A 60,948-nucleotide genomic window follows, 5' to 3' on the forward strand; every position below is an offset into this window, starting at 1 on the left:
GTAGACCTCTACAAGTCTGGTTCATCCTTGAGAGCAATTTCCAAACGCCTGAAGGTACCACGTTCATCTGTACAAACAATAGTACGTAAGTATAAACACCGTGGGAACACGCAGCCGTCATACTGCTCTGGAAGGAGACAAGTTCTGTCTCCTAGAGATGAACGTACTTTGGTGTGAAAAGTGAAAATCAATCCCAGAACAACAGCAAAGGACCTTGTGAAGATGCTGGAGGAAACGGGTACAAAAGTATCTATATCCACAGTAAAACGAGTCCTATATCGACATAACCTGAAAGGCCGCTCAGCAAGGAAGAAGCCACTGCTCCGCCATAAAAAAGCCAGACTACAGTTTGCAACTGCACATAGGGACAAATATCGTACTTTTTGGAGAAATGTCCTCTGGTCTGATGAAACAAATTAGAACTGTTTGGACATAATGACCATCGTTATGTTTTGAGGAAAAGGGGGATGCTTGCAGGCCGAAGAACACCATCCCAACCGTGAAGCACAGGGGTGACAGCATCATGTTGTGGGGGTGCTTTGCTGCAGGAGGGACTGGTGCACTTCACAAAATCGATGGCATCTTGAGAAAGGAAAATTGTGGATATATTGAAGCAACATCTCAAGACATCAGTCAGGAAGTTAAAGCTTGGTCACAAATGGGTCTTTCAAATTGACAATGACCCCAAGCATACTTCCAAAGTTGTGGCGAAATGGCTTAAGGACAACAAAGTCAAGGTATTGGAGTGGCCATCACAAAGCCCTGACCTCAATCCCATAGAACATTTGTGGGCAGAACTGAAAAAGCGTGTGCGAGGAAGGAGGCCTACAAACCTGACTCCGTTACACCAGCTCTGTCAGGAGGAATGGGCCAAAATTCACCCAACTTATTGTGGGAAGCTTGTGGAAGGCTGTCCAAAACGTTTGACCCAAGTTAAACAATTTAAAGGCAATGCTACCAAATACTAATTGAGTGTATGTAAACTTCTGAAACACTGGGAATGTGATGAAAGAAAGCTGAAATAAATCACTCTCTACCATTATTGACATTTCACATTCTTAAAATAAAGTGGTGATCCTAACTGACCTAAGACAGGGAATTTTTACTAGGATTAAATGTCAGGAATTGTGAAAAACTGAGTTTAAATGTATTTGGCAAAGGTGTATGTAAACTTCCGACTTCAACTGTATATGTAAACACATAAACACAGGAAAATCAAATTTTTTGACTGCACGGCCCCTTTAACAACAAAACAGACTGACTATCCTTTGAAGATTACATTGTTTTAGATCTGGGCTTTCACCTTTACTGTTTTGCATATTTGTCATTCCAGTTTAATTTGTGTTTTGCATTCTTTATGATTTGAAGATAAAAACCTGATGTCGCTGTCAGGAAAAGTGTTGATGACCTGTGACCTGTCTAGGCGATACGGAATACAAGATGTTGACGGTAAAATATCACTCCCATCACTAATTTTAGTTAAGTGAACGGGTATCATGGACATTTCCAATAGGCTAAATATCGAGGGTAGGCTATTATTTGAATGCTGGTGACATGATGATCGGTGCTTGGCTGCCAATTATCATATAAAATGATATTGCTCTTAAGCCATATGCCATCATATAACCCCCTGTCCACTTAATCAGCAAACTCTTGTCTAGAGAGCATGTGCCAAAACCAGACTGGGCAATTTTGTTATTTATTGCAGCAGTTTTTGTGACAAAACCATCGGTAGAGTTGAAAATGTAATGGAAACCCATTTAACTTGTCTTTTATTCAGTGCATTGGAACTTATGTGCACTCTGTCACCATGCACAGCCTTTTATCTGCAACAAGTCAGTTTGATGGCAACACCTCTAGTGGGAAAATGTGCATATATTGTACAATATTCACATAAATCTGTCGCCAATTGGATGGAAACCTAGCTATTGTAGTGTGTACACATTTATTTCCCCCCCCCCCCCCCCCCTCCAAAAGATATCTATTTGCATGCAGAACTGTACATAGGCCTACACAACACACTCTGTCTTAATATTTTACGTACTTCTCCCTCTTTCTTTCAGGCCGCAGTGTGACTGACTACACCTCCCTTAAATTCCTCCTGACCCAGGTCCCATATCTTTCCTGGCTCTCTTCGATCGTACCCTCATTCTTCCGGGTTCCTCGGTTTGTTCTTACCCTCACCAACGGACGTTTCTGAGCCACCCCAAACTCCTCTGTGACACATAGATTACTGCAGTGTCAGTAATCTACATTTATATGGTATTCCTATACATAGAATACTAAATCATTTATAATTCTGTGTTCATTTGCATAAGAAGGATCTGCACTAGTGTACTGAATTTACAGTATTATATGAATATTACAAGAGTTTATAAGCTTGTATGTGATTAAACTTGCCTATTGCCTCTGACTGTCATACATACATTGGGAAATGCCCCATACAGTACATGTCAAAACCAATGAGTGGAATGGTATCCAATACATCAAACATGGTTTCCATAAACACATGGTTTCCATGTGATTGATGCCATTCCATTCTCTCTGTTCCAGACATTATTATGATATGTCCTCACCTTAACAGTCAAAACAAAAGGACTGATAACTTTCTTTGACAAAATGCTATTTTTGAGGTGATCAAAATGAAGGTATGCTGATTTTATTTTAAATGAAGGTATAATGACTATAACGCTATACTGAATATTTCATCGTATGAAGAGAAATTCCAGCTGTTATGTTTAGCTGCATTTAAAAACACTATGCAAATGTGAACGCATTTTGTAATACTGATAAGTAAATAAAATTCTTTACATTCCTATACCAACTTGATACTATTTGTTATGTCTGTGAAGCGGGCTCTTTACTTTTCACTCATCTAGCAAACTGGGGCCATACAGTTTCTCCGGCCTCACAAGTGGTGCAGCGGTCTAAGGCACTGCTTGAGGCGTCCACTACAGACCCAGATTCAATGTCAGGCTGTGTCACAGCCGGCTGTTACCGGGAGACCCATGAGGCGGCGCACAATTGGCTCAGCGTCATCCGGGTTAGAGGAGGGTTTGGCCGGGATTTATTTTCTGTATATGGACAATATGGACAATATGGACAACCGGTGGCTTCAAAGCCTCTCAATGGCCAATACATAGCATCAGCAATCCAGGGTTATGTACAGTTGAAGTCAAAAGTTTACATACACCTTAGCCAAATACATTTAAACTCAGTTTTTCACAATTCCCTGTCTTAGGTCAGCTAGGAGCACCACTTTATTTTAAGAATGTGAAGTGTCAGAATAATGGTAGAGAGAATGATTTATTTCAGCTTTTATTTCTTTCATCACATTCCCAGTGAGTCAGAAGTTTACATACGCTCAATTAGTATTTGGTATCATTGCCTTTAAATTGTTTAACTTGGGTCAAACGTTTTGGGTAGCCTTCCACAAGCTTCCCACAATAAGTTGGGTGAATTTTGGCCCATTCCGCCTGACAGAGCTGGTCTAACTTAGTCAGGTTTGTAGACCTCCTTGCTCACACACGCTTTTTCAGTTCTGCCCACAAATTTTCTATGGGATTGAGGTCAGGGCTTTGTGATGGCCATTCCAATACCTTGACTTTGTTGTCCTTAAGCCATTTTGCCACAACTTTGGAAGTATGCTTGGGGTCATTGTCAATTTGGAAGACCCATTTACGACCAAGCTTTAACTTCTTGACTGATGTCTTGAGATGTTGCTTCAATATATCCACATAATTTTCCTCCCTCGTGATGCCATCTATTTTGTGAAGTGTACCAGTCCCTCCTGCAGCAAAGCACCCCCAGAACATGATACTGCCACCCCCGTTCTTCACGGTTGGGATGGTGTTCTTCGACTTGCAAGACTCCCCCTTTTTCCTCCAAACATAACGATGGTCATTATGGCCGAACAGTTCTATTTTTGTTTCATCAGACCAGAGGACATTTCTCCAAAAAGTACGATCTTTGTCCCCATGTGCAGTTGAAAACTGTAGTCTGGCTTTTTTATGGCGGTTTTGGAGCAGTGGCTTCTTCCTTGCTGAGCGGCCTTTCAGGTTATGTCGATATAGGACTCGTTTTACTGTGGATATAGATACTTTTGTACCCGTTTCCTCCAGCATCTTCACAAGGTCCTTTGCTGTTGTTCTGGGATTGATTTGCACTTTTCACACCAAAGTACGTTCATCTCTAGGAGAGAGAACTTGTCTCCTTCCTGAGCGGTATGGCGACTGTGTGGTCCCATGGTGTTTATACTTGCGAACTATTGTTTGTACAGATGAACGTGGTACCTTCAGGCGTTTTGGAAATTGCTCCCAAGGATGAACCAGACTTGTGGAGGTCTACAATTACTTTTTCTGAGGTCTTGGCTGATTTCTTTTGATTTCCCCATGATGTCAAGCAAAGGACCACTGAGTTTGAAGGTAGGTCTTGCAATATATCAGCAGGTACACCTCAAATTGACTCAAATTATGTCAATTAGCCTATCAGAAGCTTCTAAAGCCATTACATCATTTTCTGGAATTTTCCAAGCTGTTTAAAGGCACAGTCAACTTAGTGTATGTAAACTTCTGACCCACTGGAATTGTGATACAGTGAATTATAAGTGAAATAATCTGTCTGTAAACAATTGTTGGAAAAATTACAAGTAGATGTCCTAACCATTTCTTGCTAACAAGAAATTTGTGGAGTGGTTGAAAAACGAGTTTTAATGACTCCAACCTAAGTGTATGTAAACTTCCGACTTCAACCTTGTATGTACACTATCGGTCAAAAGTTTTAGAACACCTACTCATTCAAGGGTTTTTCACCGTATCAGAGTATTCGTCAATTATATTTTCTGAGGCTACCTGGAACATATCCCAGTCCGCGTGATCAAAACAATCTTGAAGCGTTTATTCCGATTGGTCAGACCAGCGTTGAATAGTCCTTTGCACGGGTACTTCCTGTTTGAGTTTTTGCCTATAGGACGGGAGGAGCAAAATGGAGTTGTGATCAGATTTGCCGAAGGGAGGGCAGGGGGTGGCCATGTAGGCACCCTGGAAGTTGGAGAAGCAATGGTTGAATGTTTTAGCAGCGCTACAGTTGATGTGTTGATAGAACTTCGGTAGCGTTTTTCTCTAATTTGCTTTGTTAAAATCCCCAGCGACAATAAATGAGGCCTCAGGATATGTGGTTTCCAGTTTGCATAAAGTCCAGTGAAGTTCTTTGAGGGCCGTTGTGGTATTGGCTTGAGGGGGAATTTACACGGCTGTGACTATAGCCGAAAATAATTATCTTGGGAGGTAATACGGTCAGCATACGATTGTGAGGTATTGTAGGTTGGGTGAACAATAGGACTTGAGTTCCTGTATCTTATCACAATCACACCATGAGTAGTAAATCATGAAACATACACCCCCACCCTTTTTCTTCCCAGAGAGATATTTATTCCTGTCTGCGTGACGAACTGAGAACCCAACTGTCTGTACGGATTCAGACTGTATATCCCAAGAGAGCCATGTTTCCGTGAATGTCACGGCTTCCGCCGAAGTTGGTCCCTCTCCTTGTTCGGGCGGCGTTTGGCGGTCGACGTCACCGGCTTTCTAGTCACCACCGATCCATGTTTAATTTTCGTTTTGTTTTGTCTTCATTATACACACCTGGTTTCCATTCCATAATCAATGTTCCTTATTTAACCCTCTGGCTTCCCTTTCTGTTTTGTGCGTGATTGTCGTTGTCATGTGGGTTCGTTATTTTGTGCTCTGGATATCTGTATTTTTCCTTGTTGGAACATTGCTTAAATTTTGAGTAAATTCTCTGTTTATTACTCATACCTGTGTCCTGCGCCTGACTCCGCCTTATCCATTCACCAAATCGCTGACAGTGAAACAGAGTACGCTACAATCCCTGATATCTCTCTGGAATGAAATCTCTGGGGTACGAACAAATGATCCGATTCGGGAAAGTCGTATTCCTGGTCGTAATGTTGGTAATGCTGGTGAGTTACTGCCGTTCTGATATCCAAAAGTTCTTCCCGGCTGTATCTAATAACACCAACAATTTCCTGGGCTAATAATGTAAGAAATAACACATAAAAAAAACAAAATACTGCAAAGTTTCCTAAGAGCAAGAATCATGGCAGCCCTATCTGTCCGCGCCATTTTCAGTCTCGAAGCAATGCTGCCGCCGCTGCTGATTCCTTGCTTCTACCAGAGAGCTACAGTACCTGGCTGACAACAGTGGAGCTGTTGACATCACCAGGCAACGTTCTCACACCGCATCTGAGCAGAGGATCCAATACCGACAAACCCATGCATGTTCTCTATCCCAGTTTACCCGTGATTCTTTTCAATCCTGCTTTATTGGCGTGAGTGTAATTTACCGACTCGGTACTGATACCCCGTGTACATAGACAAGTTATCATTGCTCTTTGTTTATTTATAATTACTTTTATTATGGCGTGTTTTACTTTTCTATTTCTTCGTCTCTGCATTTTTGGGAAGGGCCCGTAAGTAAGTGTTTCCCTTTTAGGCTACACCTGTTGTTTACCAGTGAAATATACATTTTTTTTTACATTTATCTTATTAAATTACATCACCAATCAGTGCGGATAGAGCAAGCAAGCTAGTTGTTTACATGCGTGATGGACAGATTAGTATAGCCTATGGCGCAAGATGTACCTGAAATTTTGCGAGTGGGGAGAGAGCAAGAGGGTTGAGGAGGAGACTTGAAGCGCTGGGCATCTTGTTATGAATTAGGTCCACAGAATTATACCTAGAAGGAGTGGGTTCAATTGAGGAACTTTGAATGTACTTTTAGCTAACAAGCTTGAGCTTGATAGACTGAAATACAAGCTCTCCTAGAGATGAACGTACTTTGGTGTGAAAAGTGCAAATCAATCCCAGAACAACAGCAAAGGACCTTGTGAAGATGCTGGAGGAAACGGGTACAAAAGCTTCTAATATCAGTACAGTAGCCTATGCTTCGGAGGGGCAGGGGCAGGTAACCTAAACACGCACAGGCAAATATTTTCAGCTTGTAGGCAAATATTGAAATAAGTTTCTGAGTGACAGAGTGAGGACTTTGCATAGGCGCTTTGTTGTGGGACTAGAAATAAATGCCTGGAATGTAAAATAATATTATTAACCGGTTCCCATGCTTTTAAAATAACAGTTCTGTTCCTTTGTTATTTTCTGTTTTCGGTTCTGTTCCCTGAACCGGATTCAACCCCTGGTTCCTCAAAATGTTACTTGCATACAACTGCATGCACAACATTTATTTTCATGTTTCTTGTGCCTGTGGTCACTGCAGATTTCTACTCCCCACTGGTGGTGGTGCAAAAAACAGATTTTTCCAACCCCCAACTAGTCGTGGCCATGCAGATACACTTCCCCTGCAACACTGGCAGAATGCCCAAAGCCTCCTGCTGCTCATGCTTGTAATGACTTTGCTGCTTGCGTTTGTTGTGGAAATTCAACACAGGGACACTCAAAGTCAATATTAAATTAACCACTCTTTATTGTCAGCAAGCTGGAGAGGTAACAGTCCAACATAGATGCATAAAGTACCAGTCTGAAGTGAGCTCTAAATGGGCCTTCCTTATATAGTGCCTTAAATACAGCTACATAAAAACCTACATAAACATGATTCATTGGATTGGTTCCTACATGTGACTGGCTCCGTCTCCTATCTTAACTTAAACATATTCTGGCCGTTCTGCCAGATGTTCCTAAGGAGAGGGTCATGACCGTCTCCCCCTTATATCTCTACTCAGCACCTACAGGAACCAATGATTGTATGTACAATTCAAGGCTATCTCGTCAGACAACAAAATTTCCCTCACATTCCATCCTCATCACTCTGTGATAATAATCTTTACATTTTATGGTAAGCATTAGATTATAGCTTCGTTCAAAGGGAAGTTCTATCAAAATACATCATTATAAGTAAGCGAAATCAACACATAAAACAGCCACTTAATCCTTTCAAACCCTTCTTTCTGGGTTGACAATCCAATTTCTAAAACCTTTGCAGTAGAATGTCTTAACTTAAGACCTTCACTTCATACAGTTACACATATGCTTCTTTATTATCCAAGTTCATTCATGGTAATACTATCATCATAATAAAGGTTATACTTCTATTAACAGGAGTGAATCTAATTTAATTCATAATCATCATAATAAAGCTAAAATCTACAATCAAAGGTTATAATCAACGGGAGTGAGTATATCAAAAATGCACACACATACACAAGAGATCTGTAGATTAAGAGGTGAATAAATCTCCAAAGCTCTTACCGCAATCGGTTGCATTGACATATGTTCTGCATTAACTGTCCCTTGACATCTACTTAGTCAAATCATAAAACCTGTTGTGTAACAAATCTGCTAAGACCTTCAAAAAGTTGGTGCTGGCTCATTAGCTCAGTGTTCCACGTAATGGAAACAGATTATTGGTTTAGATGACATTACCTTCTAAACTTGTTCAAATGAAAACAACCTTCAATCATTACTCATCATCCTTCTCTACAGGGGGGAATGAAAGCTGATAGCTGCTGAGATCTTATTAGCCAGAGAGGCACAGATAGCCTTACAGCATGTTAATAACACAATTAGGCAAACTAAGCAAAAAACGCACGCTGTAGCACATTGGGCAATTTGGGATCCCCAACTTCCAAACAGGGATTCCAACCAAGTTGCAAGCGTCCACTCTGGTTTTGGTGGATTTTTCTTAGCAACAGTGGCAATGTATTCGGCAAGACCAGTCACATTAGAAGAGTGGTCATCCTGAGGAAGGCACAGTGATGCCCGAAACATTGGATAATACTCATTAAATTGCTGGGAGTTTATACATGAAGTGTGCGACTTTCTTTATTTTGATAGTTTATAGTTTATTCGCTGATAGTCAGCACCTCCACACAAACTATTTTTTCTGGGTGTGCGCCAGCTCATGTTTTTTTAATCTGGGACAAAAGTACAACCTTCATTGTCAATCATTGCACAAGTGCCCCCTTAACCTGCCAGAAGAGAGTCAAGAGCCTCTCTGTTTTGCAGAGCTAACTTACGCAATTATTTTAGTTCATTGCCAATTTTCTCTGTGTGTCTAGAGATGTCACGAATTTGGTCTAGGGCACATGCAACTCCATACCCAGGGAAGAACACACCAAATAACCCGGAGGCAGGTGTGTGAGTGATGTCAGTTAGAGACCTCATATCTCTCCTCATTCCAGGAGGTTTGTAGTCTCTTAACAGAGCCTTCAGATCCCTCTAATTATTTGGAACGGTTCTCATAGCTGTCACCACAAACCCAACAGCACCTCCCCAGTTCGAGGGAAAGCTATAGTAAGCCATCTTACCACACAGCCAATAGGTTCCATCAATAGGTTCCATTCGGAGCTCCTCACAAAGGGATAATAACATGATAGACTGAAATACCAGAAGTAACATTACCAGGTTCACCAGTGTCGGCATTGTTAATGGTTAACTGTGGTTGTGTAATGCAGAAAACGTCATTGGGTCAGGGTTATGTGGCATCTCTACTAAGAATGGTAAGTCCATTTGCATATCAAATTTACCCCTATGGGAACTCCCACAAGTGGTAAACCTGCTCCTACCTTAATAACTGGCCCCAACCCACACATCCAACACACTTTTTGTCCAGACGTAAGATTAGCAACCATTTCTGCTCTAGAGAGGAACAGATTGTTGTCATGTTATGGGGGCCCAGCAGGGCTCTCCTTCTCCGATGACCATCTACTTCTTGGCCACTAATCCGGGCCTGTGTTGTTCCCTTTGGCTTTAGACTCATCTCATCTACTTCTGTCAGGTTTCCCACAAGAGGACAACTTACTGTTCTTATTAGCACACCTGTGCTAATGCAGAGGAGGGCCACACTGCACCACTGGAACTGGCGAGGCCCCATCTTCTTCTGTATCAGGAACTCGTCTGCAGTGCGACTCATGGATCCAGGTATCTCTCTCAGCAACCTTCACCGCAGTGGGGGTAGTCAGATGAACTTGCTACGGGCCTCTCCAACGGGGTTCCTTCCAACTCTTTCTCCTAATGTCTTTCACCACCACAAAATCACCTGGATTCAAACAGTGTTCAGCTCCAACTGCTAGATTTGGCAAAGACGCCTTCACCCGGGGGAAAATACTCTTAAGAACACTGTTAAGGGTGACACAATACTCAACCATGTCTTCCTCCATTCCTTGCAGGGACAACCTGTTCTGGGGAAAAGGTGTATTTGTCATCCACATGGGATGGCCAGTCAGCACCTCGTGTGGAGAGAGACCAGTGACTTTATGGGATCTGTCTCATACTTGTCAGTGCTAATGGAACTTAAATACGTTTTACCTAATTTCTACCAGCATGTCACATGTGCAACCAGAGGAAAAATAACTCTAGACCACCTTTACTCCACACACAGAGACGCATACAAAGCTCTCACTCGCCCTCCATTTGGCAAATCTGACCATAATTCTATCCTCCTGATTCCTGCTTACAAGCAAAGACTAAAGCCAGTGACTCGCTCAATACGGAAGTAGTCAGATGACGCAGATGCTATGCTGCAGGACTGTTTTGCTAGCACAGACTGGAAAATGTTTCGGGATTCATCCAATGGCATTGAGGAGTTACCACCTCAGTCACCGGCTTCATCAATAAGTGCATCGGCGACGTCGTCCCCACAGTAACCGTACGTACATATCCCAACCAGAAGCCATGGATTACAGGCTACATCCGCACCGAGCTAAAGAATAGAGCTGCTGCTTTCAAGGAGCGGGACACTAATCCAGACGCTTATAAGAAATCCTGCTGTGCCCTCAGACGAACCATCAAACTCACTGTTTATTATCTATGCACAGTCACTTTACCCCTTCCTACATGTACAAATTACCTCGACTAACCTGTACCCCTGGACATTGACTCGGTACTGGTACCCCCTGTATATAGCCTCGTTATTGTTATTCTATTGTGTTACTTTTTACATTTTTTACTTTAGTTTATTTAGTAAATATTTTCTTAACTCTATTTTCTTAAAACTGCATTTTTGGTTAACCTCTACGGGATCGGTGTCCCCCCACGGTACGTTGAGCTAACGTAGACTAATGTGATTAACTTGAGGTCGTAAGTAACAGGAAATTTCCCAGGACATAGACATATCTGATATGGGCAGAAAGCTTAAATTCTTGTCACTGCACTGTCCAATTTACAGTAGCTATTACAGTGAAATAATACCATGCTATTGTTTGAGGAGAGTGCACAGTTAGGAACTTGAAAATGTATTAATAAACCAATTAGGCACTTTTGGGCAGTCTTGATACAACATTTTGAACAGAAATGCAATGGTTCATTGAATCAGTCTAAAACTTTGCCCATACACTGCTGCCATCTAGTGGCCAAATTCTAAATTGCACCTAACCTGGAATAGTACATTATGGCCTTTCTCTTGCATTTCAAAGATGGGGGGAAAAAATGTTTTTTTCCCGTTAATTTCACATTTCCACAAAGTGTTTCAAATGATATCAAGAATATGCATATCCTTGCTTCAGATCCTGATCTACAGGCAGTTAGATTTGGGTATGTCATTTTAGGGGAAAATTGAAGAAAAGGTTCCGATCCTTAATTAAGAGGTTAAACATGACCTTTATGAATTATGAAGCCTTTATGTGCTTGTTTTGATTACATAAATACTTAATGGGGGTTTTGGAGGGTGTTTTAATAAACGCTGAAATTAAGGTCTGTGGTAAACACAGGCTTAGAACAAAACGTACAAGATCTCCTATGAGATCATCTTAATCAGCTAAAGTAACTTTTTGTGCATTTTTAAGTTTGCCTATGTTAGTGCCTACAAAAAGACACAATTGCTCTCAATTAGTTTTAGCATGATGGTAAATTATAGCTATACTGAACAAAAATATAAATGCAACATGCAACAATTTCTAATATTTTACTGAGTTATAGTTCATATGAGGAAATCAATCAATTTAAAAAAAGTTCATTAGAACTTAATCAACGGATTTCACGTTACTTGGAATACAGATATGCATCTGTTGGTCACTGTAATGGCTTTCGTCGGTAGAAGGAGAGGAGGACCAAAGCGCAGCGTGGTATGTATCCATATTTATTAGAATACTTTTTCAATAATGAACAAAACAATAAACAGACAAAAACCCAACGAAGCTACAGTCCCGAACTAGAGAACACAAAAACAGATGAACGGAAGAACAGGAACAATCACCCACAAACCAACAGTGAAAACAGGCTACCTTAATATGGTTCCCAATCAGAGACAACGTAAAACACCTGCCTCTGATTGAGAACCATATCAGGCCAATAAGACAAACCTAAACAAAGAAACACATAACATAGACTACACCCACCCAGCTCACGTCCTGACCAACTAAACAAAGACTAAACAAAGGAAATAAGGTCAGGAACGTGACAGTCACAGATACAGTACCAGTCAAAAGTCTGGACACACCTACTCATTCCAGGGTTTTTCTTTACATTGTAGAATAATAGTGAAGACATCACTATTCTGAAATAACTCTGAAATAATACATGGAATCATGTAGTAACCAAAAAAGTGTTAAAACAAATAAAATATATGTTATGTTTGAGATTCTTCAAAGTAGGCACTCTTTGCTTTGATGACAGCTTTGTACACTCTTGGCATTCTCTAAACCCACTTCATGGAATGCATTTCAATTAATAGGTGTTTTTTTCCCCAACAGGACAATGACCCAACACACCTCCAGGCTGTGTACAATCAGCGATTTCCCCTTATAGAATGCTAGCACAAATGAGAGTTTAGTCAGGAATAGCCATGAAAAGCAATTTTTTTGGAAGACGAGATCACGGCGATGGTAGAGGAGATTGAAGACAGGCAACACGTATTATTTGGTGGACTAAATAGTGGATTGACAAACAAAGCCAAACAGGTAGCTTGGGAGTGTATCGCCACTGCAGTGAATGAGGTGGGGCATCAAGACAGAACTGTGGCTGATGTGAAAAAGAAATGGTCTGACCTTATTAAACTGCAAGGGAAAAAAAGAATAGCCATACATAACCGCAGCATTAAGGCAACGGGAGGGGGGCCTGGCACGCCGGAGCTCTCCCAACTGGACCAGCGCATTGGGGAAAGCGCATACACTGGCACATGCTCTGACAGCGACAGTGAATGTTTCAAAAAAGGTGAGTTTCTTCTATTTTGCTTTTTTGCTTTATTTAAATTTTTCATATGGTTTAATCCCAACTTTTACATCATTTAGCAGTAACATCGGAAACGGTGAAGTCGGCGCGCAAAACCCTCTACGACTGCATCATATTAATATATTATTCCAAATAGTTTGGGTTCATGGAATGCCTCTGCTGATCCTACAGCTATTGTATGCAGTAATCATGTGCCTATGAACCAGAGTGTCCTAGTAGGGAGTCCAGCTCACCCTGCACTAACATAACATGAGCATGTCTACTTCTGCTAAGCTTCCCAGTAAAGCAATGAAAACAATCAAGCATCCCAGAAGTGCAAAAAATAGCCCACGTTAACATATGTAGCTTAAGAAACAATGTTCATGAAATAAATAATTTGCTAGTAAAAGATGACATTCATATTCTGACAATCTCTGAAACTCACTTAGATAATACCTTTGATGATACAGTGGTAGTAATAAATGGTTATAAACAAGCTAGAAATGTCAAAGGTGGAAGTGTTGCCGTTTTATATTCAGAACCACATTCCTGTAAAGCTTAGAGAGGATCTCGTGATACTGTTGAAGTAATATGGCTACAGGTTCCTCTGCCTCACCTAAAGCCCATTCTGGTGGGAAGCTGCTATATAACAGTCAACAGAGACAACAAAGAGCTGCAGATAGTTTCAGAATGGGTGGTAAGGAATAAGTTAGTCATAAATATTTCAAAAACTAAAAGCATTGTATTTGGGACGAATCATTCACTAAACCCTAAACCTCAACTAAATCTTGTAATAAACAATGTGGAAATTGAGCAAGTTGAGGTGACTAAACTGCTTGGTGTAACCCTGTCATGGACAAAACAATCTGATCCAACAGTAGCTAAGATGGGGACAAGTCTATCCATAATAAAGGGCTGCTCTGACTTTTCAACAACATTATAAACAAGGCAGGTCCTACTGACTCTAGTTTTGTCGCACATAGACTACTGTTCAGTCATGTGGTCAGGTGCCACAAAGAGGGACCTCAGAAAATAACAACTGGCCCAGAACAGGGCACCACGGCTGGCCCTTAAATGTACTTGGAGAGCTAACATTAATAATATGCATGTAAATCTCTCATGGCTCAAAGTGGAGGAGAGATTGACTTCATCACTACTTATTTTTGTAAAAAGTGTTGACATGCTGAATGCACGGAGGTGTCTGTTTAAACTACTAGCACCCAGCTCGGAAACTCATGCATACCCCACAAGGCATGCCACCAAAGGTCTCTTCACAATCCCCAAGTCAAGAACAGACTATGGGAGGCGCACAGTGCTACATAGAGCCATGGCTACTTGGAACTCTATTCAACATCATGTAACTGATGCAAGCAGTGGAATCAGATTTAAAAAACAGATAAAAATACACCTTATGGAACAGCGGGGACTGTGAAGAGAAACACACACTGCAGGCACAGACACATATACACATGATAAGACACACACTCTACACACACTTACACATGGATATTGTATTGTAAATATGTGATAGTGGAGTAGTGGCCTGAGGCAACACACTAAATACATTGGGTAAAGTTTTATGAAATGTCATGTAATATTTTCAATTGTATATACTGTAACTGCCTTAATGTTGCTGGACCCCAGGAAGAGTAGCTGGGGATCCTTAATAAATACAAATACAAATAGAACAAAATGTATAAGAACTCCTAAGCCTGTGTTAAACTCAGACCTTATTTAAGGCATTGATCCCAAAACCCCATTCTTTCCACATTAATTTCCTCCATAGGAATGGCCAATGAACCAGAAGTAGAAACCGCTAACTCATATCCGGTTTTTAGGACTACAAGCTGGCGACCTCTATTGCTGGCGTGATCCACTAAGGCGGTAAGACCAGTGACCCTATACGGAAAAGTAATATATGGCCATATATGACCTTATATACCTTATTTACATAAGAAGTGCTTCCTCAGGTGCCTCCTGTTTCCATTGGTCATCCTTGAGATGTTTCTACAACTTGATTGGAGTCCACCTATGGTAAATTCAATTGATTGGACATGATTTGGAAAGGCACACCCCTGTGACAGAATTGTGTCAAGGCACAGATCTGGGGAAGGGTACCAAAAAATGTTTGCAGCATTGAAGGTCCCCAAGAACACAGTGGCCTCCATCATTCTTAAATGGAAGAAGTTTGGAACCACCAAGACTCTTCTTAGAGCTGGCCGCCCGGCCAAACTGGGGGAAACTGGGGAAAAGTGCCTTGGTCAGGGAGGTGACCAAGAAGGTCTGGATGGTCCAAGACCAAGATGGTCACTCTGACAGAGTTCCAGAGACCCTCTGTGGAGATGGGAGAACCTTCCAGAAGGACAACTATCTTTGCAGAACTCCACCAATCAGGCCTTTATGGTAGAGTGGCCAGACGGAAGCCACTCCTCAGTAAAAGGCACATGACAGCCTGCTTGAAGTTTGCCAAAAGGCACCTAATGGACTCAGACAATGAGAAACAAGATTTTCTGGTCTGATGAAACCTTGATTGAACTCTTTGGCCTGAATGCCAAGCCTCACGTCAGTAGGAAACCTGGCACCATCCCTACGGTGAAGCATGGTGGTGGCAGCATCATGCTGTGGTGATGTTTTTCAGCGGCAGGGACTGGGAAACTAATTAGGATCGAGGGAATGATGAACGGAGCAAAGTACAGCGAGATCCTTGATGAAAACCTGCTCCAGAGCGCACAGGACCTCAGACTGGGGCGAAGGTTCACCTTCCAACAGGACAACGACCTTAAGTACACAGCCAAGATAACACAGGACTGGCTTCGGAACAAGTCTCTGAATGTCCTTGAGTGGCCCAGCCAGAGCTCGGACTTGAACCCGATCGAACATCTCTGGAGAGAATTGAAAATAGCTGTGGAGCGACGCTCCCCATCCAACCTGACAGAGCTTGAGAGGATCTGCAGAGGAGAATGGGAAAAACTCTTCAAATTCAGGTGTGCCAAGCTTGTAGTGTCATTTCTGCCAAAGGTGATTCAACAAAGTACTGAGTAAAGGGTCTGAATACTTATGTAAATGTGATATTTCTGTTTTTTTAATACATTTGCCAAAATTTCTTAACCTGTTTTTGCTTAGTCGTTATCGGGTATTGTGTGTAGATTGATGAGGGGAAAAAACTATTTAATCAATTTTTGAGTAAGGCTGTAACGTAATAAAAAGTGGGAAATGAAAGATATCTGAATACTTTCCGAATGCACTGTATATTTAAAACTCATATATAAACGTGACATATTTTTTTAAATGTATGATCATATATTTTAAGAACATAAATATCACACCCCCATACAAAAAAAATATAATATGGATATGTATTTTCATCATGCAAAATGTTCCACCATTTTTTTTTCAATTTATTTGAACTGTATTCCAGAAAAGTTAGATTTATGGCATATTTTTTAAAACCACATAAATCTCACACATAGGGATGAATTACTTTCTAATTGCATTTGGTGTTAGGCAACTTTATGATTACTTTGTTCCGTGTAGGTACTGTAGATGATACTTGCTATCTCGTTTTGAAACTAGATTGAAATGACGTAGACAACAATAAAGGGCTCGCGGTTGACGTACGACGCCTCCTGGCTGCCATGTTGGAAGACCACCGCATTTATTCTTCTGACAACAACAGCCGAGTGGCTTCCCCAAACTAAATGATAACAGTGCCTAAAACTAGCAAGATAGCTGGTAGTCTATCAATTAGCATGTGTCGCGTGAGTTTAAAGTTTTAGGGAAGCAATTTTTCACCATTAAAATGCAATAACAAAGAATTGTGTGCCTCTATCATCGCATTTGCACACTAATGTAAATCTACCATTCATGTGATGAGTAGATTGGATAGTGATAATGTAGGCTATTAATAAGCGCGTAACGTTAGTGACATAGGTGCATAGGCAATATCAGAGCTGTTTCCTTCGCATGGGAATAATGTGGCCTTTTGATAAACTTTTCATGCAATTATACTATACTTTATATGACTGGAGAAATTAGCAGAATGTTTTTTAATACGATGGTAGCCTACCCTACCCTACTGATACTGACAACAGACCAATAAAAACGACCTTGTCATCCACCTCTGGCCTGCTCGCCTCCCTACCTCTGAGGAAGTACAGTTCCCGCTCAGCCCAGTCAAAACTGTTCGCTGCTCTGGCACCCCAATGGTGGAACAAACTCCCTCACGACGCCAGGTCAGCGGAGTCAATCACCACCTTCCGGAGACACCTGAAACCCCACCTCTTTAAGGAATACCTAGGATAGGATAAAGTAATCCTTCTAACCCCCCCCCCTTAAAAGAGTTAGATGCACTATTGTAAAGTGGTTGTTCCACTGGATATCATAAGGTGAATGCACCAATTTGTAAGTCGCTCTGGATAAGAGCGTCTGCTAAATGACTTAAATGTAAATGAATGCAACCATGTAATCAAGGCCTATGAAAAAGGGGTCCTGGCTAAAAGGGATCCATCTTTTGTCAAAAAGTATATATATATTTTTTTTTTTTGGGGGGGGGGGATATTTTATCTAACCGTAAACTAATTCTCCTAATCTGCTACGAAATATCAAATATGACGTTAATTTTTACAAAAACTGGATCCCTTCTAGCCATGACCATGAAAAGGGGAGCCACAAATTGTACAATATGACATCCATATTGCCTGGAGGGCATTATTTTCCAAAAAAGCTCCAGTGGTTGTCATATATTCATATAATAACCTAATTAAAATTTGTTCATAAGAGTGAAAATGTATGGACATTACAACATAGGAAAAAGGCCTCAATAGGATAGAACAACCTGCTGTGTTGACTATTGCTTGTTCCAGCCCAACAATAGATGCAATCTTTATATGGCATTAAAACACCAGAATGAATTAAACACAACCAAACAATTAAGAGCCCTGATGGTATAGGTGACCTGAAGAAGTGATATTCTAACATCAGGTGTGCTTTTCATTTGTTTATGTATGTAGGTTCCCCAGCTGACCTCTGTTATTAAGACACACATGCTGACTGGAGTCCCACTGTGAAGATGAGCAATGCTGCAGAAGCATCCGTTTCTACTTCGTCCTTTTCCAAATATGAAAGAAGACTTCCCTCAATTATACAAGATGGTTGTTATATGTGCTTTGGTCAATCTGAATGATTCGGATGTGTCATTTGAGTAGAGCACCTTCACCTTGTCATGACTAAAGTTCCCCCTTAAACTGTATGAATATATAAAATGTCATTTGGAATGTGTAAAATACTGTTTATGATATTGTAAACATAATGTACTTTAACAATAGGCTACATTGTTACAAAATATGTAATGTCAGCACAAGGCATGTACAAAATCTAGTATAATGACTAGCTTCATATACATTGTCTGCTGGTATCATTTTTAAATTGAGAAGATATATGTAAACAGTGTGTGATGCTTCAGATGCACAATGTCAAGGGGTGCAATGCAAATGCCCAAAAGGCAAATGCCATTACACTGTAGGCCAGTGGTTCCCAACTCCAGTCCTTGAGTATCCCCAACAGTACAGCTTTAGTGTAGCCCCAGACAAACACACTTGTCAACTAATTATCAGGCCCTCAATGAGTTGAATCAGGTATGTTTGTCTGGGGCTACAAAAAAAAGTGTGCTGTTGGGGGTATTCAAGGACTGGAGTTGGGAACCACTGCTGTAGGCCTATGGCTGCACTGGCATTGTATGCCATTATCAGCTGCAAAATGGGTTCACATGGTTGATATCCTGAAAAAAAATTGCAAGAATCAAATAAAACTAATTGGAGAGCTTATGATTGAACAAAAAGGTAATATTCATTTGAGAATACAACAGACAAATTTGAGATTCCCCTCTTTATTGCAGGAATGTGATCTGTGAATAATCAACATCAACACTAGTTAATCTTGAATAATAGTTAACAATTAAAACAAGTTTAAACAACTTCAAAGAATCAACAATTTCATATAATTTCAATGTGTATAAGTAAGCTAACGCATATGTAAAGGTTAGACATTTTAGTAACAAGTAGGCTATTATTACCAAAACAATTTCCGGTGAACCAAAAAAAGCCAATACCAGTGGTGGCCAACCTGATCTATTGGGTGAGCAGATTAGGACACTGGTTTATTAACAAATTAGGCTTGATATGTTGAATCAGGTGTTTTAGTGCTGGTGTAACAGTATAACTTTATGTCCGTCCCCTCGACACGGGCGCGAACAAGGGACCCTCTGCACACATCAACAGTCACCCACGAAGCGTCGTTACCCATCGCTCCACAAAGGCCGCGGCCCTTGCAGAGCAAGGGGAACCACTACTTCAAGGTCTCAAAGCGAGTGACGTAACCGATTGAAACGCTATTAGCGCGCACCACCGCTAACTAGCTAGCCATTTCATATCCGTTACACTGCGCTAAAACAGAAGCCTGCACACCCAACAGGGTTGGTCTGCTCCAGTTGTAATAGGTTTATACATTGTGTGACTTTTAAAACTGTATATACTCCATGGCATACAAGGATATACCCTTACTCTCTTGGGACATTCACTGGGACCTCTTCAGCTGCAGACAGGCTTTGACAGCTCTCTGTATCTGAAGACAGAAAACATCACAAGGAAACAGGCTGCATTTTTTCCCTTTCCATTATACTCAAGTTAGACAGCCCTTAATATTACGTTGCTATATCACTCTGTCCTCAGTTTTTCTCGCTAGGGACTGGGACTTCCCTATCCCGAGTAGCCTACTCTCCCTTCTCTGACACCTGGAAGTGCTAGCTAATCCTTTCACCCTCTTCCATGGCTGTTAGCTAGCTAACGTTACCTACCTAGCTACAAATGCATTTGGTGTTACAACGATAAATAAAGTACATCAAGATAGCGAATATGAAGTTAGCAAGCTGGTGATATGTAAAGTTAACTAACTAGTTTACTTGAAAAGGTTCTCCCACTGCCTCTATTTTATGGGTCCTTAGAAAACTAAATAATGATTGTAGCAAAACGCAGCCAGTCATGTTGACGATTGGAGGTCTTTCATTTTCTTCTTCTGAGGTTTAACGACGGTTGGCATCCAATTTGTTATATTACTGCCACCTACTAGACCTTATACTTTACTTAAAATAGAAAAATGTACTAAATAAATACCCTACCATCTAACACTATATTCACTAATTTCAAAATGATATAAAATAAAATTAACACCCCCCTACTCCACTAATTAAATGTATTTATTTCTACCTCATGCCATCACCCTAAAAGGATGGGACGTCACCACATCCTGTAACTCTCCTGCACACCCAAATGCCTCTCTGCAGCTGCAGCTGCCACCGTATACTTCAAAACTCAAAAGAACAGTCACTGACTCTTCTGTTTCCCCACCCTGTCTGCGTCGCATCAAACGCCGAACATCACATACACCGGGAATCTTTGCCTTCAACTGGTCAACGTCTATATCTACTCCTAGCCCAGTTATATCTCCTTTCATTGATGCCTTTTTCTTGAGAACGAAACACTTCACTTTACTTACCCCCATTCGTTTTACTTCAAGCGCATTCGTCCTCTGCCCAACAGAAACACAAACAATTATCAATAGACCACTTCTAGTTACCCTCACCGATTCCACATGACCAAACTCTTTTTCCACCCACTGTGAAACCACAAATGGATCAGCCAAAAGGCAAGAGTCCACTTTCTCCATAAACTTCACTCCTACTGTCACAGATTCTTCTTCATCCTGATCCTCGGTGTATACATCGATCTCCGATGACTTACTTTACCGCACCTACCACCGATACTTCGCCCTCATTCACTTCCATTTCTCCTCCTGTCTTCTATCCGGCGTACAGCTCACACTTTCTACCATTCTTCTTTAAACAAACAAACCATCTCCTTTTTTTCCGCCCGCCATTTCTAACCGACTCAAACACCCTTTTCCTCCTTCTCTCTCTTAGACCTCATCGGCCTCTCTTTTCCCCTCTAATCCTCCCCCGTATTCCAAGTATACCTTTCCTTGTGATAATACTGCACTTTTCCTTCTGACATACATCTTGCTCTTGTCCTCGAAAAGGATGCCATTTAACTGGCTTTTCCAGTTAAATGCGCTCTTCCAACCATCATCTACTGTCTCGCTTCCGAAAAGTCTGATGTTATTTTGCGATGTAGCTATAGTAGTCCATGGCCGTGTTCGAGAGGATCAAAACCACAATGTATCATGGGTCAATTGTGACTGACTGATCTACAAATAACAATTGTAGGTTTATAATTTGTGACGTACAAGTTTTGAAAAAGCTCAGAAACCTATCTTAAGTATGAATGTTTATTTTCATACAGTATAGTTGTGGCTGCCCATAAGATAATGTAAACATGGTTTAGATATTGTTGTGTCAAATAGTGGGTTGCGCCCACAAGGGGGAGCGCGCGGTTCGGCAGGAACTCAGTCCGGCTTTAAATTTACTCTTGAAAGTTTTAATAGTAGAATGTACAAGGTGCAATTTTGAAATTGGGTCAAATGCATCATCAATTCCTCTTGTCATCTTAGTCATTGCATACCTTAGAGAGAGATGTATAACTTTTCAGAAATGTCCAGATCAATTAGCTCATGTCAGCTACAGTTTTTTTATTTAGATTTTTTAGACCATAGATATTGTTGTCATTTTTTAGTCACTCAAATATCACATGAATACACATTAGACATGGCAAAATGTATAGAATTGCAAGAAAATTTGCTTTAAAACGGCAACATTTTCTTTGCACCCCATGACAAAATGTGTAGAATTGTAGGAAATAAGCTTTAAACCTGCAAAATTCTCTCCATCTCCATCAAGAGGGGTGTAAACAGTTTGTGTCATGAACAGTGTTTGTGCCCACAGAAATAGACTTGCACGGGATGGGGGTGGACGGGATGTTCCCCAATTCTGGAAGGGAGGCCCCGATTGAAAAAGTTGGGGAACCCCTAGTATAATCCACTATTATTTTGGTCTTCCAACGATTTCCATTGGGAATTGTTTATACCTGTTGCCACCAGCAGGGGACGCGAAGGAGAATGAGCGCAGCGGTTTGCTTCTCCCCTCCCTCCTGTCTTCTATTTCTTTGTTCTGTTAAAAAGGTATGTACACAGGTAACAATTTCAAAGATTTTACTGAGTTACAGTTCATATAAGGAAATCAGTCAACTGAAATAAATGAATTAGGCCCTATTCTATGGATTTCACATGACAGAATACACATATGTATCTGTTGGTCACAGATACCTTAAAAAAAGGTAGAGGCGTGGTTCAGAAAACCAGTCAGTATCTGGTGTGACCACCATTTGCCTCATGCAGCGCGACACAACTCCTTCGCATAGAGTTGATCAGGCTGTTGATTGTGGCCTGTGGAATGTTGTTACATTATCATGCTGAAACATGAGGTGATGGATGCGGATAAATGGCACAACAATGGGCCACAGGATCTCATCATGGTATCTCTGTGCATTTAAATTGCCATCGATTAAATGCAATTGTGTTCGTTGTCAGTAGCTTATGCCTGCCCATACCATAACCCCACCATGGGGCACTCTGTTTAACACATTGACATCAGCACACTGCTCGTCCACACGTCTGCCATTGCCCGGTACAGTTGAAACTGGGATTAATCCATGAAGAGCACACTTCTCCAGTGCGCCAGTGGCCATCGAAGGTGAGCATTTGCCCACTGAAGTCGGTTACGACGCCGAACTGCAGTCAGGTTAAGACCCTGGTAAGGACGTTTTCGGACAGAAATTATTTGGTTGCGCAAGTCCACAGTTTTTCATCAGCCTTCTCAGACGGTCCCGCAGGTGAAGACGGATGTGGAGGTCCTCGGCTGGGGTAGTTACACATGGTCTGTGGTTGTGAGGCCGGTTGGACGCACTCTAAAACAACGTTGGAGGCAGCTTATGGTAGAGAAATGAACATTCAATTCTCTGGCAACAGATCTGGTGGACATCCCTGCAGTCAGCATGCCAATTGCACACTCCCTCAAAACCTGAGATATCTGTGGCATTGTGTTGTCTGAAAAACTGCACATTTTAGAGTGGCCTTTTACCAGCACAAGGTGCACCTGTGTAATGATCATGATTAATAATCAGCTTCTTGATATGCCACACCAGTCAGGTGGATGGATTATGTTGGCAAAGGAAAAATGCTCGCTAACACAGATGTGAACAAATTTGTGCACAAAATTTGAGAGAAATAAGCTTTTTGTGCATATGGAACATTTCTGGGATCTTTTATTTCAGCTCATGAAACTTGGGACCAACACTTACATGTTGCATTTATATTTTTGTTGAGTGTAGTATGCACATTATCTATAAAAATGTTAGTCGAAATGGTTATCTGAGTGATACTAACCCTTTTATGTTGAAATTGTAAGGTTTAAATGTTGACATTGATCGAGTGAAAACTGTCAGCGATCTTGACATAGAGATGAATGGGTTTGCGGCTAAGCTAGGCTAGCCCATGGAATAACAAGACAAAATGCTAATATTCTGGTTTGAATTGAGTGATTTATAGCTCCTCTGGAGGAAATATTGTTGTTTCTTTTTTACTTTGTTTATATGGTCCTGACATCTCCCCAATCAAGTGTTATATATTACAGAGCTGTATTTTTACGATACACTCTAAGCTAACTACGGCTCCTAACCAACTGTGCTATTTTGTTAGTTTTTTTGCATTGTTAGTAACTTATTTTGTACATAATGTTGATGCTACCGTCTGTTATGACCGAAAAGAGCTTCTGGACATCAGAACAGCAATTACTCACCTCGAACTGGACAAATATTTTTTCCTTTAATGAGTCCGACGCAAAGGATATACTGCTTTGTCAGGACAAGGCCCAACTCCCCGTCATCTGCGTGAAGAAAAGACGGAGGAACAGGGGGAAGAGGGCGGGGTGCCTTGTAAGAATTTGCAGACGAGTAGGTAAACCACCACTACCCTCCGTAATATTGGCCAGCGTGTAATCACTGGAAAACAAACTGGACGATCTACGATTAAGACTATCCTACGAACGGGACTGTAATATCCCATAATCCAGGCTGTATCACAACCGGCCGTGATTGGGAGTCCCATAGGGCGGCGCACAATTGGCCCAGCGTCGTCCGAGTTTGGCCGGTGTAGGCCGTCATTATAAATAAGAATTTGTTCTTAACTTACTTGCCTAGTTAAATAAAGGTTAAATAAATAAATGTAAAATGACAAAGGTTGAGAGAATGCAAAGAGTGTGTAAAGCTGTCATGAAGGCAAAGGGTGGCTATTTGAAGAATCTCAAATATAAAATATATTTTGGTTACTACATGATTCCATATGTGTTATTTCATAGTTTTGATGTCTTCCCTATTATTCTACAATGTAGAAAATAGTATAAATTAAGAAAAACGCTTAAATGAGTAGGTGTTCTAAAACTTTTGACTGATAGTGTATATGTTAACACATATTGTGTGTATGTGGCAGGGCTTGCAAACTATTACGGACTACAAAAGGAAACCCAGCTGTGAGCTGCCCAGTGACGCGAGTCTACCAGACGAGCTAAATGCATTTTATGCTCGCTTCGAGGCAAGCATGCACGAGAGCACCAGATGTTCCAATGTGATCAAGACCTTTAAACAGGTCAACATTCGCAAGGCTGCGGGGCCAGACGGATTACAAGGACGTGTACTCAGAGCATGCACAGACCAACTAGCAAGTGTCTTCACTGACATTTTCAACCTCTCCGTGACAGAGTCTGTAATACCTACATGTTTCAAGCAGACCACCATAATCCCTGTGCCCAAGAAAGCGAAGGTAACCTGCCTGAATGACTACTGCCTGTAGCACTCACGTCAGTAGCCATGAAGTGCTTTGAAAGGCTGGTCATGGCTCACATCAACACCATCCCGGAAACCCTAGATCCACTCCAATTCGCATAACGTCTCAAGAGATCCACAGATGATGCAATCTCAATCGCACTCCACACTGCCCTTTCCCACCTGGACAAAAGGAACCTATGTGAGAATGCTGTTCACCTATGTGAGAATGCTGTTCATTGACTACAGCTCAGCATTCGACACCATAGTGCCCACAAAGCTCATCACTAAGCTAAGGACCCTGGGACTAAACACCTCCCTCTGCAACTGGATCCTGGACTTCCTGACGGGCCGCCTCCAGGTGGTAAGGGTAGGCAACAACACATCTGCCACGCTGATCCTCAACACAAGGGCCCCTCAGGAGTGTGTGATTAGTCCCCTCCTGTACTCCCTGTTCACCCACGACTGCGTGGCCAAGCACGACTCCAACACCATCATTAAGTTTTCTGATGATACAACAGTGGTAGGCATGATCACCGACAACGATGAGACAGTCTATAGGGAGGAGGTCAGAGACCTGGCGGTCTGGTGCCAGGACAACAAACTCTCCCTCAATGTGAGCAAGACAAAGGAGATGATCGTGGACTACAGTAAAAGGAGGACCGAACACGCCTCCATTCACATCGACAGGGCTGTAGTGAAGCGGGTCAAGAGTTTCAAGTTCCTTGGTGTTCACATTACCAACAAACTTAATGGTCCAAACACACCAAGACAGTCAAGACGAGGGCACGACAACACCTTTTCCCCATCAGGTGACTGAAAAAATTTGGCATGGGTCCCCAGATCCTCAAAAAGTTCTACAGCTGCACCATCAAGAGCATCCTGACTGGTTGCATTACCGCCTGGTATGGCAACTGCTTGGCATCTGACCGTAAGGCGCTACAGAGGGTAGTGCATACGGCCCAGTACATCACTGTGGCCAAGCTTCCTGGCATCCAGCACCTATATACAAGTCAGTGTCAGAGGAAGGCCCAAGAATTTGTCAAAGACTCCAGTCACCCAAGTCATTGACTGTTCTCTCTGCTACCGCACGGCAAGCGGTACCGGAGCGCCAAGTCTATGTCCATAAGACTCCTTAACAGCTTCTACCCCCAAGCCATAAGACTGCTGAACAATTAATCAAATGAAAACTGGAATAAATGTTGTAGATCTTAATGTTTTTCCTCATAATCCTGGACTATCGGACCACCATTTTATTACGTTTGCAATCGCAACAAATAATCTGTTCAGACCCCAACCAAGGAGCATCAAAAATTGTGCTATAAATTCTCAGACAACACAAAGATTCCCTGATGCCCTTCCAGACTCCCTCTGCCTACCCAAGGACGTCAGAGGACAAAAATCAGTTAACCACCTAACTGAGGAACTCAATTTAACCTTGCGCAATACCCTAGATGCAGTTGCACCCCTAAAAACCATAAACATTTGTCATAAGAAACTAGCTCCCTGGTATACAGAAAATACCCGAGCTCTGAAGCAAGCTTCCAGAAAATGGCGCCACACCAAACTGGAAGTCTTCCCGACTAGCTTGGAAAGACAGTACCGTGCAGTATCGAAAAGCCCTCACTGCTGCTCGATCATCCTATTTTTCCAACTTAATTGAGGAACATAAGAACAATCCAAAATTTATTTTTGATACTGTCGCAAAGCTAACTAAAAAGCAGCATTCCCCAAGTGAGGATGGCTTTCACTTCAGCAGTAAAACATTCATGAACTTCTTTGAGGAAAAGATCATGATCATTAGAAAGCAAATTACGGACTCCTCTTTAAATCTGCGTATTCCTCCAAAGACATTTTACATTTGACATTTTAGTCATTTAGCAGACGCTCTTATCCAGAGCGACTTACAGTAGAGTGCATACATTTTATTACATTTTTACATACTGAGACAAGGATATCCCTACCGGCCAAGAGCAGACGCTCTTATCCAGAGCGACTTACAGTAGAGTGCATACATTTTATTACATTTTTTTTTACATACTGAGACAAGGATATCCCTACCGGCCAAACCCTCCCTAACCCGGACGACGCTATGCCAATTGTGCGTCGCCCCACGGATCTCCCGGTTGCGGCCGGCTGCGACAGAGCCTGGGCGCGAACCCAGAGACTCTGGTGGCGCAGCTAGCACTGCGATGCAGTGCCCTAGACCACTGCGCCACCCGGGAGACCAAAGCTCAGCTGTCCTGAGTCTGCACAACTCTGCCAGGACCTAGGATCAAGAGAGACAATTAAGTGTTTTAGTACTATATCTCTTGACACAATGATGAAAATAATCATGGCCTCTAAACCTTCAAGCTGCATACTGGACCCTATTCCAACTAAACTACTGAAAGAGCTGCTTCCTGTGCTTGGCCCTCCTATGTTGAACATAATAAACGGCTCTCTATCCACCGGATGTGTACCAAACTCACTAAAAGTAGCAGTAATAAAGCCTCTCTTGAAAAAGCCAAACCTTGACCCAGAAAATATAAAAACTATCGGCCTATATCAAATCTTCCATTCCTCTCAATTTTTTTTGAAAAAGCTGTTGCACAGCAACTCACTGCCTTCCTGAAGACAAACAATGTATACGAAATGCTGGTTTTAGACCCCATCATAGCACTGAGACTGCACTTGTGAAGGTGGTAAATTACCTTTTAATGGCGTCAGACCGAGGCTCTGCATCTGTCCTCGTGCTCCTAGACCTTAGTGCTGCCTTTGATACCATCGATCACCACAGTCTTTTGGAGAGATTGGAAACCCAAATTGGTCTACACGGAAAAGTTCTGGCCTGGTTTAGATCTTATCTGTCGGAAAGATATCAGATTGTCTCTGTGAATGGTTTGTCCTCTGACAAATCAACTGTACATTTCGGTGTTCCTCAAGGTTCCGTTTTAGGACCACTACTGTTTTCACTATATATTTTACCTCTTGGGGATGTCATTCGAAAACATAATGTTAACTTTCACTGCTATGCGGATGACACACAGCTGTACATTTCAATGAAACATGGTGAAGCCCCAAAATTGAGATATCAGCTGATGTAAGAAGGGCTATATAAATAAATGTATTTGATATTTACATTGACGCCCCCCCCACACACACACACACACACTTTGTTTTTACACTGCTGTAACTCGCTGTTTATTATCTCACTTTACCTCTACCTACATGTACAAATTACCTTGACTAACCTGTACCCCCACACATTCACTCGGTACCGATAACCCTTGCATATAGCCTCTGTATTGTTATTTTATAGTGCTACTTTCGATTTTTTTACTTTAGTTTATTTTGTAAATATTTTCGTAACTCTATTTCTTGAATTGCATTGATGGTTAAGGGCTTGTAAGTAAGCATGTCATGGTAAGGTCTACCTGTTGTATTTGGCACGTGACAAATAAAAAATTATTTGATTTCATATATGGGCAAATACACTACATGACCAAAAGTATATGGACACCTGCTCATCAAACATCTCATTCCAAAATTGTGTGCATTAATATGGAGTTTGTCCCCCCTTTGCTGCTGTAACAGCCTCCACTCTTCTGGGAAGGCTTTCCACTAGATGTTGGAACATTTCTGCAGGGACTTGCTTTAGCCACAAGAGCATTAGTGAGGTCAGGCACTGATGTTGGGCGATTAGACCCGGCTTGCAGTCGGCGTTCCAGTCGGCGTTCCAAATCATCCCAAAGGTGTTCGATGGGGTTGAGGTCAGGGCTCTGTGCAGGCCAATGTTACTATGGAGATTGCATGGCTGTGTGCTCGATTTTATTCACCTGTCAGCAACGGGTGTGGCTGAAATTGCCGAATCCACTCATTTGAAGGGGTGTCCACATATTTTCTATATATAGTGTATGTTTCCACCACATATGCCCATATAAAACATATAAGTAATATAAATATATTGCCATATATTACTTTTCTTAAAGTACGATGGGCATGTGGTCGTTGAGTCAAATAATGCTTATGTGACAAAGTAGATTATTTTAGAACGTTGTACATGTACATTTTGTTTACACGTCTATGTAGTCTGCACTCACTGGAGTCTGAAAACACTTTCGAAAAACTATATATTTATATAACCTTACAAACATGGCGATTGCAGTGCCCATAAGTGTGTTTTCGAAGAGTTATTTTGCTGACCAGTCCTTTACAAGTGCTTTCATCCAATCCCAGTCCTGCTTTGCATAGAATGCCACACCCTCTCTATCGTCACTCAGGAGATGGTGGGCCTGTGTGAGTTTCTGGTCCTTGTCTTGGCAGGACAGGGGAAACGCTCGGATTTTCAGAATTAAAGCAACAACTGACCGAGAGGGGTACAGTAAGGAAACGGGTTCAACCAATTGCTGATTCACTTCTAAAGGTGTATCATATCAAGTATCCGTTTGGGTCTTAACTTGAGACATAACAAAGTTCTAGAATTGTTTCGCGTCATTGTATCCGAAACGAGAACCCGTTTGAGGTTCGACGGATAGATAAAGCGACAGGGTCAGACAGACTATTGTTTCCCTGTGTTTTCTGTCCAACTTCAGCCATTAACAGGGTTTACAAAAAAAAGACTGCGATATTAAAAATAAAAATAAACTTTATCCAACGCCAGAGAATAAATGGGGTAATACATGATTCCGGTAAGTTTGTTTCTTTGTTATTACTGAAGCGTGTCCGAGTGAGTGCGCCTGTGCAGTCTGACCATTTGCGCTAGTACGCCACAAAGGATCCAAATATCTGTTCCAACTTGTGAGCTGTTCAGCATTGTAAGCTGTCTTAATGTTACATTTGTAACAATGTTAAAATTATGAGGGCTGTTTAGGCTACTATTAGCAAAGCGCCGGATATCTTTCTCTGTCGGCCACATTTGTACCTAGCATTTTTTTGTCAAGGGCTATTAGTTTGCTCGCTCACTGATTGACCCACATCATTTTGGGGAATATACATTTATAATTTCCGGAAACTAATGAGTTTCAACAGAACGCAGCATGATACATTTAGTTCGCTAATCACTTGAGTGATTTGGTTCTGGGTTCGGAGATTATATAGCCCAGCCCCTGACTGTCAGTCTCGTAAATTGGATCAGGGCCAGCGCCCGAAGGAACCAATTGGACTGCCATTTGAATTCTATAGGCGGGACCGTTTTATCAATGGGTGTTCTAGTAAATGGGTGTCACAATAAAGAATAGGCAGCTCCTGAATTTCAAATTTGGGCAAGCTTACAATTTATCCTAGATTTCTACTTATCTGCGTGTCAGTTGAGTATTTGTAAATGCAAATAAAAAGATGGACAAGTTTCATATCAATAATTGTCACATGGTTAATCATAAAAATCTGAATGAATTAAAATGATACAAATAAAAAAGTTTAAATTTCACTAATGCAAGAGCACCAGCCTTTGCAATATGGACACATTGATTGCCTACACGGTGATCCATTGGCGGCTAAAGAAATTAGCGCATGGAACTCCGAGATAGCCTATGGGCCAATGCCGCAGTAGACCTATCACTTCCATCGTCAACTAAGTAAAATACATAGGCCTAAAGCCAATAAATAGAAACAGTACAAAATATCCTGATACATTCAGGTTCTGTTAATCCCATTAATATCTTTTACGTCTGTCTTGAGCTATCTCTAGTGAAGTGCAATATTGTATGAACTCAGCAGTTTGGTGTGCTCAAGCGCGCACTCTCCCTCAAAGTTATCAGGACAGAGAATCCACACACGTGCTCATTGCGCACATGTAGCACTCCAAACAAAAGACAATGATAACATTTACAAAACTCGTAAATGATGGTTATGAAATTAACCAAAAGTTGTTTCTCACAAGTGTAGCAGGTTGGGAACTCTGCAAACAACGTTTCCACTCACGAGAATGTGAACGGTAAATGACTATAATACATGCATTATCAGAAATGAATATAGCCAAATGACTGGGATTAATGGTACATTTTACTAGGACTACTGGTTAAATATGTAAAAGGGAATTGCTAAAAATATATAATCAAAGGGCAAACAATTCACACAATGAAACAATGAATGTGCAAGAATTGGCAGGAGACAATGGAGCACATTCTGGAAAGCTGAGTGCATGCATTCTGGGGAGCGATGCCCATATCTTTGCCACACAACCCTTCCGTTCTAGGCCTATGCACTTGTGATTTACATTTTTATTTAACCTTTATTTAACTAGGCAAGTCCAGTTAAGAACAAATTCTTATTTACAATGATGGCGTACCCCGGCCAAACCTTAACCCGGACGACACTGGGCCAATTGTACGGGACTCCCAATCACGGCCGGTTGTGATACAGCCTAGAATCGAACCAGGGTCTTTAGTGACACGTGATTTGTCACATGTGCCGAATACAACCGGTGTAGACCTTACAGTGAAATGCTAACTTTCAAGCCCTTTTAACCAACAATGCAGTTTTAAGAAAAAACAAGTGTTAAGTAAAAAGTAAATAAAACATTAAAAAAGAACAGTAACAAATAATTAAAGAGCAGCAGCAAAATAACAATAAAGGCTATATAGGGGGCACCGGTTAGTCAAGGTAATTGAGGGAATATGTACATGTAGGTAGAGTTAAAGTGACTATGCATAGATGATAACCAGAGTAGCAGCAGTGTAAAGGGGGGGGGGGGGGAGGCAATGCAAATAGCCTGGGTAGCCATTTTATTAGCTCTTCAGGAGTCTTATGGCTTGGGGGTGGAAGCTGTTAAGTCTTTTGTACCTAGACTTGGCGCTCCGGTACCGCTTACCATGCGGTAGCAGAGAGAACAGTCTATGACTAGGGTGGCTGGAGTCTTTGACCATTTTTAGGGCTTTCCTCTGACACAGAGGTATAGACCTCTGGTATAGAGGTTCTGGATGGCAGGAAGCTTGGCCCCAGTGATGTACTCGGCCGTACGTCTACCCTCTGTAGTGCCTTGCGGATGGCCTAGCATTTGCCATACCAGGCATTGATACAACCAGTCATGATGCTCTCGATGGTGCAGCTGTAGAACTTTTTGAGGATCTGAGGACCCATGCCAAGTCTTTTCAGTCTCCTGAGGGGGAATAGGCTTTGTCGTGCCCTCTTCATGACTGTCTTGGTGTGTTTGGACCATGATAGTTTGTTGGTGATGTGAACACCAAGGAACTTGAAGCTCTCAGCCTGCTTCACTGCAGCCCCGATGAGAATGGGGGTGTGCTTGGTCCTCCTTTTCTTGTAGTCCACAATCATCTCCTTTGTCTTGAACACATTGAGGGAGAGGTTGTTGTCCTGGCATCACCCTATAGGCTGTCTTATCGTTGTCAGTGATCAGGCCTACCACTGTTGTCATTGGCAAACTTAATGATGGTGTTGGAGTCGTGCTTGGCCATGCAGTCATGAGTGAACAGGGAGTACAGGAGGGGACTGAGCATGCACCCCTGAGGGGGCCCCGTGTTGAGGATCAGCATGGTGGATGTGTTTGTACTTGCCTTGAAGTGAGAATAGAAGAAATTTAGCTAATCTGGTAGGCTCGTGTCACTGGGCAGCTCATGGCTGTGCTTCCCTTTGTAGTCTGTAATAGTTTGCAAGCCTTGCCACATCCGACGAGTGTCGGAACCGGTGTAGTATGATTCAATCTTAGTACTGTATTGATGCTTTGCCTGTTTGATAGTTTTGTCGGAGGGCAGAGCAGGATTTCTTATAAGCTTCCAGGTTAAAGTCCCGCTCCTTGAAAGCGGCAGCTCTTCCCTTTAGCTCAATGCGGATGTTGCCTATAATCCATGACTTTTGGTTGGGGTTTGTATGTACAGTCACTGTGGGGATGACGTCATCGATGCACTTATTGATGAAGCCAGTGACTGTGGTGTACTCCTCAATGCCATCGGAAGAATCCCTGAACATATTCCAGTCTGTGCTAGCAAAACAGTCCTGTAGTTTAGCGAATGATGGGGATGAGGGCCTTGTCAGGTGCAAAGGATTTACTCCAGACGTCTGACTCGTTAAAGAAAAAAAAATCTTATCCAGTATGGGGTGAATAATTGCTGTCCTGATATCTAGAAGCTCTTTTCTCGTCATAAGAGACGGTGGCAGAAACATTATGTACAAAATAAGTTACAAATAATGCGAGAAGAAAAAAACACGCACAATTGGTTAGGGGACCGTAAAATGGCAGCCATCTCCTCCAGCGCCATTTGGACAGGCAAGGAGGTACGGTTGCCCGCCCATAACGCCGGCCCAGAATTAGACCGCATATCAACTTGATCTAATTTCTCAAATACTTTGCTAATTTCATTTTGGATTAGTTTCGGCTTATTATGTTATCATAATCATCATGGAAACTCCTAGCTGGAAGGCTGCAGGGTGTGCATAATTTGTCCCAGTTATGCCCTTATTCATTCATCGTGTACACCTGATTCAGCTAATGAAGGTTCGGTATTGGCGATCGAAGTTGAATTAGATGTTAGTTCATTTTTGTCATTTAGCAGATGCTCGTATCCAGAGTGACTTACAGGAGCAATTAGGGTGAAGTGCATTGCTCAAGGGCACATTGACAGACTTTTCACCTAGTCGCCTCTGGGATTCAAACCAGCGACCTGTCTGTTACTGGCCCAATGCTCTTAATCGCTAGGCTACCTGCCGTTAGTGCCAGGCTAGGACATCCATACTGCATCCCTCCAGGACCAGGGGGGGAAAAGGACCGTATGGAACATTGGATTCAATCCAGACTTTGTAAATATATTTTTCAGGGGGAAATGTGCACATGGTGTACACACTACAGTACAATGAAATGCTTACTTCCAGGTTCCCTCTCAATAATGCTACAACAAAAGGAATATAAGAAATACCAAATATGCACTTGTTGCATTCCATAGAGTTTTCTTTGTGAATTGACAATTAACTTTTTGGTCAGATCAGGGCAGAGTTGTACATAAATTCTCCCTAATAGCCAGTCTCGAGTTTGCCTTTTGTATGAAGTCAATTGTCCTCTGCCATAGCTGTTTTATTGCTGTTTTTCAAAAAGAGATTATATTATAAAACATCTTACTCTATGAATGACAATTTTTATATACTTTTATATTTTGTCATGTATGAATCGCTTACACATTGAACATGTAAAATGTTCAATCTATTTTCTCTTTCCATAGGTGTTTCTGTTGTGACTCACTGCCTCTGGTGGGGTGTCAAACTTGATTCTCAGAGGACAGAGAACTTGTGAAAAGAGGACAGAGCGCTTTGAAAAGTTGATGTAATTCTACTTTACTGTGGATATATTGCCTCACATTCCTACCGCCAAAAGGACCAACTGCACGGACAACCGGTAAAGTACGTTAATTTAAAATTTAAAAAATGCAACATTCTTGCTTGTAGAGGTCGTGAGAGCACACTTTCCTGATTCAATTGCTAATTTCAGCCCGACAGGCAAGCGATCTACCTGTTGGAGACCCCTGGACTAGACATTGGCAAACTCCAGTGCTATTTCTCATATTTGTTTGTTAGTGCGATAATCAATTTGAGCACAATGTATTTTACATCTTTGTCTTATCTCTACTAGACTGGAGTGACGTGCGGTGACACCACCGATGGCAACACACGTTGACCGTAACAGAAGAATAGGCCTGGAGGTGAATATGGAGTCATTCCAGAGTGACGTCACAAAGACAGCGTGTGAAGGAAAGGATGCCGCCCCGCGTTCCTCCAAAACTCCACACCACCAGATAACCAATGGAAAGAGCCATCTATCCTTTGACCACAATGCAACAGACAGTGATGGAGGCAAGGTCAGAGATGGTGGTGTTAGTTTCAGCACCAACCACAACTCTGTGGTGTGCCTGCCTTTGGTCTCTGAGGGCCTGAAGCTAGTATGGACACAGTCAAATCAGACACGTGAGCTTGACACCATCCAAGAGCTGATCCAGGCATTCAATGTGTTCCCATACCCAACATCTCGTGAGGTGAATGCCTTGGCACGGCACTGTGCCCTGCCTCTGGACAAGGTCAAGGTCTGGTTCATGGTGCAGAGAATCAAATACGGCATCAGCTGGGCCTCAGAGGAGATTGAGGAGACGCGTGGCAAGCTGGCCGGACCTGAGTGGACTAACGACTATGCAAATGAGAAAGAGGAGATAAAGATGAGGAAGGGGTGTGGGGAGATGTCTGTGGAAGCAGAGGACAAAGGTCAAATAAATAATGGTCTTGACTCTTCCCTGCTCCACCCAAGAAAACGAGCCAGACATGAGACTCCAGAAGACTGCAAACCAGCCTCCACCATCCGACATTTCAGTTCCTCTCTCCCACCCCCTCAGGATTCATACTACTACCGCCCTCCTGTAGACATGCCAGCAACTACCGCAACAGAGGCTTCCCTGAGCCTCTCTGAGACCTCACTTGGCTCTCCACAGCAACAACAACGCGGACGCTACAAAAAGACCAAAGCTCAGCTTGCAGTCCTTCGCAGCAGCTTCCTGCGTGAAAACTGGCCTGCAGAGACAGAGCTCCGATGCCTGCAGAATGAAACGGGCCTGAGCCGCAATGACATACGCAAATGGTTCAGCGACAGCCGGTACCAGCTTAGAAATGGGCGCGGACTGCTTAGAACATCCATGGTCTACCCTCAGCTCATCATAGGAGAAGCAAAGGACGAGCCTCAGCAACTTCAGTCTTTTCCACGCGTAGCTCACAGGCCTCGGGATCAAGAAAATGATATTGAAGTGCAGAGAGGGGCTCAAGGGAAGGGAGCTCGCAGCAATGGGGTGAAAGATTCACATTTCTTCCAGAACTTCCTGTCAAACAGCCTGGAGACCTTTGGGGAGGGAGCAGTGGAGACGGAGGAGGACGAGGTTGCAGAGGAAGCCTCTGTTCACACTGAGACTGTTAAGGAAGAGGAGGTGAAAAAGGAAGAAAAGCCCCTACAGTTTATTAGGGGCAACAAAGACCCAGAGATTAAACAACCACCATCAGCCGTTACCATCTGCTCTTCTTCCTCCCCCTCTCATTCTACCACCCCTCCCCCTTCGACTACTGTCCCCACTATTAAGCATAGTTCCACTAGCACCAGCACCCTGCAGAAGTCTGCTCGCTCAGCCAAAGCCCCACTCACAGCCCTGTCTCTCTCCAATCCTCCCCCATCCTGGTCTCCTCTTACACCTGCTGGCCGACTACGGAAGACCAAGGAACAACTGGACATACTAAAGGAGCACTTCCTGCGCTGCCAGTGGCCTAAGAGTGAGGACTACACCCAGCTGGTAGAGCTCACAGGCTTGCCCCGTGCAGACATCATCCAGTGGTTTGGGGATACGCGCTACGCTGTTAAAAATGGGCAGCTACGCTGGGTGCAGGGGGTCCGTGAGCAATTTCTGTCTGAACTAGCCACACAGCAAAATGGCAGTGGAGTCACCGGTGGAAACGGTTCCAGTGGGATCCCTCGGGTTATGGGTAGCCGCAAACGTAAGACTCAAGCGAATGGCACCACAGCAACATCCACTGCAGATTTCCCGGACATCAAGCCGCTGGGGGTTTACCATCGCTTGACAGGGGTTCTTCATGAGAAAGACCTTGATGCCCTTTGCAAAAAGTCACGAATGAGCTACCAGCAGGTGCGAGACTGGTTTGCATCTCAGGAGAGCAAGGAAATTGACCCAGAAACCAATGTCACTGATTGAGATGAGGAACTTGTGGGCGGATAAGGGTTGGAAATCAGCACTCTCTCTTTTTACAGAGGACAAGACTGATCATGTCTTACGCAGAACGATGACGCTCATTAGTTACAAAAACGTTTCATATTGAATTGACTTTGCTTTAATGTGAGCAGGTGTGACTCTTAAATGCTTACGGTCTTTGTAGTGTAAGCACAGATCTGGTGACTGTGCTGAATTATTGCTGCATTCAGTGTTTTTTCTCATAAGCTTGGTCTTGAAGTCCTACTTGTGCTGCCTGCCTACTATAGGACAGTACCTAGTGCACTGGTTCAATTCCCCCACCCCCTTATGTTTGTGTGTTATGATATAATTTGTAGTCCAGTATTGTAGCAAAATATAATTAACTGGATGTAAAGTATGTATTTGTTGGAGCTCCTTAGGTAGTGTAGTTCTCCATTTTTTAGAAGTGAAACTGCACTGTGGAAACCTAAATAGAACAATTTATGAGCCTTAGGGTAAAGACACTGACTAATCACTGAAAGTAGTAATCATTCATTTACAACCTACAATTCCTTTTCACTAGATTAACAAACTGGACATTAACAATTTATCCTACTAAATAGACACGTTGCACTTGAATTTTTTAACCCTGACATTTTAGCTGCCATAATGATAATGTACATTAAATGTATTCCTTTTTTATAAAAGTTTGAATTCCTATTCAAATTGTTATGCAGTTTGCACTGAGCGACAGATGTTTTAAAGTGAAGTTCAATGTCCATGCAGACCACACACGTTTAAAACATTTTGATCAACTGAATTGCACTCTTTGGTCCTGTAAAATCCTGTATTTTTTTGGCCTCTGCTCACCTCTCAAAATGAATTATGTTCTGAAGGGCTGCAATGTAGGCTTATTTTATTGTTTTGTGTACAGTTTATTTCCCCTTGTTCATACCCCAGATTGCTGGGGGTAGAGTATTCTGCCTATATCGAGCATTTGTGTGAATAGAATGATTAGGTGCACAGAAGTCACTGGAATTGTGTAATCCAACCAAATTCAAAGTTCAGTCATAGAAGTAATAGCTTGGCTTAGTCCACTATAATCCAAAGCAATAACTAGTGTTTTGTGCAGGCCATTTCCTATGCCGCAGAGATTAAAAAACATGCAAATGTGTCATTCAAACAGGTATACTAGAAAGTATTTAATCAACATTTTCTAGTGTAGAAGTTTGTTCTGTTAGCTATGAGAAGATTACAAGTGGAAGTACAAGAATACTGAGGAGAAATGTTAATGTCCTATTACACTTGTCACATTGCAGCCTTCTGTTGTAAACAGTTTTTTACATTTGTACTTCACTGGATAGATGGCACTCATTTTCATAAATTAATGTTTGTTAAATTTCTAATTTGCCCTACTGCGTCACTAGAAACAAGTAAAAAAACATATTTGCAAATGTGTGAATGTTTTCTTGTTTGTGTGAACTGGTTCGAGGGAGGCCTTTCATTCCCTGAATCTTCTGAGATGGGGGTCAGCTTTTCATCACAGATGGTGCAGAAAGAGGTGCAGAAAGAGGTAAGAACTATGCCAAAATACTTAGTTGTCTTTTGGCTTAATGTTATGTTAGGTCACACACTGAAATCGATCAGAATTTATCAATTGGATCTCAGTTTTGTCATTGACGAAATGTAATTTTAATTCCAAAGTGGTTTACTTGCCATTTCTGAAAGGATTTGCAGAGTGTAGTGATAACCCAGTTAAGAACTGGAATTGGATAATGTTAGTCAGATTCTCAGACCTGAGAATGGAGGAGAGAGGTCTGCTCAGTCTTAACTACTACAACTTTCAATGATGCACCGTGGAAATCAACTGATATTAATTTACCGGATGGGAGTGTTAATAATGGTGGGTGTCCCTATGAGGAGAGATAAAAACAATTAACATTTCAGTCCCAAGTGATTTACAGAAAAATAAAGTATTGTTCCTTGAATGGATAACCATGGCATAATAAGACAATTTTGTGCCAATCTTTTACCGTCTGTATGTGGACTTAAAAAATATATATATTGTTACCAATCATGAGAAACGGTAGAATGAATACACACTGAACAAAAATATAAACGCAACATGTAAAGTGTTGGTCCCATGTTTCATGAGCTGAAATAAAAGATCTCAGTAATTTTCCATATGCACAAAAATCTTATTTCTCAAATGTTGTGCACAATTGTGTCTACATCCTTGTTAGTGAGTGTTTATCCTTTGGGAAGATCATCCATCCACCTGACAGGTGTGGCATATCAAGAACCTGATTAAACAGCATTATTACACAGGTGCACCTTGTGGTGGGGACAAGGACACTAAAATGTGCAGTTTTGTCAGACAACACAGTGTCGCAGATGTCTCAAGTTGAGGGAGCTTGCAATTGACATGCTGACAGCAGGAATGTCCACCAGCTGTTGGCAGGTACTTGAATTTCTTTACCATAAGCCACCTCCAACGTAGATTTTTATTTTTTTGTAGGACAGCCAACCGGTCTCACAACTGCGGACCATGTGTATGGCGTTGTGTGGGTGAGCAGTTTGCTGATGTCAACATTGTGAACAGTTCCCCATGGTGGTGTAAGCTACGGACAATGATCAGAATTGCATTTTACCGATTGGCAATTTGAATGCACAAAAATACAGTGAAGAGAGGCAAGTTTATTTTTAAAGGTAACTTTAAAGGTAACAGATGCATATCTGTATTCCCAGTCATGTGAAATTCATAGATGAAGGCCTAATGAATTTATTTCAATTGACTGATTCCCTCATAAGAAACTAACTCAATAAAACATTTGAAATTGTTGCGTTTAGGTTGTTGTTCAGTGGTACAGTTTGGTAATTTTTTTACGGTTAGAAATTATACCATTTGAACATGGCAATGTGTGAAAATAATGGTTGTGGAAGATCCTTTTTTGAAAACAGATCAGGTAATCTGGTGTGTACCACTCACTGAAGCTACCACGCTCGTGCAGAGAGCTCAGGCTGGAGATTGATGTGGCAGAACCAGGCGGAGTCTGGGAGCAGGCAGGATTGAGACCATAAGCAAATGCATTACTGGAGGAAAGAGTTAGTCAGCTGCAGAAGGATGTCAAGACAGAGGACAGGGACATGAAACCTGCTTCAGCAAAGAAGGAATGGAAATTCACTGTAAGGGTGAGTAGAGTTTCTGTCTCTGACCCTCCCCTGGGATTCAGCAGAGCCTGGGTGTGTCAAACAGTTATTGACAGGTGAAAACATCTCTGAATTGAATCAATTGAGACCATATAGTACATTGTTTGACAGACTGTTTTGTTAGTACGCATACAGATGTAGGATCTTCATTTTTGGCAGTTTGCTACAGCATGAAAATAATCATGCAATAACAGGACATGGATTATGATGATGCAAATCTGAAAGTGGAAATGACAAATGTCAGAAGCCTTTTCAAACCTCAATTACACTAGAAGTTTTACATTTCCTGCATTGAAGAAATCCTGCAACAGGGTGATCAAATTAAGATCCTACATCTGTACATGCCTGTCTGCAACCATATATCTTCTGTCTAATAGGATGTGAGCGAGGGGTGGCTGTAAGAGTAAGGACAGATACAGAACGTTGCACACCATTGCTCATCTGAGGTTTAAAATGGATTTCCCCATGGGGATTCATTTAAATTTTATTGTCATGTTAAGTTCTCTAAGATGCATCTAACCACAACCCATCAGTGTTCGCCATTACCTGGGGAGATGACAGCCACTGGTAGACATACTTTTGACACTGCTTGGGGAAACAGATCCCAGTTGTCAGTAAACACTTTGAACTCATGAGATAATAAGGACAGCATATTGAAAAGCAATATGTGATAAATAGTAGAGACCCCCCCCCCAAAAAGTGTAATATACAGTCAGAAGTTAACATGCACTTAGGTTGGAGTCATTCAAAATAATTTTTCAACCACTCCACACATTTCTTGTTACCAACTATAGTTTTGGCAAGTCGGTTAGGACATCTACTTTGTGCGTGACACAAGTAATTTTTCCAACAATTGTTTACAGGGAGATTTTCACTTATTATACACTGTATCACAATTCCAGTGGGTCAGAAGTATACATACAATAAGTTGACTGTGCCTTTAAACAGCTTGGGAAATTCCCGAAAATTATGTAACGGCTTTAGAAGCTTCCGATAGGCGAATTGACATCATTTGAGTCAATTGGAGGTATTTCAAGGCCTACCTTCAAATTCAGTGCCTTTTTGCTTGACATCATAGGAAAATCAAAAGAAATCAGCAATGACCTCAGAAAAACAATTGTAGACCTCCACAAGTCTGGTTCACCCTTGAGAGCAATTTCTAAACACCTGAAGGTATCACGTTCATCTGTACAAACAATGGTACGCAAGTATAAACACCATGGGACCACACAGCCGTCATACCGCTCAGGAAGGAGAGGCATTCTTTCTCCTAGAGATTAACGTACTTTTGTGCGAAGTGCAAATCAATCGCAGAACAGCAAGGACATTGTGAAGATGCTGGAGGAAACAGGTACAAAGTATCTATATCCACAGTAAAACGAGTCCTATATCGACATAACCTGAAAGGCCGCTCAGCAAGGGAGAAGCCACTGCTCCAAAACCGCCATAAAAAAAGCCAGACTACAGTTTGCAACTGCACATGAGGACAATGATCGTACTTTTTGGAGCAATGTCCTCTGGTCTGATGAAACAAAAAAATAACTTGACATAATGACCATCGTTATGTTTGGAGGAAAAAAGGGGAGTCTTGCAAGCCGAAGAAAACCATCCCAACCGTGAAGCACGGGGGTGGCAGCATCATGTTGTGGGGGTGCGTCGCTGCAGGAGGGACTTGTGCACTTGAAAATCGATGGCATCATGAGGGAAGAGGAAAATGTGGATATATTGAAGCAACATCAATCAAGAAGTTAAAGCTTGGTGGAAAATGGGTCTTCCAAATGAACAATGATCCCAATATATTTTTTAAGTTGTGGCAGAATTGCTTAAGGACAACAAAGGCAATGTATTGTAGTGGCCATCACAAAGCCCTGAACTCAATAGAACATTTGTAGGCAGAACTGATAAAGCATGTGCGAGCAAGGAGGCCTACAAACCTGACTAAGCTACACCAGCTCTGTCAGGAGGAATGGGCCAAAATTATCCCAACATAGGAAGCTTGTGGAAGGCTACCCAAAACATTTGACCCAAGTTAAACAATTTAAAAGGCAATGCTACCAAATACTGAGTGCATGTAAACTTCTGACCCACTGGGAATGTGATGAAATCAAAGCTGAATTATTCTCTATTGACATTTCATTCTTACAATAAAGTGGTGATCTTAACTGACCTAAGACATGGAATTTTTACTAGGATTTAGTGTCAGGAATTGTGGAAAAACTGAGTTTAAATGTATTTGGCTAAGGTGCATGTAAACTTCCAACAATATCTACTTGATAGAATCTGAAAGGCAAGGGGTGGCATTTGGGTAACTTGTCACGAATCCCTTTGATTTGCACCGAGTTGGGTGAATTTGACTTGTGATTTTTACACTTACTTTCGGAATAATCTCCACGGCACAAACTGGTTCCTCTTGGTCAATTCAAAAGGGCCGATTGAGGACCTTTGACTGAAGAATGTTTTGTCTTCTATGATTGCGTACAGGGATTGTCTACAGTAAGACACCTTGGTAAAGAAAGGTTATATAAAAACTGAAAGACATGGGGATGAACTGGAGAGCCATGTCAAAGTGATTGTACCTATAAGCTGAGTGTTGTGGCTCAGGCTTCTTGTTGCAGCCAAGTACAACTAAAAACTCTAGTGAACTCCACACTTAAGTTGCCTTCTCTGCTGGGACAATTGTAGGTCTCTCCAGATAATTTATTGCCACTTCAACTGCTTTGTCATGCTTCCACAACTGCAGGCATCGTCAGGGCACTAGTTGAAGTCTATTTCAGAAACACTAGCACCCATCTAGTGTGGCTCAGTCGTGAAACATAATGGCCGAGGCATAATACCAGGACTACTCTGCCAATGCAGCGGTGCTACGACTGGAGGTATAGGAGTGTACTTTAGCCTCGTCAGGTTAGAACAGGAACACAATTTTAACAGTGGGCTTCTGCTCTGTAAGCATAGTTGAATTGTCCAAGCTCTATCATGTTATAATTTACTGTCACTGCATCCTCCATCACCGCACAATTTTAACCACTGACCTGCTCGCAAAACCAAGTTGAACTTCCACCCAGTATAGCTTTAGATGCTTAATGAGAGACTAAACCAAAGAACCATTGTAAGTATTAAAGATTTATTTCAAATTAAGTCAGACACTACAGAGTCAGGCATGCATGGTAGATGGCTGCCCACCTCCCAGGAGTCACAGCTGGCCTCCGGTTCAGACCTGAAACAAATACAAGAAATTACTTACAGGTCAAAGACATAATGCATATCCAACAAGAAACTTTCAAATGTTCATTGGGGAGGGATAAAAGCAAACCCATTCAATCTTCTCAGGCCGGTAATTGTCAGTGACGACAAGAGGTCCAATTAGACCGGCATTTTTAGTTATTCCACGTTGCCCTGAAAAGATGAAGTTGTAACATTTAACCTGATTGCTGGACACAGAAATTAAGGCATCCCAATCTATTGCCCTGGGACAATAAGTAAACATTTTAGTGGGGTGCACAAAGAATAGTAGTACCTGATGCAATTCCACGCGTCTTCCGGGACTCACAGCTGGAGTCACAGCAGCCACAGAGGGTACTATGGTAGGGGTCATCAATGAGCACCCAACTGGAGGGGGAAAACAAGCACATGAAACCAGAGTAGTAATCAGTTACTACTTTAACTTACTAAAAGTACCTCTAAAATATTTAATTTGTAACGTGTACGCATTATTCTTTTTACCCATGCCCTTTCACATAGTGGCAGGCCTTCTTCCTTGTGTCAAGGCCACTGGGGTCCCAAGCCAAAAGATTGCAGTGAATATACACCTGAGAAGAGATTAAGGACATTACTGCACATTTAAGAGGCGTCAAAAATGTCAATCATGTAGATTAGTACACTCACTTCCTTGCCAACGGCGAACTTGAAGGCTTGCAGAGACAAACGGATTTCAGAGGCTTTCTGTCTTGGTTCAAACTTTGAATTTGAAGTCTTGCTAGCGACAAGACATCTGAGGAGAACAAAACATGACAATCACTAATGATTTTTTGCACAAATCCAGATTCACCTGGAGCAAAAGCACCCTGCTGTATAGCCCAGTGGTACATACCCCTTGGTGATGATGGGGTGCACCGGGCCCTCAGACTGCAGCTCTGGTGTTGTGGTTGCCACACACTCCTCCAACAGTAGCAGCAAGGGCTGATGGACCATCTGCTCCACTGCTGCAGAGATGTAGATGAAGGAGCCCAGGGGATATTCCCTAGACAGATGTGGTCCAGAGAAGTCATCTGTAGGATACATATCATGTGGTTAAGCTTACATCTACAGGATTCAAGTTGTATACTTCAGGCAGTGTCAAACCTACCCTTCATAAGTTCCATGTGGAAGACTAGATCTCCTTGACCATATGTATGAAACACTGGATCAAATATGCGAGGCGCCCAGTCTGCAGGCCTACACAGACCCAGGAAATAGGTTAAACATTTAGCCAAGAGTCAGTTGTTCATGGTTAAAATTGTTCTAGTCCAGCATTAGGACACTTGAGGCAACATCAATAAAATAGAAAATTTATTCTAGAGTACGCAAACAGCCACAAATCACCTTTCATAGGCACAAACCACTGGATGAGAGAAAGACCTCAGTTGAGCTTTGGGACCAGACATATAGGTCAGCTCATTCATGTACATCAATGTGTCCCCAGTCACCTGTAGTGAGGTAGAAGGGATAGGGGTTAAACACCACTGCTGACGGCCAAATATACATGATATCACTTATGCTAAAACCTACCAGTCTCCTGAAGTTACAGTCACTGAGTTCCACTTGAAACATGGCCTCCCCAGCAGAGATACTGCTTGGATAACAGCCTCCCAGCCGGAGGAGTGAGGTGTCCATCTGTGACTGGGCCGCCCCCCATCTCAGGGTGACTGAGTCACGGCCACAGTCCACCTTCAGATCTGCCAGGAGGAAAATAAGAGGCTGTCTATTTATAGTCTCAAATATAAAACGCAACTTCTGCTACATTGCCATTCGTTTTTTGAATGTCAATGCCCACTTCCAAAACAGAATGCACAAAGAAAATAATATAACACATTACCATCCTGTGCCACAATGGTCGCAACAGCCATGCCTAGGAGGACCGCACTGTGCCAAAAGTAAGCCTTCATGACTAAATAGTATTTATTGAATGACAATGTTCAGTTGAAGAGACTTATTTATACCTGCCAGCAAGCACTCAAGTTAATCACTGTCATCAGTGTGTTTGCTGTTAACAACCTCCAGCTGCAGGTGATCAATCACTGATTTGGAAATCATTATGAACTCATCCAATTCTCCTAACTTATTTATTATCAGATAGGCTGCATTGACACAGGCAATCCAATTCAGATCTTATTTTTCACTTGTTTGATTTTTGACCAATAAGATCAGCAATGAAAAATAGCTATTGTGAAAAGATCTAATGTGATTGGTCAAAAGACCAATTACTGGGAAAAAAATATCAGAATTGGGCTGCCTGTGTAAAGCAGCCATAGTTCCTAAAGCAAAAGGATCAGTTGGTTTTCATTGCAACGATATCGTTGAACAGTAACATCAAGCACATGTAATCTTGTGCAGATTTAATATTGTGCAATATAAAACTGAGATAGTGGTTTCTATCGGTAAAGAAAATGGTTAAAAACTGAAACCTTTTATTATGGTGGAGTGCTTTCACTCAGTCATGTCAGATCAGTGATTAGCTCATGGAAAGAAGCAAACAATAATGCATGTTCAAAGTATTTGTACAGGGACAGAAAGATTAGCCTCGTAGAACCAACTTCTCTGGTTATTAACAGCCTATGTGGCATTGATATGAGTCAGAAACTTTCATAATCGTGTCAAAATGGACTACAAAGTGTACATAGGATCAATTTGGTCATAAAGTCAGTCTCGTCCAAAACAAGATTTGGAAGTGAGTACGTCACAATGGGTTGGGTATGGATTACTTGCATGCCCACTTTTGCCAATGATGTCCAGTTGCCCAGAGACCATAAGGTGTGGTCCGCCACCCAGCTGCCATGTGTTGTGGACATGTTGTCAAGTCTGCAACGTACGGTGAGGTATTGCTGCCACTCATTTATACAATTATTACGAGATAAGATCACGTTATTACAAAATAATTAAATATCTCGTTATAACGAAATAAGCCATTAGCTCATTATTACGAGAAAGATGACATTACTATGAAATAATCTGGTTGCACGTTATGAGAACTATTCTATGCCTTTATTATGCTGAAATGTTAGCAAAGGCTACTGGGCAGGCTTGGCTTCCTCTCATGCACAGGTTGACATTATGAGTTGGTCAACTTTTATTTTCTCCTCGGTTTTAGGCATTGGGAGATATTAGTGTCACTGTTCAACTATTGTCTTTCTCTCTCTTTGAGTCAACTACTCAACACATTTTATGCACTGCAGTGCTAGCTGGCTGTAGCTTATGCTTTCAGTAGTATAATCATTCTCTGATCTTTTGATTGGGTGGACAAATCAAATCAAATCAAATGTTATTTGTCACACACATGGTTAGCAGATGTTAATGCGAGTGTAGCGAAATGCTTGTGCTTCTAGTTCCGACAATGCAGTAATAACCAACGAGTAGTCTAACCTAACAATTTCACAACAACTACCTTATACACACAAGTGTAAAGGAATTAAGAATATGTACATAAAAATATATGAATGAGTGATGGTACAGAACGGCATAGGCAAGATGCAGTGGATGGTATAGAGTACAGTATATACATATGAGATGAGTAATGTAGGGTATGTAAACATATAAAAGTGGCATTGTTTAAAGTGGCTAGTGATACATGTATTACATCAAGATGGCAAGATGCAGTAGATGGTATAGAGTACAGTATATACATATGCGATATGAGATGAGTAATGTAGGGTATGTAAACATTATATGAAGTGGCATTGTTTAAAGTGGCTAGTGATACATTTTTTTCATACATTTTTACATTGTTAAAGTGTCTGGAGTTGAGTCAGTATGTTGGCAGCAGCCACTCAATGTTAGCAGTGGCTGTTTAACAGTCTGATGGCCTTGAGATAGAAGCTGTTTTTCAGTCTCTTGGTCCCTGCTTTGATGCACCTGTACTGACCTCGCCTTCTGGATGATAGCGGGGTGAACTCGGGTGGTTGTTGTCCTTGATGATCTTTATGGCCTTCCTGTGACATCGGGTGGTGTAGGTGTCCTGGAGGGACACGCCCCCGGTGATGCGTTGTGCAGACCTCACTACCCTCTGGAGAGCCTTACGGTTGTGGGCGGAGAAGTTGCCGTACCAGGCGGTGATACAGCCCGACAGGATGCTCTCGATTGTGCATCTGTAAAAGTTTGTGAGTGCTTTTGGTGACAAGCCGAATTTCTTCAGCCTCCTGAGGTTGAAGAGGCGCTGCTGCGCCTTCTTCACCACGCTGTCTGTGTGGGTGGACCAATTCAGTTCGTCCGTTATGTGTACGCCGAGGAACTTAAAACTTACTACCCTCTCCACTACTGTCCCGTCGATGTGGATAGGGGGTGCTCCCTCTGCTGTTTCCTGAAGTCCACGATCCTCTCCTTTGTTTTGTTGACGTTGAGTGTGAGGTTATTTTCCTGACACCACACTCCGAGGGCCCTCACCTCCTCCCTGTAGGCCATCTCGTCGTTGTTGGTAATCAAGCCTACCACTGTAGTGTCGTCTGCAAACTTGATGATTGAGTTGGAGGCGTGCATTGCCACGCAGTCGTGGGTGAACAGGGAGTACAGGAGAGGGCTCAGAACGCACCCTTGTGGGGCCCCAGTGTTGAGGATCAGCGGAGTGGAGATGTTGTTACCTACCCTCACCACCTGGAGGCGGCTTGTCAGGAAGCCCAGTACCCAGTTGCACAGGGCGGGGTCGAGACCTAGGGTCTCGAGCTTGATGACAAGTTTGGAGGGTACTATGGTATTAAATGCTGAGCTGTAGTCGATGAACAGCATGCATGAACAACATGTCAGTTCATGCTGCAAGAGCTCTGATAGGTTGGATGACGTCCTCCGGAAATGATCATAATTACTGTTTATGGATGGGGTGAAAACCATGAGCCTCCTAGGTTTTGTATTGAAGTCAATGTACCCAGAGGAGGACAGAATCTAGCTGTCCTCCGGCTACACCATGGTGCTACCCTATAGAGTGCTGCTGAGGCTCCTGTAGACATTCATTTAAAAACAGTGTGTTTTACTCAATTATTTGGTGATGTAAATATATTTAGCATAGTGTTATCCAAAAATGATAACTTTTTTAATGTTTCACTATTATTATTTGTATGAAATACACTGAGGAAGATGGTCCTCCCCTTCCTCCTTTGAGGAGGCTCCACTGGTGTGAGGTGTATACTTTTGTTTAAGACTACCAAGAAACACTCTGTGTGACCCTGATTAAGCACACCACAGTGAAATGTTTAATAACAGCCACACCAAACCTTCACAAAAGTTTCTCAACTTTATTAGGGTAATATCAAAAGTAAGTCAAGCTATTGTTTACAGGGAAAATACGAGTAAGCTATTACATTGCAGGAAACACACATTGAATGACACCCACCTGTCTTGATCAATGAGAATATTTGAAATAGATAAGATTGCGACATACACATTGTTGGATTACGTCATGGAGCCAAACATTTATTTAATTTAATAATATAGCATTTAAGTCAGGAAATGAGTAAGTGTATCGCCAAATAAAAGTTGGTCAAATTCTTTGTGCTCTGCTTTACACCCCTCAAACTAAACTCTGGACCTCGAAGCCAGTTCCACAAAGTTTTTTTATTGTTTAGAGACCTGGGACACCAGGTGGGTGCATTTAATTATCATGTAGAACAGAAAACTAGCAGGTTTCGCACCTCGTATGGTAAGAGTTGAATAGCCATGCTTTACACTACCAAAGTAATGGCTATCAGCCAGCTGGAACAGTAGTAATGGTCTCACTAGCCCAGGGTCCCCCAACTGGCGGCCCGCGGTTGATTTTATGTTGCCCCCCAAGTTTTCTGTGCAAAATAAATAGATTTTTTATTATTATTGTTGGACATAAAATACAAAAAAGACTGTAAAAACACCTGAAAATCAGCTCCAAGTGATTTTAATTTTGGAAATCTGTTACAAAGTATTCTCACGCATAATAGAGAAATATACAGTATGTGAGCGTATACAAATGTAAGCAAGTTTGGAATTATTCTGTTTTAGTTAAATATTTTATCCGTATGTGCTTCTTGCTGTCAATTTGCAGTTTGCAAATGATTTGTAATTATGTTACTGCAGTACAACTCCAGTTAGAGTGCAGTATAACTGCAATATGTTGCAAATACCATCCACTCAAGAAAAAAATTGTCTCGAGGTTGAATCTAGTTAATGATCCCTGCACTAGCCGATGTTTTCATGATGGAAACACTTGAGTAAATGAGGGATACAAAATGTATTGAAAGCAGGTGCTTCCACACAGGTGTGGAAAAAGGGCAAAAAGATCATCAAGGACATCAACCACCCGAGCCACTGCCTGTTCACCCCGCTATCATCCAGAAGGCGAGGTCAGTACAGGTGCATCAAAGCTAGGACTGAGAGACTGAAAAAGGCCATCAGACTGTTAAATAGCCATCACTAACACATTAGAGGGTGCTGCCTATATACACAGACTTGAAATCATTGGCCACTTTAATAAATGGAACACTAGTCACTTTAATGATGTCACTTTAATAATGTTTACATATCTTGCATTACTCATCTGATATGTATATACTGTATTGTATTCCATTCTAAGTCTATACCGCTCTGACATTGCTCGTCCATATATTTATATATTCTTATATCATCATTCCGTTGCTTAGATTTGTGTGTATTTGATATATGTTGTGAAATTGTTACTTGTTAGATATTACTGTACTGTCGGAGCTAGAAATACAAGCATTTCGCTACACCCATAATAACATCTGCTAAACACGTGTATGTGACCAATACAATTTGATTTGAGTTAATTATGCTTAGGGTCATGTATAAAAATGCTGGGCAGGCCATTATTTTGGCTCCCATGGCTATGCTCCCATAGGATGAAGATGCCCCCATTCACAGGACACGAGTGGTAACTGAATGGTTTGATGAGCATGAAAACGATGTAAACCATAAGCAATGGCCATCTTAGTCACGAGCTCTCAACCCAATTGAACATTTACGGGAGTTTCCGGAGTGGCGCATGAGACTGCGTTTTCCGACACCATCAATAAACATAAAATAATGGAATTTTTAGGATAGGTTCTGTTTGGCTTAGCACCGAATTTACGACCAACCTTAACTTGGCGATACTATCTCCGTTCTCGATACAGCCAAACATGTATCTTCTAAAATGTCAGTGTCCAGTTGCAGGTGGTTTGTTTGAATTTTGAAAATGCTCCAGTATTAAAATACTGTAAATGATTGTTTTGCTCCATGAAGTAATCCAACAATGTGTATGCCGCCATTCAAATCTTCTGTCATTGATCGAGACAGGCGAGAGTCATCATGACATGAGGCACTTTGGGGTGGACTCACCTGTCTTTATTAATAAGAGAAGATTTGAAAAAGACAAGATGGGGGCGTACACATTGTCTGATTACTTCATGGAGCAATGAAAAAATATATATTTTCATAACAGGAATCTTCTAAAATGTCTGTGTCCAATTCCAGGTGGTTCATGAACCACCTGAAATTGGACACGGACATTTTAGAAGATGCATGTTTGGCCAAATCGAGAACGGAGATATTATCGCTTAGTTAATGTTGGTCAAAAATTCTCTGTGCTACGCCAAACAGTACCTGTCCTGTAACGACTAATGGAGCATCAATCTGCTAGCTAGATTTGAACCAGTTGTGGGCAGCATCTCCTCTTCTAGGGTATCTGAGTCACACTCACCATTAAGGATTGCAATGTGGAAAACCAATCCTCCATGAGCCTCGGCACTACCAGATGCAGGGATAGGTAGCAGGGGCATCCACCCCTCTGGTCTACAAACAAGGGGGAATGTTTGGATTAATTATTTGAGTTGAAAAGGTGACAAAAGGTAAACTGGATTAACACTGCACCCCATAGATAGTTACCTTTTGTAAACACACAATTGGGTGATTCAATAGCAGCAAGTTTAGGCCTTAAGTCAGGTCTGTTAGTCAGGTTGGTTGAATATATATATGTTTATTTCCAGTCATCTGGGGAATAGGAGGAACAGTCTTTGAGGGATCCAAGATAGCATACATTGGGTCAATATACAGTGCCCATGACTTTTTCCACATGTTGTTAGGTTACAGCCTTTTTCTAAAATTGAGTAAATAGTTTTTTCCCCTCATCAATTTACACACAATACCCTATAATGACAAAGCAAAAACAGGTTTAAAGAAATTTTTGAAAATGTACAGAAATGTACATAAGTATTCAGACCATCGAGTCTTCTTGGGTATGACGGTACAAGCTTGGCACACCTGTATTTGGGGAGTTTCTCCCATTCTTCTCTGCAGATCTTCTCAAGCTCTGTCAGGTTGGATGGGGAGCGTTGCTGCACAGCTATTTTCAGGTCACTCCAGAGATGTTTGATCGGGTTCAAGTCCGGGCTCTGGCTGGGCCACTCAAGGACATTCAGAGACTTGTCACGAAGCCACTCCTGCGTTATCTTGGATGTGTGATTAGGGTCGTTGTCCTGTTGGAAAAGAACCCCCAAAATAATTGTTCATATTTCATACACAACGTTGAAGATGGAAACTTCGTACATGTAGTGTGTATACTTTTCAAGTTACAGTATTTCCTTTATATTTCCTTTTTTTTGTAAGGATGCTGGCTTTGTTGTTGTTCTGTGGGTTCATGCCTGTGCTAGACTAGTTATTCTCTGGCTTAACGTTACTACTTAGCTATGTTGACCGTGGTGGTTGGCTGGCTAGGCTAGCTAACAGGCTAAAATAAAAAAAATTAGCTAGCTGGCTTGCTGGCTAGGATAACTGCATATACCGGTAACATTATTTGATAACTGGTTAGATTGCATATTTCCAAAACTTTAGTTTACATTAATGTAGCTGTAAGCTATCAACTGGCTGACTCACGCAGTGCTAACATAACATTATCAGGCTGGTAGGGCTAACTTTAGCAGGCTAGTTGGCTAGCAACCCTGCAAGGTGATTTGTAATAATAAATTCATTGAGTATTTACTTGTATGTTGGCTGAAAATGTAATTGAAACAAGTAGTCATGAGGGCAAATGATTTGGTTTAATTTGAAGTTATTTCTGTTGGAGTTTATATTATAGGGAATAAGCTGGCTTGCCGGGTACTCCATATTACGTCACACCCCTCAAATGTTTTTTCCGGCATGACATCGGCATTCTTTGGAATTCTGATCAGTTTGATATAATAACTAAAAAAATAGAAAAGTGAGGTTTAACTTTGCATTGGGACTTTTGATTCTAATGAAAATCCATATGTTACATGTGGTTAAGTTTATTAAATATATTTTTTAATCATCACTGTATGTCTAATAAATCAATGTGTGTGTTTATTTCATGAAATTAACTCAAAATACATTTGTAATCATTTATTTCCCTGAGCCTCCTTTTGTCATTGAAATGCTCAGTCTGATCGTGTGGGCGTGTTGATAATTTTTTAAATGTATTTACATAGGATCATCTAGACTCTAGCGAGCCTACCCCATTTGCCCTTTAAAGTAGAAGGATACATATGCAAATAAAAATTACTGGTTATTGGTCAGAATAATCGGATCAGATTGTGGGCCAAAAACTCTATCCCATCTGAAGAGGCTGAAATTCCAGGCACTTTTTTCCCAAAAAGAGCTCACACTGAAAGGCCATTACCATCATTCTCACAATTTCAGAGTGTTATTTCGATCTCATAGTATGGAAATATATCTTCTTTCTTTTATCTTACAGGAAAATCACGTTTTTGACTGCGCTGCCCCTGTAAGATAAAGCACATCTCAATAGGTGGTCCAGGTCAGACATGACATAGCACAAGTGACAGGGTGGGCCTTTCCTCTTTTGTTCTCCTCAAGGGGGAGGCTGATGACATCACATTTGACCATCAGACCAACTCCTTGAATGCCTACTCCTTGAAGTTTGCAGTTGTTTTTAAAAAACAGTATTTTGCTCAAATCATTTGTGTGTGTGTGTACTTTACTGTATTTATACCAGCGTTGGGCTCAATTAGAATTAGGCAGTAAATTCAGGAAATAATCTAAAATTATAATTAAATAATAAAAAAAGGGCATTTATTTTCAATGACTGAAAAGTATAAGCTATTTATTTCAAAACAGGGCCGGCTCCAGGCATAAGCGACATAATTGGTCACTTAGGACCCCATAAAAACCCCATGAATGGAACTCAGTCGGGGTCTCAATTTACTGTTGTGAGATCAAGAAGCTAAACAGCATTATTACACAGGTGCACCTTGTGCTGGGTACAAAAGGACACTAAAATGTGCAGTTTTGTCAGACAACACAATGTCGCAGATGTCTCAAGTGGAGGGAGCTTGCAATTGACATGCTGACAGCAGGAATGTCCACCAGCTGTTGGCAGATACTTGAATTTCTTTACCATAAGCCACCTCCAACGTAGATTTTATTTTTTTAGTAGGACAGCCAATCGGTCTCACAACTGCAGACCATGTGTATGGCGTTGTGTGGGTGAGCAGTTTGCTGATGTCAACATTGTGAACAGTTCCCCATGGTGGTGTAAGCTACGGACAATGATCAGAATTGCATTTTACCGATTGGCAATTTGAATGCACAAAAATACAGTGAAGAGAGGCAAGTTTATTTTTAAAGGTAACTAACCAACAGATGCATATCTGTATTCCCAGTCATGTGAAATTCATAGATGAAGGCCTAATTAATTTATTTCAATTGACTGATTCCCTCATAAGAAACTAACTCAATAAAACCTTTGAAATTGTTGCGTTTAGGTTGTTGTTCAGTGGTACAGTTTGGTAATTTTTTTACGGTTAGAAATTATACCATTTGAACATGGCAATGTGTGAAAATAATGGTTGTGGAAGATCCTTTCCCTCCCCTGATCCCAACCCCTCCTAGCTGTCACTGGACTGTTGAATTATTTCTGTGACATCTTTAAAAAATGTTTGGCATGAAAATGTGGCCAAAATGTATTTTTTTATGAGATCAAGTAATCTGGTGTGTACCACTCACTGAAGCTACCACGCTCGTGCAGAGAGCTCAGGCTGGAGATTGATGTGGCAGAACCAGGCGGAGTCTGGGAGCAGGCAGGATTGAGACCATAAGCAAATGCATTACTGGAGGAAAGCGTTAGTCAGCTGCAGAAGGATGTCAAGACAGAGGACAGGGACATGAAACCTGCTTCAGCAAAGAAGGAATGGAAATTCACTGTAAGGGTGAGTAGAGTTTCTGTCTCTGACCCTCCCCTGGGATTCAGCATAGCCTGGGTGTGTCAAACAGTTATTGACGGGTGAAAACATCTCTGAATTGAATAAATTGAGACCATATAGTACATTGTTTGACAGACTGTTTTGTTAGTACGCATACAGATGTAGGATCTTCATTTTTGGCAGTTTGCTACAGCATGAAAATAATCATGCAATAACAGGACATGGATTATATGGATTATGATGACTCAAATCTGAAATCTGAAAGTGGAAATGACAAACGTCAGAAGCCTTTTCAAACCTCAATTACACTAGAAGTTTTACATTTCCTGCATTGAAGAAATCCTGCAACAGGGTGATCAAATTAAGATCCTACATCTGTACATGCCTGTCTGCAACCATATATCTTCTATCTAATAGGATGTGAGCGAGGGGTGGCTGTAAGAGTAAGGATAGATACAGAACGTTGCACACCATTGCTCATCATCTGAGGTTTAAAATGGATTTCCCCATGGGGATTCATTTAAATTGTATTGTCATGTTAAGTTCTCTAAGATGCATCTAACCAAAACCCATCAGTGTTCGCCATTACCTGGGGAGATGACAGCCACTGGTAGACATACTTTTGACACTGCTTGGGGAAACAGATCCCAGTTGTCAGTAAACACTTTGAACTCATGAGATAATAAGGACAGCATATTGAAAAGCAATATGTGATAAATAGTAGAGACCCCCCCCAAAAAAGTGTAATATACAGTCAGAAGTTAACATGCACTTAGGTTGGAGTCATTCAAAATAATTTTTCAACCACTCCACACATTTCTTGTTACCAACTATAGTTTTGGCAAGTCGGTTAGGACATCTACTTTGTGCGTGACACAAGTAATTTTTCCAACAATTGTTTACAGGGAGATTATTTCACTTATTATACACTGTATCACAATTCCAGTGGGTCAGAAGTATACATACAATAAGTTGACTGTGCCTTTAAACAGCTTGGGAAATTCCCGAAAATTATGTAACGGCTTTAAAAGCTTCCGATTGGCGAATTGACATAATTTGAGTCAATTGGAGGTATTTCAAGGCCTACCTTCAAATTCAGTGCCTTTTTGCTTGACATCATAGGAAAATCAAAAGAAATCAGCAATGATCTCAGAAAAACAATTGTAGACCTCCACAAGTCTGGTTCATCCTTGAGAGCAATTTCTAAACACCTGAAGGTATCACGTTCATCTGTACAAACAATGGTACGCAAGTATAAACACCATGGGACCACACAGCTGTCATACTGCTCAGGAAGGAGGCATTCTTTCTCCTAGAGATTAACGTACTTTTGTGCGAAGTGCAAATCAATCGCAGAACAGCAAGGACATTGTGAAGATGCTGGAGGAAACAGTTACAAAGTATCTATATCCACAGTAAAACGAGTCCTATATCGACATAACCTGAAAGGCCGCTCAGCAAGGGAGAAGCCACTGCTCCAAAACCGCCATAAAAAAGCCAGACTACAGTTTGCAACTGCACATGAGGACAATGATCGTACCTTTTGGAGCAATGTCCTCTGGTCTGATGAAACAAAAAAAATAACTGTTGACATGACCATCGTTATGTTTGGAGGAAAAAGGGGGAGTCTTGCAAGCCGAAGAACACCATCCCAACCGTGAAGCACGGGGGTGGCAGCATCATGTTGTGGGGGTGCTTGGCTGCAGGAGGGACTTGTGCACTTCAAAATCGATGGCATCATGAGGGAAGAGGAAAATGTGGATATATTGAAGCAACATCAATCAAGAAGTTAAAGCTTGGTGGAAAATGGGTCTTCCAAATGAACAATGATCCCAATATTTTTAAGTTGTGGCAGAATTGCTTAAGAACAAAGGCAATGTATTGTAGTGGCCATCAAAGCCCTGAACTCAATAGAACATTTGTAGGCACAACTGAAAAAGCATGTGCGAGCAAGGAGGCCTACAAACCTGACTAAGTTACACCAGCTCTGTCAGGAGGAATGGGCCAAAATTATCCCAACATAGGAAGCTTGTGGAAGGCTACCCGAAACATTTGACCCAAGTTAAATTTAAAGGCAATGCTACCAAATACTGTGTTCTTTAAACTTCTGACCCACTGGGAATGTGATGAAATTATTCTCTATTGACATTTCACATTCTTACAATAAAGTGGTGATCCTAACACATGGAATTTTTACTAGGATTAAGTGTAAGGAATTGTGAAAAACTGAGTTTAAATGTATTTGGCTAAGGTGCATGTAAACTTCCAACAATATCTACTTCATAGAATCTGAAAGGGAAGGGGTGGCATTTGGGTAACTTGTCACGAATCCCTTTGATTTGCACCGAGTTGGGTGAATTTGACTTCAGATTTTTACACTTCACTTTCGGAAATAATCTCCACGGCACAAACTGGTTCCTCTTGGTCAATTCAAAAGGGCCGATTGAGGACCTTTAACTGAAGAATGTTTTGTCTTCTATGATTGCGTACAGGGATTGTCTACAGTAAGACACCTTGGTAAAGAAAGGTTATATAAAAACTGAAAGACGTGGGGATGAACTGGAGAGCCATGTCAGTGATTGTACCTATAAGCTGAGTGTTGTGGCTCAGGCTTCTTGTTGCAGCCAAGTACAACTAAAAACTCTAGTGAACTCCGCACTTAAGAAAGTTGCCTTCCCTGCTGGGACAATTGTAGGTCTCTCCAGATAATTTATTGCCACTTCAACTGCTTTGTCATGCTTTCACAACTGCAGGCATCGTCAGGGCACTAGTTGAAGTCTATTTCAGAAATACTAGCACCCATCTAGAGTGGCTCAGTCGTGAAACATAATGGCCGAGGCATAATACCAGGACTACTCTGCCAATGCAGCGGTGCTACGACTGGAGGTATAGGAGTGTACTTTAGCCTCGTCAGGTTAGAACAGGAACACAATTTTAACAGTGGGTTTCTGCTCTGTAAGCATAGTTGAATTGTCCAAGCTCTATCATGTTATAATTTAAGTGCATAATTTACTGTCACTGCACAATTTTAACCACTGACCTGCTCGCAAAACCAAGTTGAACTTCCACCCAGTATAGCTTTAGATGCTTAATGAGAGACTAAACCAAAGTAAGTATTAAAGAATTATTTCAAATTAAGTCACACTACAGAGTCAGGCATGCATGGTAGATGGCTGCCCACCTCCCAGGAGTCACAGCTGGCCTCCGGTTCAGACCTGAAACAAATACAAGAAATTACTTACAGGTCAAAGAAATAATGCATATCCAACAAGAAACTTTCAAATGTGCATTGGGGAGGGATAAAAGCAAACCCACGCAATCTTCTCAGGCCGGTAATTGTCAGTGACTACAAGTGGTCCAATAAGACCAGCATTTTTAGTTATTCCATGTTGCCCTGAAAAGATGAAGTTGTAACATTTAACCTGATTGCTGGACACAGAAATTAAGGCATCCCAATCTATTGCCCTGGGACAATAAGTAAACATTTTAGTGGGGTGCACAAAGAATAGTAGTACCTGATGCAATTCCACGCATCTTCCGGGACTCACAGCTGGAGTCACAGCAGCCACAGAGGGTACTATGGTAGGGGTCATCAATGAGCACCCAACTGGAGGGGGAAAACAAGCACATGAAACCAGAGTAGTAATCAGTTACTACTTTAACTTGCTAAAAGTACCTCTAAAATATTTAAATTTGTAACGTGTACGCATTATTCTTTTTACCCATGCCCTTTCACATAGTGGCAGGCCTTCTTGCTTGTGTCAAGGCCACTGGGGTCCCAAGCCAAAAGATTGCAGTGAATATACACCTGAGAAGAGATTAAGGACATTACTGCACATTTAAGAGGTGTCAAAAATGTCAATCATGTAGATTAGTACACTCACTTCCTTGCCAACGGCAAACTTGAAGGCTTGCAGAGACAAACGGATTTCAGAGGCTTTCTGTCTTGGTTCAAACTTTGAATTTGAAGTCTTGCTAGCGACAAGACATCTGAGGAGAACAAAACATGACAATCACTAATGATTTTTTGCACAAATCCAGACTCACCTGGAGCAAAAGCACCCTGCTGTATAGCCCAGTGGTACATACCCCTTGGTGATGATGGGGTGCACCGGGCCCTCAGACTGCAGCTCTGGTGTTGTGGTTGCCACACACTCCTCCAACAGTAGCAGCAAGGGCTGATGGACCATCTGCTCCACTGCTGCAGAGATGTAGATGAAGGAGCCCAGGGGATATTCCCTAGACAGATGTGGTCCAGAGAAGTCATCTGTAGGATACATATCATGTGGTTAAGCTTACATCTACAGGATTCAAGTTGTATACTTCAGGCAGTGTCAAACCTACCCTTCATAAGTTCCATGTGGAAGACTAGATCTCCTTGACCATATGTATGAAACACTGGATCAAATATGCGAGGCGCCCAGTCTGCAGGCCTACACAGACCCAGGAAATAGGTTAAACATTTAGCCAAGAGTCAGTTGTTCATGGTTAAAATTGTTCTAGTCCAGCATTAGGACACTTGAGGCAACATCAATAAAATAGAAAATTTATTCTAGAGTACGCAAACAGCCACAAATCACCTTTCATAGGCACAAACCACTGGATGAGAGAAAGACCTCAGTTGAGCTTTGGGACCAGACATATAGGTCAGCTCATTCATGTACATCAATGTGTCCCCAGTCACCTGTAGTGAGGTAGAAGGGATAGGGGTTAAACACCACTGCTGACGGCCAAATATACATAATATCACTTATGCTAAAACCTACCAGTCTCCTGAAGTTACAGTCACTGAGTTCCACTTGAAACATGGCCTCCCCAGCAGAGATACTGCTTGGATAACAGCCTCCCAGCCGGAGGAGTGAGGTGTCCATCTGTGACTGGGCCGCCCCCCATCTCAGGGTGACTGAGTCACGGCCACAGTCCACCTTCAGATCTGCCAGGAGGAAAATAAGAGGCTGTCTATTTATAGTCTCAAATATAAAACGCAACTTCTGCTACATTGCCATTCGTTTTTTGAATGTCAATGCCCACTTCCAAAACAGAATGCACAAAGAAAATAATATAACACATTACCATCCTGTGCCACAATGGTCGCAACAGCCATGCCTAGGAGGACCGCACTGTGCCAAAAGTAAGCCTTCATGACTAAATAGTATTCATTGAATGACAATGTTCAGTTGAAGATACTTATTTATACCTGCCAGCAAGCACTCAAGTTAATCACTGTCATCAGTGTGTTTGCTGTTAACAACCTCCAGCTGCAGGCGATCAATCACTGATTTGGAAGTCATTATGAACTTATCCAATTCTCCTAACTTATTTATTATCAGATAGGCTGCATTGACACAGGCAATCCAATTCAGATCTTATTTTTCACTTGTTTGTTTTTTGACCAATAAGATCAGCAATGAAAAATAGCTATTGTGAAAAGATCTAATGTGATTGGTCAAAAGACCAATTACTGGGAAAAAAATATCAGAATTGGGCTGCCTGTGTAAAGCAGCCATAGTTCCTAAAGCAAAAGGATCAGCTGGTTTTCATTGCAACGATATCGTTGAACAGTAACATCAAGCACATGTAATCTTGTGCAGATTTAATATTGTGCAAATAAAACTGAGATAGTGGTTTCTATCGGTAAAGAAAATGGTTAAAAACTAAAACCTTTTATTATGGTGGAGTGCTTTCACTCAGTCATGTCAGATCAGTGATTAGCTCATGGAAAGAAGCAAACAATAATGCATTTTCAAAGTATTTGTACAGGGACAGAAAGATTAGCCTCGTAGAACCAACTTCTCTGGTTATTAACAGCCTATGTGGCATTGATATGAGTCAGAAACATTCATAATCGTGTCAAAATGGACTACAAAGTGTACATAGGATCAATTTGGTCATAAAGTCAGTCTCGTCCAAAACAAGATTTGGAAGTGAGTACGTCACAATGGGTTGGGTATGGATTACTTGCATGCCCACTTTTGCCAATGATGTCCAGTTGCCCAGAAACAATAAGGTGTGGTCCGCCACCCAGCTGCCATGTGTTGTGGACATGTTGTCAAGTCTGCAACGTACGGTGAGGTATTGCTGCCACTCAGATTTTTTTCATTTATACTATTATTACGAGATAAGATCACGTTATTACAAAATAATTAAATATCTCGTTATAACGAAATAAGCCATTAGCTCATTATTACGAGAAAGATGACATTACTATGAAATAATCTGGTTGCACGTTATGAGAACTATTCTATGCCTTTATTATGCTGAAATGTTAGCAAAGGCTACTGGGCAGGCTTGGCTTCCTCTCATGCACAGGTTGACATTATGAGTTGGTCAACTTTTATTTTCTCCTCGGTTTTAGGCATTGGGAGATATTAGTGTCACTGTTCAACTATTGTCTTTCTCTCTCTTTGAGTCAACTACTCAACACATTTTATGCACTGCAGTGCTAGCTAGCTGTAGCTTATGCTTTCAGTAGTATAATCATTCTCTGATCTTTTGATTGGGTGGACAAATCAAATCAAATCAAATGTTATTTGTCACACACATGGTTAGCAAATGTTAATGCGAGTGTGGCGAAATGCTTGTGCTTCTAGTTCCGACAATGCAGTAATAACCAACGAGTAGTCTAACCTAACAATTTCACAGCAACTACCTTATAAACACAAGTGTAAAGGGATAAAGAATATGTACATAAAGATATATGAATGAGTGATGGTAC

General features: G+C 41.6%; 4 protein-coding genes and 1 long non-coding RNA gene across 9 annotated transcripts in view; 3 read left to right on the forward strand and 2 right to left on the reverse strand.

The window, feature by feature from the left end:
* dhrs1 (dehydrogenase/reductase (SDR family) member 1) overlaps positions 1–2,824 on the forward strand; it is a 7,010-nt gene extending 4,186 nt beyond the window's left edge. The window contains exons 8-9 of the mRNA XM_071376163.1: positions 1,369–1,449; positions 2,064–2,824. Coding sequence (XP_071232264.1) covers positions 1,369–1,449; positions 2,064–2,200 — 218 coding nt within the window. The 3' untranslated portion in view covers positions 2,201–2,824. The remainder of the gene's footprint in view (positions 1–1,368; positions 1,450–2,063) is intronic.
* A 6,769-nt stretch (positions 2,825–9,593) lies between these two features.
* Positions 9,594–19,156, forward strand: LOC139559862 (uncharacterized). Of its 3 annotated transcripts, XR_011671837.1 has the most exons (5): positions 9,594–10,680; positions 12,722–13,181; positions 14,965–15,062; positions 15,149–16,162; positions 18,188–19,156. It is a non-coding gene; the product is annotated as an uncharacterized lncRNA (long non-coding RNA). The 3 variants fall into 3 exon arrangements; XR_011671838.1 differs by lacking the exon at positions 15,149–16,162 and having other exon boundaries at positions 9,603–10,680; XR_011671836.1 differs by lacking the exon at positions 18,188–19,156 and having other exon boundaries at positions 9,603–10,680; positions 15,149–17,619.
* Positions 19,157–29,227: 10,071 nt separating this feature from the next.
* Positions 29,228–38,097, forward strand: LOC139559818 (homeobox and leucine zipper protein Homez-like). 2 transcript variants are annotated; one of them, XM_071376184.1, is made up of 3 exons: positions 29,228–29,670; positions 34,150–34,327; positions 34,557–38,097. In XM_071376184.1, the coding sequence occupies exon 3, from the start codon at positions 34,585–34,587 to the stop codon at positions 36,661–36,663; it is 2,079 nt and encodes a 692-aa protein (XP_071232285.1). In that variant the 5' UTR covers positions 29,228–29,670; positions 34,150–34,327; positions 34,557–34,584; the 3' UTR covers positions 36,664–38,097. The 2 variants fall into 2 exon arrangements, with proteins under 2 accessions (XP_071232285.1, XP_071232287.1); XM_071376186.1 differs by having other exon boundaries at positions 34,150–34,322.
* Positions 38,098–42,953: 4,856 nt separating this feature from the next.
* On the reverse strand, positions 42,954–45,074 carry LOC139560439 (zona pellucida sperm-binding protein 3-like). The gene is made up of 10 exons (XM_071377215.1): positions 44,921–45,074; positions 44,614–44,780; positions 44,428–44,531; positions 44,192–44,280; positions 43,937–44,114; positions 43,732–43,837; positions 43,570–43,655; positions 43,364–43,455; positions 43,160–43,242; positions 42,954–43,063 (listed from the first exon to the last, which is right to left on the reverse strand). Exons 1-10 carry the CDS (start codon positions 44,988–44,990, stop codon positions 43,058–43,060), a joined length of 981 nt encoding a protein of 326 aa, XP_071233316.1. The 5' UTR covers positions 44,991–45,074; the 3' UTR covers positions 42,954–43,057.
* Positions 45,075–57,343: 12,269 nt separating this feature from the next.
* Positions 57,344–59,426, reverse strand: LOC139560440 (zona pellucida sperm-binding protein 3-like). Of its 2 annotated transcripts, none has more exons than XM_071377217.1 (10): positions 59,307–59,426; positions 59,000–59,166; positions 58,814–58,917; positions 58,578–58,666; positions 58,323–58,500; positions 58,118–58,223; positions 57,956–58,041; positions 57,749–57,840; positions 57,549–57,627; positions 57,344–57,448 (listed from the first exon to the last, which is right to left on the reverse strand). In XM_071377217.1, exons 1-10 carry the CDS (start codon positions 59,374–59,376, stop codon positions 57,373–57,375), a joined length of 1,047 nt encoding a protein of 348 aa, XP_071233318.1. In that variant the 5' UTR covers positions 59,377–59,426; the 3' UTR covers positions 57,344–57,372. The 2 variants fall into 2 exon arrangements, with proteins under 2 accessions (XP_071233318.1, XP_071233319.1); XM_071377218.1 differs by having other exon boundaries at positions 57,545–57,627.
* Between the last annotated feature and the right edge of the window lie 1,522 nt (positions 59,427–60,948).

This window comes from Salvelinus alpinus, chromosome 30, assembly GCF_045679555.1.
Source record: "Salvelinus alpinus chromosome 30, SLU_Salpinus.1, whole genome shotgun sequence".
Classification (NCBI taxonomy): Eukaryota; Metazoa; Chordata; class Actinopteri; order Salmoniformes; family Salmonidae; genus Salvelinus; species Salvelinus alpinus.

Coding starts and splice junctions, on each gene's coding strand:
- LOC139560440 (XM_071377217.1), bottom strand. CDS start 59,376: ATGAAGGCTTACTTTTGGCACAGTGCGGTCCTCCTAGGCATGGCTGTT. Junction 58,224..58,322: donor CACCCCATCATCACCAAGGG/GTATGTACCACT, acceptor TGTTCTCCTCAG/ATGTCTTGTCGCTAGCAAGA. Junction 57,628..57,748: donor GATGCGTGGAATTGCATCAG/GTACTACTATTC, acceptor TCATCTTTTCAG/GGCAACATGGAATAACTAAA.
- LOC139560439 (XM_071377215.1), bottom strand. CDS start 44,990: ATGAAGGCTTACTTTTGGCACAGTGCGGTCCTCCTAGGCATGGCTGTT. Junction 44,281..44,427: donor GTGGTTTGTGCCTATGAAAG/GTGATTTGTGGC, acceptor GGGTCTGTGTAG/GCCTGCAGACTGGGCGCCTC. Junction 43,656..43,731: donor AGTTCGCCGTTGGCAAGGAA/GTGAGTGTACTA, acceptor ATCTCTTCTCAG/GTGTATATTCACTGCAATCT.
- LOC139559818 (XM_071376184.1), top strand. CDS start 34,585: ATGGCAACACACGTTGACCGTAACAGAAGAATAGGCCTGGAGGTGAAT.